This window comes from Equus asinus, chromosome 6 (genome assembly GCF_041296235.1).
Source record: "Equus asinus isolate D_3611 breed Donkey chromosome 6, EquAss-T2T_v2, whole genome shotgun sequence".
Taxonomy (NCBI): Eukaryota; Metazoa; Chordata; class Mammalia; order Perissodactyla; family Equidae; genus Equus; species Equus asinus.
Window position 1 is genome coordinate 65,016,447 of NC_091795.1, and position 72,089 is coordinate 65,088,535.

Here is a 72,089-nt window from a genome sequence, read left to right on the forward strand (position 1 = left end):
AAAACCAGACATGGACCTGGATAATTCAGATGAGGTTTGCTTATCTAAAAGTACAGATGATGGGCCAGCCTGGTGGCGTAGTGGTTAAGTTTGTGTGCTCCACTTCAGTGGCCCAGGGTTTGCAGTTCAGATCCCAGGCGTGGACCCACACACCACTCATCAAGTCCTGCTGTGGTGGCGTCCCACATATAAAACATAGAGGAAGACTGGCACAGATGTTAGCTCAGGGCCAATCTTCCTCACCAAAAAAAAAAAAAAAAAGATGGAAATCAGCACAGTAAGAATACATAGCAGATAGAGACAGAGATATAAACTTCTGAACCCTAGTTTTCACAAAGGAGTACATTGTTGTAGATAGCAATTTCTAAGTGAATGAGAGTCATAGCAGACTTTCTGGAAAAATGTCTTCCTCTTCCAAGATATATCTCATGTGCAATCTTGGTGTTATAGAATATGCAGTATGACTACACAGTTCAGTACAGTAGATAGTCATGCACCATATAACAACATTTCAGCCAATGATGGACCACATACACAATGGTCGTCCATAAGATTAGTACCATATAGCCTAGGTGTGTAGTACGCTATACCATCTAGGTTTGTGTAAGTATACTCTATGATGTTTGCACAATGACAAACTCACCTAACGAGGCATTTCTCAGAACTTATCTTCATCATTAAGCAAGGCAAGACTGTAATACAGTATACTTGTGCATGAACACGATCCTCATTACTCATCCTCAAACTGGTCTTAAACTTGTGATATAAAACTAGAAGAAAGGTGGGGGAACCCAAATATCTCTATAAGTCATACTAGATATTAGGTCCACTCTGCTATATAATTTTATCTTTTATTTAACCTTCTTGGCATTTTTTTGGCTCAGAATCTGTCAAAAATTCTTATCTTTTCAAATATTTCCTCTGCCCTATTCTTCCTCTCCTTTCCTCTGTAACTTTTTGAGATGTATGTAAAATGTGTTCCCTCAGCCCTCCGTGTCTCTTATTCTTCTCTTTATGACATTATTCTTCTCTTTGTCTTTCTGAGCTGTATTCTAGAACATTCTTTCAGATCTTTATTCTAGTTCATCCTCTTTTCATTATGTCTGATCTTCTATTGAAGCCATCTATTAAGTTCTTAATTTCAACAATTTTATGGTTTTTATTGATAAAAGTTCTGTTTGAATTCTTTTCCAATCTGCTTGGGCATTTCTATAGCCTCTGACTTCCAGTCATACTTTCAATCCTTTCCTTTATTTCTTTAAATGTATTAAACATAGCAGTACTTTATCTGATCATTTCAATATCTGATGTCTTTGTGGGTTCAATTCTGCTGTTTGCTGACTCTTTCTAACGGTATTTGCCTCTTTGAATGCTTTATGATTTTTGCGTGTGAGTTTATGTCTTTATTTTATCTATGGGAATTCTTTGAGGTTTAAATTAAAGTTCCTTCTGAGGGGTAGCATCTTATTTCCTAGGTGCCTGAGACCACGACTAATTTAGATTCACTTCCTCAAATTTTTAATTTGAGGCTTCTTGGACTGCCCAGGGAGTATGAATTTGATGTGCAAACCCATGGAAGGGCTGGCTTACAGTTTAAAATTCTCAGAATAATTCTCCCCCTCTATTTGGGATCAAAGCTGGATATACGTAATTTTCCTTGTAGTCTCTGTAGTGGGAATAGAGTCTAGGTTACTCCTCATTCATCCTTACACTGATGGTGCAGTAATTTGGGGTCTCAGTTTTATGCTCAGGGGATCTCTACTATATTCCTCACCTTAGACAAGCACTAGCTTTTTCTCCTTTCCTCCTGTGGGGCTGTGAAAACTGAAACCAGAGTTTACATGATTTGGCAAATACTCTCAAGGCCAAAGCCGATGTCAGCGCTCCACTTATTTATCTGAATTTTCACTTTTATCTAGTTTTCTGACTGCACATTCCTTAATTTCTTTCCAACTCCTTACTACATTAAAATGTTCTTTTTATTTTATCTAGAAGTTATAGTCGTTTTCATTGGGAAGATTGATCAGAGTGTCTAGTCCACTGACTGTAAGAAATGGACATGGTCACCTACCATATTTCTGATCCTAGGCAAGCAACTGATCTGTGCAAGGCTCAGTCTTCTCACCTATAACATCATCTGTTTTCAGCTATTTGTGGATCAAATGAGATACTGCACAAGAAAGATCTTTTAAACTAAAAAGTAAAGCAGTGTGCCAATACCAGAGCATTTTTATGAATCTATAGCTGATAAGAATAATTTCTTTTCCAGTAAGACGAGTGAAGAAAGCTAGGGCAGGCTTTTTATAATCCAGGTCAATATTCAGTATTCATCTACTCATTCAACAAGCATTTGCCAAGCACCGTCTACATGACACTGTCCTAGCCTGAGAGTGACCTGATTCCATTCTTTCCCAAGATGATAGACCCAAGACAACACTGTGGTTTATTTAAAAAATTTTTTAAATTCTGTGCTGTTTCCTTAGATGTCCTTTTTCTTTCTTCTAAATGATAGACAGAAAACTGACATGCACATCTCCATTCCCTTTGCTGGCCAAAAAAGTATTTGTTTCTTTCACAGCAATTTTAAAGTTCTGATACCTTTTGGGAAGTTCTCTTAAGGACCTCAAGTTCTTTGTCTCCAGCCAGGCCCAGCTCTGTGAGGGGCTACACAGTCAGTCTAGACTGAGAGTTAGAAAACCTGGGTTCTAATTCCCTTCTCCACTACTTGGCTGTTTGAACTGGGGAAAATCACACTTAGTTCTAAAGACGACACATCCCATCCCTATAAAAAGGGATGCCAACCACAGGAGCCTTGTGAGGGCCACGTGAGGTAATGCACGTGAAAATACCCTAGACATTTTGAAAATGTCTACAATTTAAGAGAAAGGAATCATTATTGCCCAGCATTAGAAATGATTTATTCTCAAACCTCTACCTCCCACCCCACTAATAATATCCAGGCCAGAAAAAATTTGCAGGGAACATTTTCTTGGAAGCCAGGATCTGAGAATGCTCAAAGCTGGGTATAAAGGCGAGGCACATCCCTGTCTGGCTGCAGGCCCCTGGCTCCAGGAAAGAGTCACATTGCCACCGCCTTGGGCTGCTGCAGCACCTGTGTCCTTGCCTCTCCCCAGCTGGGCTGCCTGCCTCTCTGGGGCTTCAGCTCCCAGGAGAGGAGAGCAGCCCTCCCACAGCCCGGTCCAGGAGACCTGCCTCCTCTGTGCTGGGCGCAGAGTGCCAGAACCAGCTGATCTGCAAAGGGCTGTGGCATCAGGGGTCAGTGTCAGGACGTGCTGACTGCGGAGGACACAGTGACAGGCTGAGCTGGGGCAGTAATTAGACAGTGAGAGCTTCCTCCAGCAAGCTGCAATCAATAGGTCCGCTTACTGAGGAAAAAAGATGAAAGTAAAGCAGATGGAGGAAGATAATAACATCTCCCACTTAACTCGCATTTTCACTTGTCAAAGCACTTTTGCCACCATTTTCTTGTTTGGTCCACAGCATCTCTATTCTCAGCTCCTCTGGTGGGTGTAGCTGTCCGATTTTACGGGCAGGAAAGCTGAAGCACAGAGACGGCAGCTGACCTGCCTTCTGTAAGAGCTGGGAGACACATTTCCATTCTCTTTGTGCTGGCCTTCCCAATCGTCAGGATCTCAGAGATAATGAAAACATATTAATTAATGCAACACATTTTTATTGAGTACCTACTATGTACCAGTCACTGTTCTTGGTATAATGGACACAGCAGTGAATGAGACAAAGTCTTATTCTCATGGAGGGTCCATTTAATAGGAGAAGACAATACACAAATAAGTGAACAAGGTAATTTCAGACAGTAGTACATGCTATGAAGACAGTAAAATAGAATGATTTGATAGAGAGGAACCAGGAAGGCTAATTGAGCCTGGAAAGAGCTCTCTGAGCCCATGACCTTTGAGCTAAGACCTGAATATCAAGAAGTTGCTTGAATGTCAAGAAGAGGCAGAATAATGAAGGAAGAGGGAGGAGCAAATGCAAATTAATAGTGAGTCAACAGTGCTATGGGCCTTGTGGTCGCTCAGGATTGAAAAAGGAAGCTGAGGAAGAGGAAGTGCTCTTGTGAAGCACAAGGATGCTGGCCTGGCAAGTTAGATTTTCCCTCTGGAGCGCTCTTCTCAGGTTGCCACCTTTTCTTTACTTCTGGTCTCAGGTTGCCCATCTATGAAATGGACACAATGGTGTCCATCACTGTTACAGACGTCCTCCACTGGAGGCCACAGTGAAGAGCTGTGAAGTGTTAGACACACGTTACCCAACCAGACCAGCAAGGAGTTGCAAATTCTTTAGACATTTAGTGGATAATAAATATTTCCTGTTTTAAATGATGTTACCAAGACAGCTAAAGGGTGAGCTACTCTATTCTACTCAGTTTGATTAAATTCAATTGGACTACTTGCCGCATGAGAACATCAGCTTCCTAAGGCCTCTTTTCCATGACACCACTGTCTCTTAACCTTATATAGTAGACTCCACTGGACAGAGCCCTCGGATAGCTCTTACTGAACATCTACTAGACTGCAATCCCCCTGAAGGCAAGGACCATTTCTTACTTATGTTTGTCCACATACTAAGGGTGCAATAAATATTTGTGGAATTAATATGTGAAAGAGACAGTTTTATCCCTATCATGACTGCCCTCCCCGCCCCCCCTACCCCCGCCACCTTCATGTGGTCAGGGTCATTATTATCATCCTAATGTATCAGGTGAAGAAACTGAGGCACAGAGAGTTTAAGAGATTGGCAGTCTCTACCCAGGCTCACCTGACTTGGTTGGAAACTTCTCTTGGTACCTATATCCAGAGCAGCAGCAGAGACATCAATCAGGTTTCCAGAGACAGACATAAAGGTAGAGATTTCTCTCTGCTTAAAAAGTCCTAGTCAGGGATCTTGAATCTTAGGATCTAACCGGAATTGCCTAAAGAAACCTTACAGACCCAGAAGTTAGAAATTCTGTGCAGGAAGGGACTGATAAGATTATTTAGCCTTGGTTTACAACTGGATAACTAGGCCAGAGTTACCTGGGCTTGTCAAGGTCACCAAGGTAGCTAAAGACTTATCTTTAATGCAGCCATCCCCTCCCTTTACAAAGGTCCCCAGTGGCAGGGCCTTGGGGTTTCATGTCATTTGCATTTGGATTGAATAAGATGCCAGTCAGTTCTAGCCACCTGCCAAGAAAGTTGCAAGCTTAAGACTTTCTTTAAGGAGGGAGGAGAAAGGAAGCGATAAAACCAGTTTAGCTGTTTTAATGAGGCAGGAAAAAGTGCAGTCAGTAGATTCAGACAGAAACACAACACATTTGGATATCATTCATTTTACCAAAACTATGGACTCGTTTTAAGGCTTCTAAGATAGTTCAGGCTGCAGAATAGACACAGCCAGATAGAGCCCGATCCTGAGAGCTCTTTCTCCTGTGCACTGGTTCTCAATCGTGGTTGCACATGGGAGTCATCTGGAGAACCTGAAAAAGCACTGCTGCCTGGGTCCTACCCCCAGTGAGCCTGACTCGGTTACTCTGGGCCGTGGCCTGGACACTGAGATGGCTTAAATCTCCACAGATGATTCTAAAGTGCAACTAAGGTTGAGAACAATGATCTCTAAGGGGCCATCCCAGAAGAGCATGGGAGGAGGACACTAATATAGCAAAGAGGAGAAAACGTCATTTCCTCGATAGCTTGCACTCTCTGTGCTGAGACAGTCATTTCTGCTAAGGTGACCCACCATCAAGTTTGTTGTCCTAGGTTTAACACCAAAAGTCCCGCCCCCCCAGGAAACCCGTCAGTTCCAGCCGAACCAGGAAGACTGGTCACCCTACTACCTCCTGCCCCAACACAGGTTGGCTCGGTTCTTCTGCATAACAGAAGGAGGGGAAGTTTTTGACTCCCCTGGCATTAGGGGCAGGGGGGAGGAAGCAGCGAAGTGGGGAATGAAGAGGCAAGTTGGTACAGGGGTGGTGCTGCCACCCCTCCGATGTCCAATTTCCTGACCCCCTAATTTCATGAAAGTTCACCAATTCAGAAATACTTGACATGAATAACTTTTCTTTGGAAAACTGAAAAGATGACCAAGTTCCATTCCAGGGGTGAAATAGTATGGGATACAGGCAAGTCTTTGAGGCTGAAGCAGCCTTGAGATGATAAGTTCCCCAAGAATTTGCTCACATTCTGTGAGAGGGCTCAGGAGCTGGTGGAATCAGTGTGGTTTGATGCCTTTTTACCTCAACCTTGGAGCAAGGTGTCTCCCAGGGGACATCATCCACTAAACCTTTTATTGGACACCTTCGATCTGCCAGACACTGTGCCGGGGCTCACACCGGGGTGCCTGGGGGTGGTGGACATGGGCAGAAGGGGAGCAGGAAGTTCCTGCAGAGACAGCACCGCTCAGGGGTTCACTAGGTGGGGTTCACACACAGATGGGCTGTCTGGAGAAGCAAAACAAGCTTAGGTAGCTTCACAGAGGACAGGACCCTGTTTTATATCATATTAGAGATGACAAATCATGCCAGCTTGAAAAGTGGCCACGGGCCAGGAATCTGACATAATTAAATGTGCAGAAATCACTTATAAAATGACCTCACAGGCCCCGATCATCCCCAAAGTTGACCAGACAAGCGGTTGGAAACAGACGATTTCGTCTTCCTTTTGTTCAGGCCTCTGCTCCACCTCACCCTTGTCATCCCTAAGGAACTGAATTTGAAAAGTTTCCGACTGGCCTTTGGTGTTCTGATTTTCTAGAGGGAAGGAAAACACCTATTAAAAATGTTCGTTCCGGGTGGATGGCTGCTTCCAGCAGCCTCGGGTGCCAGAGTAACGGATCTAGAATCCCCGGTCCTGGCCCAAATCTCAATGGCTGGTAATTAAATTTCCACTAACAGTTTGTTTTATCACCTCAGTTAGCTTGTTGACATATAATAGGTGCTGCTGAGAGGTACTGCCTGTTAATGATTTTCTTTTACATATTGATATTAGTACCTGGAGTGGGAACATCTCCTCTTCAGAATGTGATTACTATTTTGAAATCTTAAGCACAGGAGGGAAATTTGTTTCTATAAATTAAACAAGAAGTTATGAGAACTTCTATCTTCAGTTCCCATCCAGGCACTAATGTATCTCATTTACTTTGTGCTGTTCCCCTGAGTTATCTGTGTCACGCAGGCGACTCTTGCATGTCGCGTTAACTATCTATTGAAAAAGGCTCGAAGTGTGCTTGTAACGGTGCCCTGAGCCAGGATGCAAGGTAGGGAGCGAAGAGGGAAAATTCATCACTGTTACATTTCAAGTTGCTGGGATATTTTAATTCGAAGAGGAAAGAATCTGTGTCAGCTAAAGATGGAGCTATAATTAAACTGATACAGTGTTCACAATTGCCTCCAAACGTGCTGGAGTTGTTTCTTTTCCCCATCTTTAAACTACATGAAATCAATTATCTCCACAAACCAGTGGTAAGGATTGTATGCCAGCCACTTACCCCTGAAGTGAATAAATTATTTGAAATTCATTATTGATGGGAACAACTCTTCAGATGGAAAGCCCCATCCAATTCCCTCCAGGTGGGTTCAGGAAGGCATGCCCCTGGCCTCAGTCTCGGATGCCCAAGGCTAGGTCTTTGCTGTTACAAATGCCAGGGCAGGGCAGGAGGGCAGGACAAAGCCAGCTTCACCTCCAGAGTGGCCACCCCCTTAACGTGAGTGGCTTTACACATAGTGACAAATGTATTCCCAGCACACCCCAGAGTGACAGCTACAGGGTAAAGGCGGGACAGACGTCCTGATCTGAAAATACCTCTTGTGTGCGGAGGATGCCAGCCACCTGGAGCAGTGATAGGCACTGGTGTGTACAGGATCTGAAATGGAGTTGATGTGATGTCATTTTGGCTCTCCTCTAACGTGGTTATCTCTTGCCAAGACTTCACGTCTGATTAGTCCGCTTGGAGGGGACAGCGGCCTTTATTAGCCTCACTCCTCAAGACGCCCGTCAACTTCAGAAATACAGTGAAGGAATTTAAGATGAGGTGTCACATCTTCCTATCAAATTCTTTTGTGAGCCACCCCCGAGTCCAGTGCCTCCTCTGGAAAACATTAATAAAGGGGGGAAATGAAGTTTCGGCTGGCTTCAACCTGGTGATGCGTTCTGCAGTTCCATCTTCCTGGGTTAGCGTCTCCTGTTTGGCTCTGGGCTGTCTCCTGTGAGTTCTCTTTGTCAGCCACGCTGGTAGGGGACAGGACATCAATGCCGACAGCAAACACCACTCGAATGCAGTTCGCAGGAAGGGTGAGGCGTGCTGGAGACGTGCAAGGCTGCCCCTGTTGATAGCCTTGTCTGAGCATGGGGAAATCATCCAGTAAACCGCTGAAAAAATAAATCCTCCTTAGCTGTCGTCTCTTTACCTAGGCTGGTAATGTTGCCATTCTAGCTTCAGGGTCCCTGGCAGGGCCCGGCACACACAGGGTGTTCTGGGGGCCCGATCCTGCCAAGCTTCCTGGCAAAGGAAGGAGGCTGGCTCCTGTGCCAGTTTCACACTCTCAAATCCACCCTTCTCCCCTCCAGCTGTGATGGCTGTCCCTACAGCAGATCTGTGACCTTCTCCCATCCTGAAAAGATGCGTGACAGCAGGGCTGGCCATTAGAAACGTTACGATGTCCAAGAAATATAACACTGGCGTTGGTTGGTTCCTCTCCTGGCAAGTGCCTTCTCAAACTCATCCCCCACTCCCCACCTTGTAGGCATCGAGGGCTTCTCTGCCACCACATCCCTTTTATCATGAACAAGATCAGGAACCGTTCACAGTGGCGTATTACGAACTCAGTGTATGGCCCTCCATCACAGAGAATTTGATTTTAAAAGGAGAACCTGTAGAGAGTTCAGTGCTTCATCCAGGAACTGGATTTGGAATTGCAGGCACTGCAAGGTCTGACATTTTGGAGCCCTGGCGAGATATTCATCAGGGTCCCTTGGATCGTACTCTCTGAACGTTGGTGTCTTAATTGGGAAAATGAGCATTATAATATCAGGCTTACTTCTTGCTCCTGTCTGAGCTACAGGATGTGATGACTGAGGACATGCAGGAAGTACCACACAAACAGTGAAGTGAATAACATAATGCGAATATTTTCTATAAGAGGATGTGGTAGTTTTGCTTGTGAATAAAGTCCAGACCTTCAGTGAGTTAGTCCAGGCAAGGGAACTTGCCAGCTGACCTCGCAAAAGTAATTCTGTCCCACTGAATTCCATGTAGGCGCCAAGGAATGCATCTGCCCTTCCATGCTCTGTCCTCAGCAGGAGCAGTATGTTCAGCTTCGTCTCCTCTATCAGACAGAGTTAAGTTGCAGGAGACATAAGCCACTTTATAGATTTTAAGCAAAAAGGTATTTAACACATGGGGCTTACGAAACCAGTAGAAGGGCCGCAGGAGCCAGTCCTAGCCTGGCTCCAGGAATGGCTCCCAGACACCACCACAGAACTGATCCTCCCGGGAGCTGCTGCTTCTGCCACCATCAGAGAGGTGGGGAACCACAGGCCAGTACAGGAATCAGCCCAAGAACACATCATCGAGGGGTAAGCCAGGAATCAGGGAGCACCCTCCAACACATCTGCCTCTCAGCGTCACAATTGGATGCCAAGGATCTGCTGCAGAGGAGCCTAATATTTCTCTGGCTGTGCTTGCCAGGAGCAACAGCCAAAGGAAGGAAGATGCCCCCTTCCCCACGTTACCTTCCAAATCTTGTGAGAGTGCATATAACTGGCAGAATGTAATTGACACCTGGACCCTCAAGGTGCAAGGAAATCTAGTTTTTGGTTTTCCAGCCTCCCCAGTTTGTGAAGAAAGAAACTGGAATGGATGCTGAGTGCAATTCACCATCTATCTTCACGCTCTACCCCTTAGCACAGCTGAGACATGCAGGAGAACTCCAAAGACTTCAGTGAATCTGAAAAGAAGACAAAAGGGAAAGAAACATAGAAAGAGTGAGGAATTAAAACTGCCAACATAGCTTTCTTGTTCACATTCCTCCTAGTGTCTTAAGGAAACTTCACTCTAGCTTAAAGATCAGCACCTCTTTGCAGACACCTTGCCTGGGCTCCCTACACCTGGCCTCTTGGACTGCCCCAGGTGACAGGCTCCGTCCTACCTCCTTTCACCTGTATTGCGTGCTTTTCAGTTCACTGCAACAAAGAGAGGCCATCCCCACCACTCCGAGTAGGGCCCGCCCTCTTCTCCCATTTTCCCATCTAATAGCTATGCTTCTTCCTCTGGTTTCGGCAACCAGAAATAACTCATCCTTCAGATGAAACCCAGAGGTAAGTGCTTAGAATAGCAGGCCTATGTCAGCTGGGATGCCTTGGGTTGCAAGTGGAAAAGATAAGCCAATCAAAGTAGCTTCAAACTGACTTAGATTTATCGTCTCAGATAAAGCACAGAGAGGGTGGGCTTTAGATGCGGTTTGATTGGGGCATTGACTCTATTTCTCTTGACTTTATCCTTCTCTGTGTGTTGGCATGGTTCATACGCTGGCTTCCCTCATGGCCACAAGATGGTTGCAGACACAATGAAGGCAACAGACTCTTCATTCACTTCAAGGAAGAGGGAGGGTAGCGTCCCCAAATCACCACTCAAAGGTCTTGAGTTTCTCTCTGATTGAATCACTTCCAAACCAGCCATCAGGGCTTGGTGCAAGCCTGCTCTTCTCTGAACCCCCGTGCTGTGGGTGGAGTCAATTTCACCCAGTTGATTTATCTGCTGCCCACTGGGGAGGGTGGAATGGGGCTAGAAATGCACCCTAGTGTTCACTTGCAGGGACAATGGCTGGCTTTCATCTTGCAGGCCTGAGAGCCAAGCCGCACACTAACCACATGTTGAGCCTAAGGTATGAACAACTGGAGATGTGCACATGCGCATGATGGGCAGGACTGCCCATCCTATGCTTATGGGTGAGGCTAGTTCTGGGGGCAGAGTCAAAAGTTGAGCTCATGGGGCTCCTGGACAGCATGTTTCCTAGCCACCATCTGCCAGGCTGCAACACGCGTGGCTTCAGGACATGGGAAAACAGGTTTCTACTTGCATACAGCACCCCAACATCAAACTTGAGATTCCTTCCATTTCTACCCAGGAACACCTGCAGGAGACAGCACTGAGAAGGTCTGTGTTTGAAGCGAGGTAGACCAAGGTGAAATCTTGGCTGTGCCACTTAGCAGCTCTGAAATCTTGGTCGCATAACTAGTTTCCTGAGCCTCAATATCCTTTTCTACAAATAGGGGTTATGACACCTAGCTCATAGGATCATTGTGAGGAATGGACATATAATGCCAGCAGATGGCCTGGAGCAGTGTCGGACATACTGGTGTTTCTTAACCATCTCTTCCTCCCTGACTCCCCAGGGATTGAGATGGGCACCAATCTGGTAGATACCATTGTCTGGCTGCCTCTAATGCACCAGGTACCTCCCTTAGACATCCAGAACATCTGCTGCTATTTGGAAGAATATGGACATTGAGCAACAGGTCAATATTGAAAACCTTCTGTTTCTACTACTATTTAAGGTGCTGTGGGGACGGTAGAAGAATGAGAAATCACTGGTCTTGGCTTTTAAGGAACTCAACTTGGTTGGCACAATTAGATTTATGCCAGTGAAGATCCCGGAAGTCTTGTCTTTGGGTCTCCCTGGCCTCCTATGATCTTCTGGATGAATGTCAAGGTTAGAATTATACTGTCCTGTAACTCTGCCGAGGATAGTCACACAGTCAGGTGACAGCGTGTCCTTTGAATGCCTCCTTCACCCTGGACAAAACTGTAAAGTTGGCCAGGTCTGACTGCAGCTCGCCTGTCCTACACCTCCCCGAGGTCTACACCTCCTCTCTCACATCTTTCCCTCCAGCCTAGTTCCCAGTGAGCAGCTACCTAGGAACATTATTTAGCAGCAAATTCCTGGACTAAAGTATTAGGAGTCAAAAGCTTAAGGTGTTCTTTGCCTGTGCTATTTGGTTGTTAATAAAAGACTCTTAAAGACTCAAATCCTTGTTGATGACTCTAACTTCACAGCCTCCGAGTTGAGAGACACTCTTGTGCATATGACCCAGATCTGGCCAAGGAAATGATGATGAGGATGTTGATAAAGTTACTAAAAATAATAGCTAATGTATATTGAATACTGGCAATGTACTACTCACTGTTCTAAGAAGTTTGTATACATTGAGTCATTCAATCCTCATGACAACCTTATGAGATAGGCACTATTATGATGATGATTTTATGGACATTGAAATAGAGACACAGAGACCTTTCTCAGGTTCACACAGGCAGTAAGTGGAAGAGCCTGTGAGAGCCCAGAGCCCAAGACCTTCTATCCTCTCCTGTGTCTCTGTGAGATATGGTGGGAAATCTGCTGAGGTTTCTGGGAAAAATTTTCCTCAATGACAAAAATGCAGCACAAGGAGAAAACCCTTTTGCCCTTTCCCTCCTTTCCTTGCACGTTCTGTGTTAAGGAGCAGTGGTAGCCATCTTGTAACCATGGGACAATAAACTTGAGGACAAAAGCCAAGAAGCTCAAGACAGTGGAACAAAGAATGCACAGAGCCTGGTCCCTTGATGATAGTACTGAAACGCTAAATCGACCCTTGGACCACCAACCTCTGGACTTCTTTTAAATAAACAATAAACACTCTTATCACTAACCTACTGTTAGATCTCCTGTTACTTGAAGCCAAAAGCTTCCTAACTGAATGAGATTTTACATGTTATGCCTTAATTTTTTCTTGATAAATTTGACACGTTACAATTTGTAAATTTAAGTGTACAGCATGTTACTTTGATACATTTATATCTTGTAACATGATTGCCATTGAAGCAATATTTATTACAATCACCCCATTAGAGTACAGTACTATCAACTGAATTCATTAAACTGTGTATTAGATTGCTACGGCTTATTTACTAGTCATTACAAGTTTGTACCCTTAAACGTCATCAGTCTTATCTCCTCACCCCCTGTCCCCTGGTGTGCACTATTTTACTCTCCATTTTTTCACAGGTTTGACTTTTTTTTCATGTTGTACCTTAAAAAGCCTCTTCACCTGGGCAGCCACATACCCTGCATCCTGCCAATAAAAAATTCCAATCCTGTTTGGTCATTACCTTACTAATGCCAGTTAACATCCATAATTTTAGCAAACTTGACAACAAGAATATTATCTTTAGGAGGAAGAGTTGGAAAAATGTTTTATGGTCACAATTAATAATAAAAATGTATCTTTCCTTAATAACTTGAACCCAGATTCCGCAACAAACCAACAGAGACTCACCATGGAGTGGTGATGACAGGGCAGGGGGCACAGCAGAATCTAAGAGCCCCACCAGAGCACTCTTCCTGGGAACCACCGTCAGCATTTCCTCTGAGGTTCTGAGTCATTATCCAAGAAAGCAAGGCCAGAGAGCTCTGAAGAGCCCTTGCAGGCTGGGAATTCTTTGAATTTCAGGATTTTTATCTGAAGACTCATCTCTCTCCTTTGATTGAAATGGGGAATATCTACCCACTTTACACCCACACTGAGGATAATTACGAATTCAGCATAATTTAATGAAATCCAACCAAACCCACCCATTCAATACATACAGTGTAATACAACAAAATGGAACCCAACCACCAAAACTAGAGCAGGTGTGCGTGCACAAACGTGTGTGCGTGTGTATGTGTGCAAATGAACCTTCTCACGTCTGCACGCTCCTTCTTCCCTGGGTCATTTTTATGATGAGAAGATTGTCACCTTTCTCATCAACAGCTCTTTCCTCAAGGTACTAGGAAGAAGCAGCTAACAAGAGAAAGGTGAGCTCCTTCCCCGGGGGCCCTGCCAGAGTCTAGAGTCCAGGGGCCTCCCAGCCTGAAGGTCACCAGGCCTTTTGTCTCCCTTTTATAAACTGATCGCTCATCTTCCTATATAGACATTTTAAAAACACTTCACTTTTTACAATACAACACATCATCCAACCCCCTTTTGCCCATTAAGACGTTATTCTGGGAACGTCTGTCTGCTATTTTTAGGACCATTGATTTCTTTTTGAATCATTCTGCCTGTGTTATTCGTGATGTCCTCAGACAATACTTTTGGTCTGCCTCTTCTATCGACACAGTGCAGAGGCATCCTGCCGATCAGTTAGCAGACGAGGCAGGAGGGACGGGCTGGGGAAGGAACCTGGGGCCCCCGCCCCTCCTCTTCTTCCCCTGTAGAAATAATCATGATGACAATAACGAAACCACCGCCCTGTATTTATACGGAACATTGTACTTTTCAAAGAGCACGCACCTTTCAATGAACAACACATAATATCTTTCCAAGGATGAGAACAGAACAGTATGCCAGAGGAACGGTTTTTGATTGGGGCAGGTGAGTAGCAGTACATGGACCCTGGGCTTTTTTCTTACCAGTTTCGCATCTCTCTTGAGGAAGGGAAATCTGCTCTGTTGATCACCTCACTTACTCCCAGGCCTGGTCCTTGTGGTTAGGTCACTGCTCTGTGCTCTTGGCCTAAGTGGGGACACCCGCCACCAACCCTCCACACAACTGAAAGCATAGAGTTTTCTAAAAGCACAATACTCTCAAAGCAAAGAATGTCTCTTCTCTCTCTCTAGGTAACTTGAATTGCCCTCAAAAGCAGGGTGTTGAAACAAGACTTTTGTTCTAGCGGCTTTAGGAGAAGGCTTCCCCTGGAAGGTAGTTGTGGGTTAGTGGTAAGAGACTGGACTTGGTGTCAGGCAACCTGCGTTCAAATCTTGGCTCTGCCACTTACCAGCTGTGTGACACCGATAAGTGGAAATGGTGACACACTGCTCTGCTTGTAATAACAATTAAATGACTTAAATGTATGAAGAAGCGCTTGGCAAATTGGAAAATGACATATCAATGCAAGTATAAATGCAAATGAGCTAGAGGAGAGAGCATGGGGTTTGTAGCCAGGCACTCCTGGTTCTGAATCCTGGCGTGGCAAATTACTAACAGTTCCATCCTGGGGAAGTTACTCAGCCTTTCTGAGCCTTAGCTCCCACTTTTGAGAAATGGGGCTTACAGAATAGAGATAAGGAACGTGAGGTGCTTAGGACAATGACCAGCACTCAGTAAAAATAGCTGCTTCCATGACCACTGTTATTTGTCTCTCAAACCACAGTCCAAATTCCCTCATATCACTAGTGGAGGTGGGGAGCACAATGACATGTCCATCATTAATAATTAACTATTTTTTACATCAATTCGTGCTGGGTACTACAGACAAGGTAACACAGGGGTGTTAATCTGTCTGTGAGCCCTCTGCCCCTGGGAAACTGTTCAGGACAGTGGCTGCAGTAAGCTCAACTAATGATGATAAAGCATAAAAGATAAGGACAGAATTGCAAGTGGAAATGAGAGCCTTGATTCTGGGGGTAGAAAATCTCCATAGCTTTCACCTCTGCTCCCTGGCTCTCCACCTGCATCAACTTAGTAAGGGTTTGTTGAGCTTTGACCTCTTTTTATCTGCTCAGAGTTTTGGGGGTCCCATTCTGAAGTTAGTTCTACCAGGCTGGTTGCATCTTGATGTAAAAAGTGACATTTACTCTGATTTTTAAATTGCCCTGAGTCTAATGCAGCACAAAGACTCAGACTTCTGCATGTGGCTGCATGATGCAGTGTACACGTTTCCTGAGTGTATGCTGGCCACAATTACCTCCAAGAAAAGTTGACTGTGGTTTCAGATCTGTAGAAGAGAATAGAAGACAACATGGAAAGTCTTTGAGCAGATGGCTGCTTTCCTAATTATTGTGGGACTAGTGGAATCCAAAGATACTTGCTTTCAATTAGGAATATTGATGCTGCTTGAATCAAGTGCCTACAAAGACTCATTTCAACTTGGTAAAATTAAGATTGAGTGTATACATGTGGAAATGAGTATTTAGATTATCAAAAAGACATTTAAAAGAATATGCATAGCAAACATTCATAATAGTTGCAAATTGGAAACAACTGAGATGTCCATCAACAGTTGAACAGGTAAATAAACTGTGGTATAGTCACACAATGGAATACTACATAGCAATGAAAAAGAACAGACTGCTGATAAACCAAACAACATATTGTTGAGTGAAAGAAGCCAGATACACAAGAGTACATACTATATGTATGATTCCATTTACATCAAAGTCAAGAACAGGCAAAATGAATCTTTGGTGATAGAGGTTACATGATAAAGGCCACATGAGCATAGACTCTGAGAGGAGCCCAACATTCGTGTTAATTTCCATTCAGTCATTAGCCGCTAGAATTCTATAGTATGTAACATTCATTAATAGATCGTTGTTGAAAAAACAAATGAGTTCTTTTCAATTATTCAGAGAATTGTACCTTGAAACAAGTCATTCACCAGCCAACCACTACTCTCTGATTTGACTGACCCTGAGTCAACCAAAATATTCATGGTCCAGATTAACAGCGGAGATCTGGTCAAAGCCTTCTCAGAAGCTAAGGTGTCTGGGGAGACTCGGAGGCCTAGGGCCAGACCACGCGAGCGTTCAGGCCTCCGTTCTTGACTCCCGCTGAACTCACTCTGCTCTTTGGACTTGAGGCCTTTGAACTAAAACGCGCCCTTGCAAGATTTCCCGGCTTCCTTGTTTGGACTGGCGAGGAATGAGAAACACCATTCTTACGGTATTTCAGGATCTCGTCTTCCTGTCCTGTCCCTTGAGGAGGAAGTTCAGAGAGGGGCAAGGTTCGCTCCAGTCTCACGCTGACAGGCCATCCGGCCACCCCTTGGCCCCGAGCACAGCTCCCCTGAGAGTTCATTCCCTACCGACCTGAGCCCCCTTCTCATTGTTTTCCTAGTACTAGTCAGAGCCTTTTTTTATTTATGAAAAAAAAAGCCCTCCAGAAGGATTTTCTATCCTGGCTTGAAATTTTATCATCTTTTTGTGCATAAATAATTATCACAATATAAAAAACCTGGTGACTATAATTGATAACACTATATTACATAATTGAAATTTGCTAAGGGAGTAGAACTTGAATGTTCTCACCAAAAAATAAAAGGTAAATATGTAAGGTGATGGATGTGTTAACCGACTTGATGGGAGGAGTCCTTTCACAACATATATGTATATCAAATTATCACATCATACACTTTAAATATCTTACAATTTTATTTATCTATTATATCTCAATAAAGCTGAAAAAATGAAATATAAAATAAAAACCTTGGGCATTTGAGTGGACCCTACTACTTTCAAAACCTTTCTTATGATCCTATGAAATGGGTTACAGCAGGCATTATTTCCTCCTCTTAAAAAAGTGCACAACAGTGGCTCAGAGAGGTTAGCAGTTTCTCTCAAGTTCCCACAGCGGTACTGCAGAGGAGCTGGGCTGGAGTCTGGGCCTTCTAATTGTGAGCCCATTTCCACCTTCTCCTTGCCTCGCCTCTGTCTGACGGTCAGTTCACTGCCTCTGACTCTCACCTCCCACTTTGGAGATGGAGACTGCTCCAGGAGCGAGAAGGCCCCAAGCTACCAGGGAGTTTGTACTAAGAATGGACTTCAGTACCCATCAAGCCCTCTGGAGCCTTTTCTGCATCGCCAGGTCCCTGCACAGAGCTTGAAACAGAGGGATCCTTAGTAAAAGGTGCTGAGGTGAGTTAATCCCTGGTGCTGCAGGCTTAGTACTCCCGAGTTTCGAGCAGGTGATAAACCACAGAGCTGGAAGGATGGATCAGAGACTCTGGAATCCATCCGGCATTCTCTAATAATAGCAATTACTATTGTGATTATTCATTGAGAGCTTACTGTGTGCCAACAACTTTAACATTTTACATAGGTTATCTCAGTAATACAATGATTTTTGCGAAATGGGTACTTTGTATGCCCGTTTTACAGAAGTGGAAACCAAGGCTCAGAGAAGTGGCTTGCCCAAGGTTACTCAGGCAGGATGTGGGGGGTTGGGATTCAAACTCAGGCAGCCAAGTCCAGAGACCACGTTCTGAGCCTCCAAGCAGGTCCGCCCACAGAGAACCTGTACCAAGGCCAGGGGGAGTCTCAGGCAGCCCGAGGCTTCTGGTCACCTGTTCCCTGAACTGATACCCCAGTTCCTTGACATGTGCACCTGCCTTCAGCATTCGGACTTTCCTTCCACTCCTTTCTCCCTCCTCTCCTCATCTGCCTATTTGATTTTCTCATTCTTCCTGTTTCCCACATTTTCAAGGATGCTCTCCCTCTATTTTCCCCCTTTCCCTCCTCTCTGTCCCTAGGTTTTTTTTCTCTCCCCTCTCCAAACTGTTCCTCCTCCTCCTCCTTTCTTCTCCCATGCCTTTCCCCCACCATCTCCTCTGTTTCTCTTGCACCAATATTGGCACAACCATAAGTTGGAGTAGAAAATCATAGCATGTGGAGGGGAGCTCAGGTGCCCCCACAGCCATCAGTCCTTTCTCCCACTCAGGACGAGCCCACCAGCCCAGGAAGTCGTCCATTCCTATTTACTGGGCATACAACGGTGAGGAGAAGCAGACATTAACCAAACGCCCTCATTGCAAATGTAAAATACAGCTGGATTAGGACAATTAAGCAATCGTGGCACTAGAGAGAGCCTGGCCCTAATGATAGCCAGCTAAATCTTAAGGAGGCCTTAACTCCGTGTCTGACACTTACAGGCAATATCAACGTCTCAACTTATTTAAAATTCACAATGATTGCCTGAGGTAGGTGCTATTATTGGTCCCATTTTACAGAGGACCAAACTGCAGCATAAAGAAGTAAAATGATTTGCTCAAGGTCACAAAGCTAGAAACCAGCAAGGTCAGAGTACAAACCCTGACGCTGGGCCTCAGAGCCCGTACTTTCAAGCGCTGTGCTATGTTGCTGAGAAGTCAGGGCAGGCTTTCTTGAGGAGGTGACAATGAGGCGAGATCTAAGGATAAGCAGAGCTGTGTTTGGGCTGCCATAAGAAAATACCATAGACTGGGTGGCTTCTAAACAAGAGAAATTCATTTCTCACAGGTCTGGAGGCTGGGAAGTCCAAGATCAAGGTGCTGGTACGTTCAGCGTCTGGTGAGGACCACTTTTTGGTTCATAGATGATCATCTTCTCTCTCTGTCCTCACATGGCAGAAGGGGCAAAGGAACTCTCTGGGGCCTCTTTTTTAAGAGCACTAATCCCATTCATGAGGGCTCTACTCTCATGACCTAATCACCTCCCAGAGGCCCCACCTCCAAATGCCATCTCACTGGGGATTAAGTTTCAACATGTGAATTTTGAGGAGACACGACCATTTCATCTATAACAAGCTGAATTATCAAATATGCAACAAAATGTTGCTCTTCCCTCATGCCCACGTGTATGACAGACGTTACTAAATGACTACAGCACCCCTTTTCTCAGATGGGGACTCAAGTGCAGTTCCAAGAAGCCCCTCCTGATTGATCAGAATTGGTCCCAGAATTGAAACCTATGTGCCACCTAGCTTTGCTAATCCGAAACCAGCAGGCAACCGCAAAACCCTTTGAGGTAGTTTTGAAGCACCTTCTCTGCACCAGTGAGGCAGCCACCATTGATTAGGCACTTACCGTGTACTGCAGATTGGTTTTTCCAACATGGTAGTTACTTGAGCTGCCTGGACCGGGTCTTCATTCCCTGGGAACAGAGTGATGGGAAGTGTGTGTGTGGGGGGGGGGTGGGGGTGGGGGGGTGGCGGGGACCTGGAAGGTCTGTGAGCTTCAAGGGGAGTCATCTGGGGAATGAAAATCACTTGTGGACCTGGCATCAAGCAGAGGGCTCATGTGTAATTCAAGGTCTATAGTGTGCTTCATTGTTGCACCAACTCAGGTTCCGTCCTGGGGTCTCTGAGTCCTCACTGACTCACAGCCAAATAGACATTATGCCGAGAATGGTAGTCATGGCTGGTCCTAAACATCAGCTTCAGAGCAGAGAATTCAAAACATCTGCTCACATGCTGACCTCGACACGACATCTCTCCTCGTATTCCCGCCCTGACCAGCTGGTTGCGGGCAGAGCCCAGCTCCCCTAAAAACCCGGAGCAGAGGGCAATGTGTGATGGGGAGGGGGCTGCAGCAGCCCAAACAGGGTCCTTAGAATCGCTTACACCTTAGACGGGTTCCTGCATTTTACTTAAGTCCTGCCGTTGTTTCAAGCACTCATGTTACATATTGTCTTTTTTTAAAAATATACATTTAGTGTGGTTAGACTTGTGTGAATAGATCAGTATGATATAAGTGATATTTAGTAACCGATAATGACTGCGTGTTAGCCATCTGCTATTCCTGAGGGTTTCACCAAACCCTTTCATAAAAGCAAAATGATACTCCGCAGCCAAATTATATAACATTAACAGAATATTTTATATGCGAAATGCCGTATTTCTTTACTTTTCATTCAACTAAAAATGTACACAGTCAGTAACGAGCCATTTCAGCTGCATATTTATCCAAAACATTTCATAGGCAAAAAAAAGTCAAGTGAGAAAAATAACAGTTGAGCCACATGAAGGCTAGAAAAAACACATTAGAAAAGGGATCCTCATTACAATAATAAACAAGGGCCCAATTAAGGCTGCCACATGCAGGGCGGGTCCGTGCTAGGCAGGGAAAGCCTGTGCTCGGAGGTTCTGCCCTTGACTGTGAGAGCGTCCCCAGCACGCTGACCAGCATTCCCGGACTGGGGCTGCCTCAGAGAACACATCAATGACTCCAGCCATTTTGCGGCCTCTCATTTTTGGAAAGTGCTTCTTCAGTGTAAGCAGATCCTGCTTTCTAGGCATGTCTGAGCGCCCACCTCATGGCCCTATAATCCTCACTATCCTGGAACTTGCGGCGGGCCGGTGCACGAGGAGGAGCAGGGCAGAGAGACACAACGGCTCCACCACCCACAACATGTCCACGAGAAGACGCATCTCGACACCCGTGAATCTGGGCTCCGAGCCCCCTGGATGGGGGAGACACAGTGTGGCTCCTGGTTAGTGGCATTTGGCAAGTAAGTGTGATGTGCAGGGCCTTGGGTGGGAGGCAAGGGAAGAGCTGGCACCTGGAGCGGTGGGACGAAAGTGTAGTGTAGTGCTCAGTTACTTACCTACTTTAAGCCTCAGTTTCATCATCTGTAAAATGGGAACATCATAGCTACCTTTGGGGTTGTTTGAGGATTAAACGAGATTATATAGGCCAAGTGTTAAGCACATGTCTGGCCCCTAAGAGTCATTGAATAAATGTTCGCTATTACTATTATTACTAAGCTTATGATCTAGTTGAGTAAATAACACATAACCACATGGAATAGTAGGGAATAACTATGGAACAACATGGGAGTGAGTGTGAAACACTCCAGTACAGACTAAATTCAAGATGTAGAAAGGTTCACAGAGGGAGAAGGCGAGCAGAGGGCAAGTGGCACCAAGCAAGGAAGGCTGCCTGGAAGAGGCAGATTTTACATAAGGTCTTCTCAGGGTCAGGTCCTAGAGGATGCTGGGTCATCTGCAGTCCCTGGCAAGGGTCGGTAGGCCTCTGGAGACTGATTTATTCCTCAGGTCTCGTGTTAACCCTGAGGGCTCCAGCAATCAGGTCAACAGTGGGGTCTACTTCTGGTAACTTGGGCCCAATGGAATAGGCTTTCTTCCAGGGTGGACAACAGAGGAGGGCAGGGAATTCATAGAGGCACCTGATGTCCTGGTGTCAGCAGTTTACTTCTAACTAACCTTCTCGGAATTGCTCTGTGTGCTTGCAAGAGCTCCCAGTTTACCTCCTGACTTCTTAAAGGGCCCAGGGCCTTTTTCATATGAAGATTAAAGAACCTCCCAAATAAGAGGAAATCTATGTTTAATACTGTTACTTGGCTACTTCCCCCTCCATACATATTCACACAGAATGAGAGAGAGAGGGGACACGGAGGGGAGGGGACATGTCGATGGCGAGCCCGGGATTACCAACGGCTACCCAAGGAAGGCAGTGGGCAGCATCCTTGGCCTGAGTCTGCTCCACTGCCTGGAGAGCCAGCAGCAGTGTGGCAGGACTCGCATCTCCCACCTTTTTACCCAGAAATGTGGCTCCCAGAGCTGCGGGATCCACATACCCACAGCTGCCTGCCAGTCATTCAGCCCGCCTGGGTTCGGGAATGACTCACCAAGTAAGGTTCAGACTCAGGGTCAAATCTGCTGGCCCATTGGCTTGTTCCAAGATCCATTTGGTCTGCGAGGTAAGTGATGCACGAGGCAGCCTTCTCTGCAATTTGACATGTGGCTGAAAAGTTCAGTTTAAATTCAGTGTTAAAACCCAATGTTCTCATAAATATAGTAGCTATTTAAAGGAACTCTGCTTTTCAGAATGAATAATTCATGTTAGTTTATCTGGTTCAGGAAGTCGGCATATGAGGTTTTCTTAAAGTGGGATGCCTGTGTGTTGTGTATATTGTGAACACAGTCATTTAAAATAGGTGCTAGACGAAGGCTGCACCACGGATTTCATAGTAAACACCGGAGCCAAACAGATGGCCTTGGTATTTATTGAGCATTTACTGTGTACTCACCCAATGCAGGAAGTCATGGGGAACATGGAAGGAAGCATATTCCAACTCTACAGACTTCTGTCTCCTCATCTACAAAATGAGGAGCTGGATATAATGATATCTCATATACACAACTTCAGCCCTAGAGGCCGATGATTATGCGGTGTGATCTGTGCCCTAATGGGCCTCAGAATCTTGCTGGAAAAAAGTACAACGCACACCTTCCAATGAAATAACAATGTCACAGTGACTAGAGGTCAGGGAGGGAGGGGCTATGGGGGTTAGAGAAAGTCTCAAAGTCCTTTCTCCATGGGACATGGCAGGTCTTCAGTGATGGAAAAAAATCTCCAGGGAACCAGTAGAGGGTTGAATCTAGTTGGAGGGGACAAGCTTGGTGATGGTAGGGGACCAAGCGGGTACTTGCCTAGCAGGGTCATTGGGAGATTAAATGAGAGGATATGTAAAGAGGCCAGCACAGTGCCTGGTGCACAGTAAGCACTTGTCACATGTCTAAACACAACTGCTAGCGAGTGACACTGGATTATCTTCTGCTTAAATCGCGTGGGTCTAACACGGCTGAGGAGGGAGTCTCAGAGGAGCAGCTGGAGAGGCGAAACAAGTGAACCAACAGGGCAGCTGCACTGAAGGGTGAGTGCCCCTCAAAGATGGAGAAGTGGGCAGCTCTGGCACCAAGATCCTTCTCCATTTAGCTGTTTTTCACCACAAACACCTGCCAGGCCCATGTAAACAGCAGCCCCGAGATCTTGGAGAGCTCTGTAGACAACATTTGGGTTAAACTGACCTCTTGGAATGGTCAGGAAGAATTTCACTTTAAAAAATAAATTTTGCACATTTTTTTGGTCTTTATTATTTATTATTAATCAGGGCACAAAGTTGTTTATTGAACGGTTTGTGCTCTTCATGCTATTCCCAAGAGGTCAGTGGGTCCAGCAAACACCAAGCTTCTGAAGTTATCCACAAACCAAAACACCAAGAGGCCTCTTTAGAGAACTTGCCTGGCCTTCTGTGGTCAGCTCTCACCATGTTCTGCAACTCTGGATAGATTCTCAGCCAAGGACATCCACGCTGTTATCTTTCTGCTTTGAGTTCTAATTAATATTATTAAGCTAGCTATCATTTATTGAGCCTTTACTATGATCCAGGTACATTTATAGAGTATTAAATTATATTATAAGATAATTTACATTGGTCCTATGAGATAGGTTTATTATCATGTCCATTTTACAGGTAAAGAAATTGAAGCCCAGAGAGATTAAGTAACTTGCCCAAATTCACACAGCAGGCAAGTGGCAGAAAGACTGAAATCCAGGCCTGTTCTGATTGAGTCTTAATAACTATACTCGCCTGCCTCCTAGATGATGGGGCAATTGGATATCAGGAATATAAAGGGCAGGTGAGGCAGACGGATGATAAAAAAATGGGAAGGTTTTCAATGTCACCTGGAAAAGAAAAGGAAGATAAGGGACACAAACAGAGCCAAGGATTCGCACTTCCTTGGCTTGAGGGCGGCAGACACATGGGACAGAGGAACTGAGGCCACACGCTTTGGCAAGATGTGTACCATGAACAGAGCCCACATCTCACAGTCCTGGGTATTTAGGGACCACATGGGAATGAGAAATGCCTAAACAGAGGGCACTCCCAGTCTGGGCTGTCGCAAGCGCCTGGATTCATCAGCGTCTTAGCGGAGGGAGGAGAACTCCCACCCCGGGAGTCAAGGCCCCAGAGACAGGAGCCGGCTGCTCATGACGGGGAGTCACAGAATGGGAAAGCACTAGACGTCTGGAAGGAGGACAGACACAGAAAATAAAACCTGTTAGGTGGGCATTATCTGCAACAAAGCAAAGCAAATTTACAAGCATATTATGGAAACTGCGGGAGAGGGAAATCATAGAAACTTTCTAGTGAACAAGGAAATTGGAAATGGAAATTGGAATCTCCCAGGACAGCACCGATTCCTATTAATTTGAACTGTGTAAAATGTTATTGATAGTGTCTTTGTTAGTATCTCCTTCTTTCTGTTTTTTCTTAGTGATTACACAAATATTCAAAAGGCTTCCGAGGGTTCATTCTCAACCTCCTTGCCCCAATCCTATTTTTCCTACAACGTCTTAAATTTCTGAAACCCCAGCCCTCCTACACTGGAAGTTTTCCTCCTGCCTGAAGAGAGCCTACTATGTACGTGATGTGCTCCTGGTGGGCCGAAACTGTGCTTTTCCATCTCTGGAATCCCTAGCAGGCTAAGCCTGGAATGGGCAAACAGTAAGTGCTCAATAAATACCTACCGTGTGATGAACATTTCATAGTTTTGGCTCCCCCGGTTGTGTGACAATTCTGAGACTCACACTGAAAGGTGGCAGGAGAAAGCAATTGGGCCCCAGTTTCTGCCAAGACGAGGTTGTGCACGAGGCCTGTCCCAGCGTGGGGAGGTCTGCAGGCTGGAGAGGAGCCTGTCAGGATGTGCCCAAAGTCGCTGCATTTTTCCTGGGTCGCAGAGCTGGAGGATGATGGAGGTGGGGGTGGGGGAAGCCCATCACGAGCAGGACTACGAAAATAAAGAGCAACCTCGCCTGTCATGGACCAAGCTGACCCACTATGAGATACAAAGATGGCTCAGGGCCTGCCTGGGAACAATTCCCTTGGTGTGGACCGCAAACTTGGAGGAAAACGGAAGAGCAGAACAATTTCCCATTCACGAAGAGAATGAGGAGCCAAGTATCTTTTCAGTGAGTCAGCTGTAGGCAAAGGGATTTATTTATAATATTATTATTTGGTAGAAAAGAACTTACTATGGCTGAATGTAAAAAGTATTTTTTGATAAGTTAAAGAGATTAAGAAAAATCAGGCCGATTTTGACAGAGAATGGTGTGTAAACGAGAAGTGTTATCAGTGAGAATCTGGCACCAGCTCCATTTTGTGATGGTGAAAAATATCAGTATTATTTACTAAGAAGATTAGGGTTGAATTGGAAGAGAGGCTGGTTGTTGTGTGCAGATGGAGATAAGATAAGGATTTTACCTTCTCTGCAGAGCCAAATGCAGCGCACACAGCGCTGTTATCTCGGGGCTGGCAAGCAGGGGGATATTAAGATGTATGTTGTAATTACCAGTGGCAGGAGCAAATTTCATAGCGACTATTTTAAACCCTAATAAAACGCCGGCCTTTAATTATACAGCTTTGAAATATTTTTCTCAGTTAATTGCAACGGGGGAAAATAAAATCAACCTCATATTTGAAACTGACTCTCACAGGGAAAGCCCTCGGCCTGGCGCTCCGGCTGCCTCTGAGCACCACGCCATGGGTGGAGAGCTGCCTTGGTGCCGAGTTTCCAGGCTCCGCCGACGCCCTCCCTCACTACCCACACCCCAGCCTTGTATGGGGGGGACACCATAAGAAAGGGTGAAGTCTTTCCGTGTGGAATTAGACACCCCCCAAAAGCCACAAGGTCATTCCTTCTGGAAATGAAATCTGATTTCTAGAAGCCGGAGGCAGGTGGGATTCAGGGGAAAAGAAGGGAGGGCTCGAGCGGGCAGGGTGGGGTCTCTACCCGCAGAGGCAGCAGCCTTGGACGGTTGGACCCTCCTCCGCCTCCCCAGGGGGCATACTGAGCCTGTCGCTCATCTTGGTCCACACCTCTCCGACTTTCAGGTTCTTAGATCATAGTTTCATGTCATTAACGCCTCCCTCTCCTTTGCCCCACACTAATAAAAATAATAATAGCAGTTGTCCTCGTCCTTGGAATACCTCCTGTACGCGCCAGGCACTGCCCTAAGCCTTTTGCATCCACATAAACTTCTGAGCAAGAGGCAGGTTCCTCTAGTATTTACATTTTTGCCTACATTTTAGAGTACTGTTACCGAGGTCCAGAGAAGCAGTCAGTGTCCAGGATCGCCCCCAGGGTTGCCATCCAGGTCCACTTGACCGCAGAGCCCTGCTCACCGCCCTCAGGTAAACTCACCTCTCCTTCAGCCCTCTCCTTTTCTCGGCTCATCAACCCCTTCCTCTGACTCCCCGCCCCCATCCCCTTCCGGGCACTGCGCCAACTCCACGCCCCTGCTGGGAAATTTCAGAGACCCCTCAATGCCCGCAGGACGGCGGTCAAACATCGCGCCTGCCCCTCAGGCCTTCCTCAGTGTGGTCCTGATAACCTTTCTTCACGCATCATCCACTTCTTTCTCACAAGAACCTTCTAGTCCCAGAAGGTTGACCTACTGCTGGAAGCTTCTCACCACTCAGCTCTTCTTTAAAGCCCAGTTCAAAGTGCTCTGCTTCCTCAAGCCTGCCCCGTCTCGGCCCCGTGCAAGCCCCCTCTGTGCGCCAGTCCGTGGTCTGACCCGCTTTCCCTACTTGCCTTCTCGCATTACTGAGAACGTCAGCTCCCGAGCGCAGACGGTGGCTCCGCTTTGCTCCTACTGTATGCCCACTTGCACACGCACCGTTCGTCTGAGGCCCTGCTATCATTTGCTCAGTAATAATCGTCAGTTATCCTTCAGTATATTTTGTTCTGTTTCACCTGGTGGCTTATAAATGTCCTGCTGGCAGGAACTATAATGTGAATTCCTTTCACAATCCCAGCCTGGACTTGCCAGAGGTGCCCTTAATAGGAAAGGTGCTCGTTTTGCATCTGGGTCCCATGAAGTGAAAAAACCTGTGGGCAGGAGGCCAAGAGATGTCACATCCTTAACTAGTTTGTATCCCCTTTCATCACATAACCCTAATCTCGTCACATGTGAAATGGGGCCAGTAACAGCTACCCTGTAGAGGCTGGGGTGCCCGGATCCAATGACTATATGGGCTGAGAAAGACTTGGCCAGGAAGCCCACAAGCAAGGCTACCTGTCCTGTTACTAATGTAGCTGTGTAACTTATATAACCATGTAACATGACTATGACTGCCTCTTTTCCCAGCGGCTGCCAGATGCTTTAAAGTCCATTTTGCTGGCTGGCACCAAAAAGAAAATCTCTCCCCCTCCTCCACTGGCACCTGGGCCCTGGCTGCACATAGTGCTGTGGGTAGAAAGAGGGTACAACACCCGGGAACCATGGCCTGAGCTCTGGAGGAAGTGGGAGGGTCCTCCCAGAATCCTCCCTGGGGCTGGGGTGAGGCAGGGAGAGTCAGTACGGAGAACCTCTCAGAGGAAAGAGACGGTCCAATCAGATACTCAGCTGTTTGGACCATTTCTCATTCAGGGCAAGGGTTGGAGGCAGCCCGTCCTCACAACGAAGGGAGAATTTATCAAAGCCACTAAAGGGACCCATTAGTATGCCTTTTGGCTGCCAAACTGTTATTTACAGGAGAAAATTGCCTTCAGGTAGAGCACAGACGATGGGATGTCCTGGGTTCCTATGGTCCTTCTCCCCAGACTCCTGGCCATGCTCCTCGGGCAGGGCGTAAAAGGAATGTTTACAAAGCAAATCCTACTTCTCCATTAAGTCACACCTTATCGTCTCAGAGTTCTTCTATTTAATGTCTTATGGAGCCTCTCTGACCTCACAGCTCCAACCTTTCTGTCAGATACTTTGTGATCCAAAAATAGATAACGGTCTTAAAAGTACCAGGAGCCTCCTCCCCTCAGAAGGTTTTGGAAAGACTCTTTCCTACAGAAGGGAAGAATTCTTTGGTCCACAATTATTTGTCACCATCAATACATATGTTTATCAGCTACTGGCTAAATGTACCCATTTATAAATTTCAATTTTTTATTACTGATAACAGTAGCCAATGCCAATGGAATTTTTTTTATGTGCAAGGTACTGGGCTAGAGCTTCATTTAATCCTTGTAAAAGCCTCTGATGTGGATACTATGATTATCCCCATTTTACTGATGAGAAAACAGAGGTTTAGAAAAGTAGCTGAGAGCGGACTGCTGAATCCAGTCTCATTCTAAAGCTGTGCTCTTAGCCACTGTGCTGTGCAGCTTCACGTGGGGCCAGCCTGCATTATTTGAGTGTGTGTGCACAACCAGGAGTATTTGATTACACATATTTAGTGCACACTCTTACGTGTGTGTGTTCCCTGCAACCTCGCACGTCCCACTCTTGCCGATCCCGGCCCTCTCAACTGTAATGACCAGGGCTTTGTGACTCCCCAGTTTGGGGAGGTCAGGGCCCACTCAGCCACACTGCCTGGCAGCAGCCCTTTAGCCAAATAGCAGGAGCCAGCCGGCACGTGCTCTCTGTCACAGAGGTCGGAGATTGCATCCCAAGCAGGCGTCTGTCGTGGGCGGCTGCAGCTGGCCCTGGGGTTGCAGCCTTTGTGGGTGCTGGCTGGTGTTGGGGCTCTCACTGTTTGAGAAATGATTAATACTCAGACACTATCTTGATAGCTTTAGGAGACACCCCTCCGTGGACCAGGATGCTACTGGTTGATATAAAATGATATATTCTTTTCAATCTATTTCATGGTGGCAGTAATTCAGACAAGGAAATGTCTTTGCCTTCTACTGGAGCTTTATGCTGCTTAGAAAGAAAAAAAAATCACCAAAAATGATGAAGAGAATTTTTCAGAGAACTTAATACATTAGCAACTGGGAGCTTAGAAAATGAAACACTTTCTAAATTTCCCTCCCTCCAGAACGGTAATGATTATCTCTCCCTCTTCCAAAAGCCACGCAGCCCAGGGGAAGGATGGTGAGATAGAACACAGCCGGGGGAAGGTCTGAAAATACGACAGGATTTTTCTGATTTTTCATCCAGAAGCAGCTCTATTTATTGGTTTCCTTGAGCAATGACCCATTATTTTTGCAGCCTGCTCTGAAGGGGTAGAATACATAATTTGAAGCCATAAACAAAAACTAACTTTTAGATTGTGTTACAGCTTTGCTCCTCCCATAGTCACAGTGTTCTTCAGTTGCTTTGTCCCTGCTAAAGGATACCACAACCAAAGCAGCCCTTTCAAAGACCTGTTACTGCTGCGGCCTCCCTCCGCGCCGTTTTTGCCTTCCCTTGGCTGCAAACGACAAGCTGAGGCCATTGGTAACGGTAATATTTTAAGAGATTCCCAAAACTTCTGATTTTGTAGTGAACAGAATTCAACAAAATCTGAGCCACCCATTTGCCAGGGGGAGTCTGTGGTCAGATATAAATGGCCAGCAAGTAGCTAGTAGCTAGAAGGGTCTGAGACTTTGAGGGGATTTGGTGACAGAGAAACTGTGATCAGAGAACTAAGTCTGCACATTTACTGTAAGCTCTTGTAAAACATTATTTTTTATCAAAGTTATACAGGCACATAGTTTAAAAGTAAAAAATGTAATTCTATGGGGCTGACTCCCAACTCCCTTTTCACATTCCCCAGAGGACACAATTTCAAATCTTTTAGCAGCTTCTTCCATGATTTACTTCCATTTATCTAAATAACATGCTTATGCTGTTATGTCTACATTTTAGAAATTACTATTCCAATTTTAGATCCTGCCCACTAACTTCTGAAACAGGAAGCTGAGGTTGGGGCTCTCTTACATCTCTTTTCCTCACCCCATTCACACTTGCTCACTTCCCACCAACACTTTCTCTGCCCCCTGTGCTTACAACCTAGTTAGATCATAATTTTTGATGGGGTCAATGTTTAGTGTTTACTATGATTATGAGAAGAATTACTTTCTGTGGATCTATATGTATTCTATGGTTACATTTCCTTTGTTATCTTTACTTTCCTTGTTTTCAGTGGAGTTAATAATTGCCTCTCTTTTCCTTACTTTACTATATACTTATCACTAATTCATCCCTAAATGTTGTAAATCTTGTCTTGATATGTTTAATACATTAGGAGTTTTATTAGTTTTATTTTTTCCCTAGACACTTTCGTCTCACAGCTCTCTGTCCTTCTGCTTCCATCTGGACTGGGTATTCCCTGGGCTGTTGTGAAGTTATGGTCTTGGGATCTTTTTTATGATTATCTCAGTGATTCCCTCAGCTTTTCTCTTGTACTGGATTCCTTGTTTTTGGCATCCAATATCTTCCTCTTTCTTGGTTTACACCTTCAGAAACTTCATGGTAAAAAGATATGTAAGATAAGGAGGAGGTGACTTTTTTGAGCTCTTATATGAATGAAAATGTCATTATTCTGCACTTACGCTTGATTGATAGTTTGGCTAGGTATAGAATTCTAGGGTAGAAATAATTTCCCTCCAGCTTTTTAAAGCCTTTCTCTACATCCTGGGATTGCCTACTGATTCTGAAAATATTAAACCAGCTAAATAATGTCAGCGATTAGCATAGTGATAACCTACTGCTAGATTTTAAGAACAAGGAGAGAAAAATCAAAGGGTAGGAGATCACCCTTTGGCAGGTATATATTGATTATGAAAATAGGAATGGTAGCATGAATTTACCTTGTTCAAACTCCCTTCCTTGCTTAATGACCTTCAATGTCTCTCCCACTCCTCTGTCTACAGCATCAAGTTTAGTCTTCTCTAAACAGCCTTCCTAGCAAGCCTACTCTGGTCCAGTCCAGATAAGTTATTCTTCTTATTATCCCCTGCTCCCTTTTCCTCTTCACCAGCCAGGAATTCTCTTCTCTGAAGGTTTCCCTCTTAACAACAAATCCTACACATTTTTAAGGCCTATTTCAAAGCCCATCTTCTCTGTGATATCTGGTTACACTGATGCGCCGTACACTCTGGATTGGCTCACTCACATTCCTTCCATTCTCTTTGTTGATAGAGAGATTAGAAAGATGCAAACTACATTTCTGAAATTTTCTTGAAGCTAGTGTTCTGGATTTGAATTGGATTCTGCCTAACGACATACACTCACACAAGATTTGGAATGGAATTGAATTGATTTGGAATTTGAAATTGAACATTCACCATAGCATGTGAAGAACAAGAAATGAATGAGGCCAAAAGTAGAAGAAAAGTTTTCCTCCAAGCTGATCCTCAAGGGATCACTTTGTCACCCTTGAGGTTGACTACTGGGGTGAACCAGGATCTACTTACTTCATTCATTTAGTCACTCAGTCCTGTTTGCTGAATGAAGAAAGAATTAATGATCACTAGAAAGTCAGTAGAGATTTCAAGGACTGAGGTACTCATTAATCCCCTCCCCCAAATAAAAAGAAAAGAATGTTTCAGTAAACAGATCTGTCCTGGGGAGTTCAGAGTCATCACCTACAGTGGTGGCCACCGGGTTGACGGCAGACATAGGGGTGGATGGTTAATTCCCCTAGCTTATCCATCTACAGAGTCCCTGTTCAGTTCTGCCTGGCTGGAGGCATTTTTGTTTTGTTCCTTTTGGAAGCAAGTTTCTCTCCCCTCAAGCCTTCCTCACTTCATCTGGTGTCCAGTTCATTTTCCACTCACAAGTGTCATGGGAATATCACTCTATAACAGCAACACTTGTGTATTCTCCCAAATTGAGCTCTGTGAAGTCCCTCATTGTTCTTTAGGGAACTCATGCATATCTGCCATTATGTGACTTCTGATACAGAGAAGAAAAGGAGAACTCTGTTGAGAGCATTTGACAAGGCAAAGACAACATGTTCCCAAGTCAGATAAGTCAATCTTACAGCTATTCACAAGGAGTTCCTTAGAAAATGGCATAAATCTAAATACCACCTCAAATTTTATCTGTAAGGAAGCAATAAATATATGCTCAAATCTATAAATAAATGTTTCAAAACTACATGCAGCAGTTAATGAAATAACCACTAACAGTGTGCTCATCAGGCATCATGGGGAACCAGAAGGGACGGAGGAAAGGAGGGGACCAGAAGCAGAAGCAATAACTGAGTTACATTAAAATGTACACACATGATTGAGCAGCTACTGTGTGCTGTTTTCAAGTACATTGCCTCATTTAATCCATATCTTGTGACTCATATCTTATCAACCCCATTTTTCAAAAGAGAAAACTTAAGAGTCAGAGGAGTTAAGTAATTTGTCCAAGGCCACACAGCTGGTATCTGAGCTAGGATTTGGACCCAAGCCACTTGATTTCAAGTCCTAGGCTCAGTTTCAGTTTTTGTGTATTTATGTGGGTCCCGGAATACAAACAGATGGTGAGAACCAGGGAAGGAGTTGGAAGAGGCACGTGTCCCTTAATAGTTTTCAGATGAGTGCTAAGGGAAAGCTAAAGGGATAAGAATTGTTTAGCCTGGGAAAGGGAGTATCTTACCGCTTGTGGTCAACTCTGTACTACAGGAACATGGATGGGAGTTAGATGAGCAGAAGTGTCCTTTATCCAGGAAGAGTTATACGTATTTCTTAGGAGTCCTTTGACCCTGGAAGAGATTCTTTTCAGTCTGGAGTGAGTTAGGGAGGCTTCCAGAAACTTGGAGGCAGAGGGGGGCATCAGTTTCCTTACCTAAGCTCATCCAGAGCACCTCCATTGTAACTAATTAGGTCCATTCGTTTTCCCCATACAAAATAGTTTGAAAAACCAGGGTGGGACTGCACAGCTTTGAATCAACTGTCTCATCAAGGTTTCGGTCATTTTCTCACATGTTCTTTCACTCAGTGGTGAGTATTTATTGCGTTCCAGTTAAATACTCAGCTCTGTTCTTAGCCCTATAACTCAGAAAAGAAAAGAAGCTACTTAGGCTCTACCTCAAGAAGTTTACCATCTTAGAGAAAAGACTGGAAACACACAAGTCAGTTAAGGAACAAAGCAGAGTAGAAATGATCAAGTGCCCAAAAGAATGATATTGGCTATACAAATACCATATTGTATTTACTTTTAAAGTAAATGGGGGGCTGGCCCCGTGGCCGAGTGGTTAAGTTCATGTGCTCCGCTGCAGGCAGCCCAGTGTTTCGACGGATCGAATCCTGGGTGTGGACATGGCACCGCTCATCAAACCACGCTGAGGCAGCGTCCCACATGCCACAACTAGACGGACCCACAACGAAGAATACACAACTATGTACCCGGGGGCTTTGGGGAGAAAAAGGAAAAAATAAAATCTTTCAGAAAAAAATAAAAATAAATTAATTAATTAAATGGAATGGTTAAAATGGCAAATTATATTTTAAATATGTATATATTTTTTTAAAATACACACACAGTAAATGGAAACTTAACTCTTTCATGGGAAATGAAATAGACATTTTTAGTAGAGACCAAACTAGAATCATTGGTCCTCCTAAAACCATCATGGACAGTGGCGATCTTGATTTGGAGCCCCACATTATATCTAACATGTGTGTGTGTGTGTGTTTTCCACATGAAACATTTTTCGCAAAATGCTTGTTATACTTTTAAAATTTTGCTTTGAAAGTTATTTGGCTCAGAGTAACTCATTGAAGTTATAATTGACAATTGTTTTCGGGCAAGATGATACCCCCCCAGGAATTTGGGGAAGGGGCAAAATCTAGTTTACAAATTATTTTCAAATATGATATTTTTGTGAATAGGATAAATGACAAAAACATGACATATTGTAGATATTTAATCTAACAAATATTAATTTTTATTTTCAGGTTTTCTTTTAGAATCAAGAGCCAATATATATGTTTTCCATATGATTGTTGAAAAGAAAACATGTAGACCCTAGGATTGTATCCACGTGCCCATGGATAAAAACAACCTGGGTTTGGTATGGAAGACAAAAATAAGAGGAATGCTCTAATAAATGTAAATATAATATGACATGGAAGCTTCCTCTACTCATTTTTTCTCATCCACTGAGAGTCACACACAGCAAAAAAAGCACAGAAAGTATGAAGAGTACTGATTTCCACAGAATTGGTTCTTCACCTCACGTTCTTGGAATTACTTCCATGTGGTGATACTCAGAGGCAGGGGGATGCACTTGGCGGCCACAGTGGAGCCTATAAAGGTCAAATGCCCATAAGAAGCAAGGATACCAATGAAGAAGGACACACACCTTACTTGGTCATTACCAAACACCCTGTAGTTTCCAGCAAAGTGACTGGGGACCCCTCTCCCACCCTTGTCCTCAACTCCTCGTCAGTTTTGGGTCCCTGTAAATCAAACTAGTATCTTCTAAAACTAGGTTTTAGATGTACCTCAATAGCACTTGCCAGCTGAAGTATATTTAGAATACCTCACCTTTCTGTCTTGGAATTATGTCCAAAATGAATGCGTCTGCTAGTCTTTGCACACTTTCAGGAAGACAGTGTGGCTACTCTCCACCAGGGCTGTAAGGCAGGTTGCTTCACAGTCCTTTCCATTTATTACAGGCAGGGACACAGAGAGAGGGGAAAACTGGGCTATGCCATGAGGCTCAAGGCTGCTTACTGTGCGGGCCCGGCTGTGCTTGGTTTGCAGACTGGAAGTAGGATGACGTGAGCTGGTGTAGGAGAGAAATAAAGGGCACAGTTCTACCCCAAGGGGGCTGTATTTAGTTGGGGAGACAGATGCAATGATTGAGTACAACCACAAGAGGTAATAAGGAAGTCCTGGATTGCATGATCGCCACTGCAATTTAGAAAGAAGAGGGATGGAGCCTCCGTAGAAATTATGGTAATGGAACCAGGCCTGGTTCACCCCCCTCAGGCATGCTTGAGGCTGTTTATCTACCCTGTTGAATCACTCAGCTTTTCCAAGTTTCTATCTCTTTATGGACTCTTTCCTCTCTTCCCTCTCCCAGAAATATTGGCAAGCTTCTTTAGTCATTTGTGTTTCTTTACATTATCAAGGCCAGAGGTATATCTTCTCTGATAGATAATGGCCCTCAGTTAAAACTAGCAAAAGCTATTTTGCTTGATGTATTAGCGCCCTATTTTAAAATAATCCTATTTCCTTGATTCTTTAGTATTTACAATTTTTGTAAGTACCGATTATATTTTCTAAGTCAAAGTGGGGTAAAATTAGTGCATTGTATCCTGTTGTTGCCGCTTTCTGGAGTAGTCAGTCTTACATATTTGAACAATACCACCCCGGTGTAATTTTAAAAGGTAAGAGCTTGATTCTTTAAAAAACACTTAGCCAGGCAGTGTGAGCTCTCTCTGCGGATCCTCACATTAGGAGTGTTTTACATATATCACACAAAAGGAAAAAGCGTTCGGAGGGAATCGGGGCTCATCGGAGCTGAGAGCTGGACCTGCTGAATTGTGGCAAATGGGCCTGTTTCTGCCAGCTGCACACTGTCAGCCAGGTGACATTTGAGGCCATCTTCCATTAATGGGCTTGTGGTTTGGGGAGCAACTGGCACGGGCATGTAAAAGTCAGGCCCCATCAGAAGCAATGACCCTCCTGCGTAGTCCCCAGATAATCAAGACTATGCATTTACCATGAAGTTCCTGTTAACTCTGTAGCAGCCCATGTGGGCTTTGCACCTCACTGCTTTGGCTTCTCTAAAATTCCTGAAGTAAAGAATTAGTGATACACTAGAGGGCAGTGGCTTTGGGTATTCTGATACTTGAGTGGAGGAAGAGATGAGTGTGAGGTGGAATAGTCAGGGAAGGCTTCCTGGAGGGGGGGGACTTCAGCAGAGTCTGGAAAGGTGACCATGATTTAGATGGGCAGAGCAGAGGACAGAGACAGAACTTGACCATGCGCTGATGTGCTCGGATCCCAAGCATGGCCTTCACTTAGCTGTGGGAGGCCATCCCTTTGGGAACTTGTTAGATGCCAGCTCCTTGTCTGTTGTGCCAGACTGATCATTTTGCTGAGTGTTCATCCAGGGTCATGGACTCTGCCCCACCTCCTTTTAAAATCTTTAATTTTAAAAAACTCATAAGAGCATAGAGGATAATATAATGAATGCCCATGTCATCCCAAACAGGCAAACATTCTATCATATCTACTCAGATCTTTTTCTAATGAGATGACTTTTACAGATAACGTATTTTTCTATGTCTTCCCCAGTTCCATCCTCCCCATGAGCAATCATTATAACTAATTCTGTTTGTATCCAGTTAATGTTTTTATACTTTTGAAGTGTGTGCATTTTTGTTGGCCTATTCAAAGATTATTTTCCTTTATTTTTTCTCAAGAAGTAGGTGCTGTAAGCATCAGACTCTAAAATGGGGAATGGGCTGAGTGGAGGTGGTAGGATGGAGGAGGCTGGGAAGTTGGGGGCCCTTGATTTATAACGTGTCCTCCATTGTTCCTTAGGACATAGACCACGTGCCTACTGAGGCTGTAGTAGTAGGAAGAAATTCAGAATCTTGGTGTGCTAGCTGCTTTTTATGCTTTTGGTAAAGTCCTACAAGAAACAGACGGCTAAAGGCAGTTCTCAAGCGGAGCAAAGGGGGAGACTGAGCAAGAGAAATGTGAAAATGTCTTGCATGTCCCAAGTCCTCTCCTGACAAACTGGGCCTTGGCACTTAAGACTGAAACAGTTACTTCAGTCAGAGGCCAGTAGACTGAAGGACGGGGACTGGACATAGCTTGGAGGCAACGGTTCTCAGAATCAAAGACTGTGTCCAGACAAGATTTTGGCTTAGGATTGTTAGCCCATGGAACTCACTGGAAGCAAATAGACAGGAATCTGCTAAGGGAACTGTATTGCCAAAGAAATGCCATGACTACTGACAACAACCTGTGACTGGATGTTCTGCCTCTGAGGTAATTCCTCGGCTTCCGAACTCCTGCACTAAAAGTAATGTGTTCTTAAAGCTGTGTTAAAGTTATTCTGCCTAATGTCCACCTCAGGTGTGGCCCTAAGGATGAAAAACAGGGAGATTCTCCAAGAGAGCAGATTTGCCAGGTGAGGTGACAGAGGCTCTCACAACATGCTCAGCATGTGGAGTCCGGAAGACTATGATCTGTGTTGTGTACCGTGGACCAGTGATTACTGTGTGTGTATGCGTGTATGTTTACCTTCTTTTTTCCTTTCCTGAATAGGAGTTTTTATTGCATTTTGGATATTTCGGAGATGGATAATATATTTTAGCCCTTTGTCACTGTACCATAGTTGCAACTACCTGGACATTAGACAGAGCTCAGATGCCACCACCTCCCTCCCCCAGTGGATACTGGGATATGGCGTCTGCTTCCACCATACTGAGACTTGATTGACAAGATTTACATCACCCAGAGATCCTGGACCTGGATCTGGATGCTGTAACTGAGTGACATTTTGAGTTGTCTCTTTCTTGTGAGGGGGATGAATGCATTTCATGGGGGTATGAGCATTTTGTACACTGAATGTATGGGTAGGCAATGGGATGGACTGTGGGAGATATTATTTCTTGCTGTGAAGGACCAACCAATTGATAGACAGCATTCATTCTGATCTCCTTCTAGAATACCTTCCTGTACTGCAGAGGCTGGGAGGTTAAAAATTAAATTTCCAGGAATCTCTTGCAGTTAGGATTCTGGATGATATTAGGTTCTACCAATTATTTGCACTTAATGCAAAATTTAGAAGATAGTAGTGTGGCGCACCCCTCTTCTTTGTTTTGGGCTCTTTTTCTGCTGGCATGCAAAGTTGTGGAGATGCCATGGTCCAGTATCTCTTATGTGTGTGGAGTGAGTCTTTCAAATATTGAAAGATATTTGCAAAGGTAGGGACAGCTGGACTATGTCTAATGTCTAGGCGGTCGTGACTATGGCAGTGGTTTACAATAGAAGCTTCCTGGTTCCTGAATCACAGCCATGGCTGTGTGTTCTTGAACTCAGTATTTCCCTGGTGGCCTCCTGATGCCCTGCCTTCCTTTTTGTGCTAGAAGCAGCAGTGGCTGGACCATGGTATTCTAGGACTCATTCTTAGAGCCTCATTCCTTGGCCTGCTGCTCCAACCCTCTACAGATTTCATAAACATCTAATTCTCTGTGTCAAATATCTAGAGTGGATTTTGTTTCCTAATTCCTGACTGATATAACTACCTACACATTAAACTTTCCTGCTTCTTCTTCACAGAGCCCTAATTTTGTTCTGATGTTCACCTTTTCCCCCACATTGCTTGGTGATCTAAGCCAGTCTTGACAATTCCATTTCCCGTGTAATTGGTTTGGAAAAGAACACTGATGCAATTCTGGACAAGGAGGAGATCCAGAGGGGAGGTCTGCTGGGTGGTCTGGTTAAGGGATCTCTGCTTTATAACAGAGACGTATAAGACAGAAGCGGTCCTTCTCTTTCATCGGATATTGTGTCTACATGTGTGCCTGGGATTGTGGTAGTTATATAGTGCTCAAGAGAGGAATTAGTCTGAGGAGAACACATTTAAGACTACTGAATTAAACGACAGACAAGCCCAAGCCCTTGATGACATATTTAAACTGCTGAATTAAAAATCTTAGGAAATTAAGGTATTGTGAAGTATGCCCCAATTCTAGACTTCTTGTTATGTTGAGATAATAAATCTCTTCATCCCTGAAGCTATTTTGAGCTAGAGTTTCTGTTACTTGTGTTCAAAAGAGCCTAACTAACAGGGTATCTATAAATAACTGTATATTTTACTACACATATGTAGCCATAAACAACATATTCTTTTGCGTTTTTTGAAATTCACTTAAATGAAATCATATGGTTTGTAATGTTACACAATTCTTTTTTCCTCTACCTGTTTTCCTGATCTATCTACGTTGGTACCTTTAAATACAGTCCATCCATTTTAACCTGTTTATGGTAGTTTGTTGAATAAATATAGCACAATTTGTTTATTCCTTTTCCTATTAATGGACATGTAGATTGCTTCCAATTTTTTGCTATTATAATGCTGGAATGAAGCTTCTTCTAACATCTCCTTGAGCACATGTGCAGGGGTTTTTCTAGGATATTTAACTAAAGATGGATCTACCAGGGCATAGAATATGCACATTTCACATTTTGCTAGATATTGCCAAGCTGCTCTCCTCAATAGTTTTGCCGATTTGCATTCCCGTCAGCACTGTGTGAGAGTTCCTATTTTCCATGTCCTTTACAACATTCAGAATTTATTTTCTTGTGTGTGTAAAATGATCTCTTTTTGTGATTTTGATTAAAGCTCCGTGCTTATATTGAGGCTGAACCTTTCAAAATGTGTTTTTAAGCTATTCAGGTTTCTTCTTACAGGAGTCACGCATTTTTCTATTTGGTTATTTGTAGTTCCTTATTCTGAATGGTAACCTTTGGATTGTGACACACAATGTAAATATCTTCTCCCAATCTACTGCTTGGCTATTAATTTTTTTATGGTGTCCTTTGTTTCACAAAGTTTTCCATTTTAACATGAAGTTTTTTCAGCCTTTTCCTTTATGCTTTCTCAGGGTGGGTGTGTTAGTGGGTGTGTCTTCTAAAAAAATCATTCCTTACTTTGTGGTCATAAATTTATTTTCTTCAAATAGCTTTAAAGTTTTATTTTTTTAATTAATAAACAATTTTTTTAGAACAGTTTGAGGTTCACAGAAAAATTGAACAGAAACTATGGAGAGTTTCCATATACCTCCTGTCCCCACACATGTACAACCTCCCCCGTTATCAACATCCTGCACCAGATAATGCCATCTGTCCTCCACTGTAGTATCATACAGGACAGTTTCACTGCCCTAGAAACCCTCTGTGCTCTGCCCATTCACCCCTCTCTCCCCAGTAACTGCTGACAGCCACTAATCTGTTTACTGTCTCCATAGTTTTGCCTTTTCCAGAATGTCTCATGGTTGGAATCACACAGTACATAGCCTCTTCAGATTGGCTTCTTCCACTTAGTAACATGCATTTAAATTTCCTCCGTGCAAAGTCATGACTAGATAGCTCAGTTCTTTTTAGGGCTGAATAACATCCCATTGTCTGGATGCACTGTAATTTATTTATCCGTTCATCAACTGAAGGACATCTTGATTGCTTCCATGTTTCAGCAATTATAAATGAAACTGCAGGTTTATAATTATAAATAAATGTGCAGGTTTTTGTATGGACCTAAGTTTTCAGTTCATTTGGGTAAATATTAAGGAGCACAATTGCTGGATCACATGGTAAGAGAATGTTGGTTTTGTAAGAGATCATCAAACTGTCTTTCCAAGTGGCTGTACCATTTTGCATTCCCACCAGCAATGAATGAGAATTGCAGATATTCCATACCCTTGTCAGCATTTTTTGTTATCATTGCGTTGGATTTTGGCCATTCTAATAGGTATGTAATAGTATTTCATTGTTTTAATTTGCAATTCCCTAATGACAGATGACGTTGAACATCTTTATATGCTTTCTTGCCATCTATATATCTTCTTTGGTGAGGTATTTGTTTAGATCTTTTGCCCATTTTTAAATTGGGTTTTTCATTTTTTTATTGAGTTTTAAGAGTTCTTTGTATATTTTGGTTAATAGTCCTTTATCAGATGTGTCTTTTGCAAATATTTTCTCCCAGTCTGTGGCTTTTCTTCTCATTCTTTTGACGTTGTCTTTCACAGAGCAAAATTTTTACCTTTAATGAAGTTCAGCTTATTATTTCTTTCATGGATCATGCCTTTGGTGTTGTATCTAAAATGTCATTGCCCACCCCGAGGCCACCTAGGTTTTCTCCTATGTTATCTTCTAGGAGTTGTGCAGTTTTGCACTTTACGTGTAAGTCTATCACCCATTTTGAGTTAATTTTTGTGAAAAGTCTGTGTCTAGATTCATTTTTTTGCATGTGGATGTCCAGTTGTTCCAGCACGAACTCTTGAAAAAACTATATTTGTTCCATTGTATTGTCATTGCTCCTTTTTCAAGGATCAGTTGACTATATTTTTGGGGGTCTGTTTTTGTGGGTCTATTTCTGGGCTCTCTATTCTGTTCCATTGATCCATATGTCTATTTTTTTGCCAATACCACACTGCCTTGATTACTGTAGCTTTATAGTAAGTCTGAAGTTGGGTAGTGTCAGTCCTCCAACTTTGTTCTTCTTCACTACTATGTTGGCTAGTCGGATTCTTTTGCCTCTCCATATAAATTTTAGAATCAGTTTGTCAATATACACAAAATAACTTGCTGGGATTTTGATTGGGGTTGTGTTGTGTCTATAGATCTAGTTGGGAAGAACTGATATCTTGACAATATTGAGTCTTCCTATTCATCAACATGGAATCTCTCTCCATTTATTTAGTTTTTCTTTGATATCTTTCATCAGAGTTTTGTAGTTTTCTTCATATAAATCTTGTACACATTTTGTTAGATTTACGCATTAGTATTTCATTTTCGGGGTGTGTTTTTGAATGGTAGTCTGTGTTTAATTTCAAATTCCACTTGTTCATTGCTGGTATATAGGAAAGCAATTGATTTTTGTATATTTACCTTGTGTCATGCAACCTGGCTGTAATTGCTTATTAGTTACAGGAGGTTTTTTGCCGATTCTTTTGGACTGTCTACATAGATGATCATGTCATCTGCGAACAAAGACTTAATTTTTCCTTCCCAATCTGTATATCTTTTATTTCCTTTTCTTGTCTTATTGCATTAGTTAGGTCTTCCAGTATGATATTGAAAATCAGTGATGAGAGGGAACATTTTTGTCTGATTCCTGATCTTAGCAAAAGAGCTTTGAGCTTCTCACCATTAGGTATGATGTTAGCATAAATCATTTGTAGATGTTCTTTACAGAAATTGAGGAAGTTACCCTTGACTCCTGGTTTGCTGAGAGTTTTGATCATGAATGGGTGTTGGATTTTGTCAAGTGCTTTTTATGCATCTACTGATATGATCACATGGTTCTTCTTTAGCTTGTTGATGGAATAGATTGCATTAATTGGTTTTTGAATGCTGGACCAGCTTTGCATACCTAGGAGAAATCCCACTCTGTTTGGTGTATAATTCTATTTATACATTATCCAATTTGATTTGCTAATATTTTGTTCAGGATTTTTGAATCCATGTTCATGAGAGATATTGGTTGGTAGTTTTCTTTCCTTTAATATCCTAGTCTGGCTTTGGTATTAGGGTAATGCTGGCCCCAGAGAGTGTTAGGAAGTAGCCCCTCTGAGTCTATCTTCTGGAAGAGATTTTAGAGAATTGGTATACTTTCTTCCTTAAATGTTTGGTAGAATTCACAAGTCAACCTATCCAGGCCTGGTGCTTTTCGCTTTGAAAGATTATTAATTATTGATTTGATTTCTTTAATAGATATATCCCTATTTAGATTATATATCTTTTCTTGTGTGAGTTTTGGCAGGTTTTGTCTTTCAAAGAATTGGCCCATTACATCTAGGTTATCAAATTGGTGGGCATAAATTTGTTTATAATATTTCTTTATTATCCTTTTAATGTCCATGGAGTTTGTAGTGACATCCCCTCTTTCATTTCTTATATTAGTAATTTGTGTCTTCTTTTTTCCTTATTTAACCTGGCTAGAAGCCTGTTGATTTTATTGATCTTTTCAAAGAATCAGCTGTTGGTTTTGTTGATTTTCTCTACTCATTTCCTGTTTTCAATTTCATTGATTTTTAGCTCCAATTTTTATTATGTTCTTTCTTTTTCTTACTTTGGATTTAATTTGCTCTTCTTTTTATAGCTTCCTAAAGTGGAAGGTTAGATAGTTGATTTTAGATATTTCTTTTCTAATATATGCATTTGATGCTATGACTTTTCCTCTAAGCATTGCTTTCATTGCATCCCATAAATTTTGATAAGTTGTATTTTCATTTTTGATTAGTTCAATATATTTTAAATTTCCTTTGAGACTTCTTTCTTGACCTACGTGTTACTTAGAAGTATGTTGTTTAATCTCCAAGTATTTTGGGATTTTCCAGCTATCTTTGTGTTATTGATTTCTAGTTTAATTCCATTGTGGTCTGAGAGTGGATAGTCTATGATTTTTCATTTTTTTAATTTTGTTAAGACATGTCTTGTAGCCCAGAATGTGGTCTATCTTGGTAAATGTTCCATGTAAGCTTGAGAAGAATGTGTATTCTGCTGTTTTTGGATGAAGTAGTCTATAAATGTCAATTATATCCAATTGATTAATGGTGCTGTTGAGTTCAATTATGTCCTTACTGATTTTCTCCCTGCTGGATCTGTCCATTTCTGATAGAGGGGTATTATATTCTCCAGCTGTAATAGTGGGTTCATCTATTTCTCCTTTCAATTCTATCAGTTTTTTCTCACATATTTTGATACTCTGTTGTCAGGTGCATACACAGTAAGGGCTATTATCTCTTCTTGGAGTATTGACTCTTTGTTATATAATGCTTTTTTTTATTCCCAGTAACTTTCCTTGCCCAGAAATCTGCTCTGTCTGAAATTAATATGGCTACTCCCACTTTCTTTTGATTAGTGTTAGCTTGGTGTATCTGTCTCCATCCCTTTACGTTTAATCTATATGTGTCTTCATTTTTAAAGCAGGTTTCTTGTAGACAACATATAGTTGGATCTTGGTTTTCAATCTACTCTGACAATCTCCATCTTTTAACTAGTGTATTTAGACTATTGATGTTTAAGGTTATTATTGAAATAGGTGGATTAATAACTACCATATTTGTTACTGTTTCCATTTTTTGCCCTTTTTCTTTGTTCCTATTTTTGTCTCCCACACTTTATCTGCCTTTTGTGGTTTTAATTGAGCATTTGCTATGATCCCAATTTCTCTCCTTTCTTAGCATATCAATTATACTTTTTTTACATTTTTTAGTGTTTACCCTAGAGTTTGCAATATACATTTACAACTAATCCAAGTCTGCTTTTAAACAACACTATTCTACTTCATGGATAGTGCTAGTACCTCATAATAACCAAATACTCCTAATTCCTCCTTCTTGTCTCTTATATCATTATTGCTCTCATTCATTTCACTTATATATAAGCATACATAAGCATATACAGATCTTCCTCAACTTATGGTGGGGTTACACCCAGATAAACCCACTGTAATTTAAAAATATCATAAGTAGAATATGCATTTAATATGCCTAACCTACCAAACATCATAGCTTAGTCTAGCCTACCTTAAATGTGCTCAGAACACTTACATTAGCCTACAGTTTGGCAAAATCTTCTAACACAAAGCCTGTTTTATAATAAAGTGTTGACTATCTCATGTAATTTATTGAATACTGTACTGAAAGTGAAAAACAGAATGATTGTATGGGTGCAGAATGATTATAAGTGTATTGGTTGTTTACCCTCATGATTGTGTGGCTTACTGGGAGCTGTGGCTCACTGCCACTGCCTAGCATCATGAGAAAGAGTATCATAGTCCATATTGCTAGCCCAGGAAAAGATCAAAATTCAAAATTCTAAGCATGGTTTCCACTGAATGCTTATCACTTTCATGCCATTGTAAAGTCAAAAAATTGTAAATCAAACAATTATAAGTTGAGGACCATCTGTGAGTACACACACATATATACATATGTAATCAAATACATTGTTTCCATTCTCATTTTGAACAAACTTTTATCTGCTAGATAAATTAAGAATAAGAAAAATAAGTTTTTATTTCCTCTTCACTTATTCATTGTCCCATGCCCTTCCTTTCCTTATGTAGATCTGAGTTCTGACCTATATCATTTTCCTTCTCTCTGAAGAACCTTTAATATTTCTATTAAGACAGGTATGCTGGCAACAAATTCCCTCAATTTTTGTTTGTCTAAGAAAATCTTTATTTCTTCTTCATTTTTGAAGGATAATTTCACAGGGTAGACAATTCTGGGTTGGTGGGGTTTTTTCTCTCAACACTTTAGATATTTAACTCTACCCTTTTCTTCCTTGTATGGTTTCTGAGAAGTCAGATGTAATTCTCATCCTCTCTAGGCAAGGTGTTTTTCCCCTCTGGCTTTCTTTTAGGATATTTTCTTTATCTTTGATTTTCTGAAGTTTGAGTATGGTATGCCTAGGTGTAGTTATTTTGGTATTTATCCTGCTTGGTATTCTCTGAGCTTCCTGGATCTATGGTTTGGTATCTGAAATTAATTTGGGGAAATTTGCTTCAAGTATTGCTTTTGTTCTTTTCTCTCTTTCTTCTTCTTCTGGTATTTCCATTACACATTTTGTAGTTTTCCCTCAGTTCTCTGATATTGTTCTTTCTTTTGTTTCAGTCTTTTTTTTTTTTTTTCAGTTTTGGAAGTTTCTATTGTTGTATCTCAAAGCTCAGAGATTCTTTTTTCAGCCATATCTAGTCTACCAATGAGCCCATTAAAAGCATTCTTCATTTCTGTTATAGTGGTTTTGATCTCTAGCATTTCTTCATGATTCTTTCTTAGAATTTCCATCTCTTTGCTTACATTATCCATCTGTCCTTCTCTACTATTTCCATTAATATCCTTAGCATACATATTAATAATAATTTTAAAAAATTTGCAGTCTGATAATTCCACCATTCCTGCCATTTTTGACTCTGGTTCTAATGTTTGTTCAGTGTCTTTAAACTCTATTTTTTTACTTTTAGTATACCTTGTAATTTTCTGTAGAAAGGTGGACCTGGTGCACTAGGTAAAAGGAAATGTGGTAATGGGCCTTTAGTAATGTACTGGTAAGCTGTGGGGGGAGGGGAAGCATTCTATAGTCCACCCATTAGGTCTCAGTCCTTTGGTGAGCCTGTGCCCTGGACTATGAACTTCATCAGTGCTTCTCAGAATTGTTTCCCCCTTAGGTGGGAAAGAATGGCTGGAAAGGGCTGGAAAGTGCATTTCTCTTCCACATGGAAGTCCAGAGTTGGGGGGGCATTGGGTATTTCCCTTCACCCAGTTAGGTTAGACTTTGATAAAACCCTAGTGGGTTAGGCTCTGGTAAAATAGTTTCTCCTGAGGCCAGGCTTTGTTAAGAAGAACAGAATGCTCTGGTGTATTTCAAAATGATTCCTTTTCTCCTCCCCATGCCAGAAGCACAAGAGGATTTTTCTCCAGTATTTACTATGAGAACCTCATATAGCTCCTGGAGGTAAAATTCACAAAAGTGCAAGGGCCCCCCTGTGACTAGGTCTCCCCAGAGTTTCTATCTCTCAGACTTGTCTACACTGAGCCTCCAGCAATTCATCAATTATGGTTTAGGTTTTCCTGCCCCAGTACTGGTTCCCATGGATGTTTCTGCTCCATGTGTTGTGATTCTCTGTATCCATCTGTCTGTCTCTCCAAATTTGGGGGAAGCAGTTTGCCCTGTGATCTCATTTCTCTGACAGATCTAAGAAGGGTTGTTGATTTTTTAGTTTGTTTAGCTTTGTACTTGTTGTCAGGATGGTGTGAAGACTTCTAAGCTCCTTATATGATGACCAGAAACTAGAAGCCTAAAGTTTTGGTTTTTATTTTTAGCTCTTTAATAAATCTGGAGTTAAATTTTGTGCAGGATGTAATATAGATATCAAATTTTATTTTATTTGTATGTGGTTAGCCAAGAGGTACAACACCAATTATTGAATAGTCCATTCTTTCCCCCATTTATTTTTCAGGGCTAGCCCTGTAATATATCCAGATCCTACAAATATTTGAATCTGTTTCTGAGCTTTCTATTTCACATTGTTCTTTCCATCTTCTCCTGTACCAATGCCACACTATCTTAATTACTATATTTTTATAATAATAGTTCTAGGTTAATATGCTGGCAATCAATTTACTGAAAGCCATTTTTTCCATTTTTCACAGCTTCACTGAGTTATAATTTATATACTGTAAAATTCACCCATGGAAAGTATACAATTCAATGATTTTAGTAAATCTATAGAGTTGTGCATTCACCACGATTCAGTTTAAGAACACTTTCATCATCCCATAAAGTTCCTTCATGCCCTTTTGTAACTAATCCCCACTCCTACCCACCCCCTCAGCCTAGGCAACAACTTCTCTGTTCTTGCCTCTATAAATTGGCTTTTTTTAGATATATCATATAAATGGAATCACACAATATTAGTCTTGCATCTGTGAAAGCCAATTTTTAAGTCAATTTACCTAATGTCCAATTTGCTAAATTTATGGTATTTACTATTTTATCAAAAATTTTAAGAAATAGCCTTCTTGAAAATATTAAAATATACAATATTCTTCTTGAGACTATTTTCTCAAATATAGAATATATACATATATAGTCTAAGTTACATTTTTCTTAGCAGCCTTTGAAGAATTGTTTAATTTGCCAAAAGTTAATTTATGAAGAATATATTCCTGAATATATTTAATATAGTCTTGAATATACCCATGTATAAATTTGAGCTTTTCTAATGTATATTACTTATAAGAATATATTAATGAAGACTACATTATTATGAAGTCATTGATTACATTCCTGAAGAATGTATCCCTGAGGTATACAGTCTCAAATATATCCTTGACTATATTTACTATGTTGAATACATTCTTGTTTAGAATTCTTATAACTAAAGTCAAGAATGTTGCTTAAAACACATTTGTGGCTACTCAGTACATCTTGTAAATTCTGTAAATCAGTCATTTGTGGAATTAATTCTTCAGCAAATTGGCTTTTGGGAAATTGGCTTTTGACAAACTGGCTACTTATTGAATTGGCTATTTGACAAATTGGCGTTTGGTGAATAGGCCAACTTCGTAATATGTCTTGATAGCTTATACAGCAAATCCTTTATCTTGCTTCTTTTTAAAATTTATCTTGGTTACTTTTGCACTTCTACTTTTATGTATGAATCTTAGAATCAGATTAAGTTCTGTGAAAAATCCTATTGGAACTTTGTTTGGATTTACACTAAATATTAGGTCTTGCCTAATAGGTTATTGTTGTCTAGAAGTGCTAATAGTTCAGTGAAGTGGTTAAAAATGGAATATTTTTGTGTGTTGGTGCTGTACCCAGCAGCCTTGCCAAATGCTTGGATTAGGCCTAAGAGTTTGGCTTTTGGATTTTCTGTGGAGATAATTGTGTCTGTAAATAATAATTTTTTCTCTTTCTTTCCTTACAGCTAATTTTTAACTTGTGTTATTGCATTCTCTAGGACCTCCAGTGTCATCTTGTGTAAGAACAGCAATAGAAGACATCTGTGTCTTTTCCTTGACATCAAAGGAAATCCTGTTAAACTTCAAACATTAAGTAAGATGTTATTGTAGATTTTTGGAAGATATTCTTTATCAGATTAAAACAGGTTCCTTCTATTTCTAGTCAGATAAACATTTTCTTTTCTTTTTTTTAGTTATGAAAGAGTGTTGAATTTTATTGAATATTTTCTGCATATACTGAGATGATCATGTGTTTTCTCTTTTAATCTGATAAGTGGTCACTTACACTGATATATCTTCTGCTATTGAGTGACACATTCCTGGGATAAACCCTATTTGGCAAAGACATATGATTGCTTTTAAACACCTCTGAATTTGATTTGCTTTGGTATTTTACATCTATGTTCATAAATAACATTGTCATGTGATTTTCTTCCTTCCTTCCTTCCTTCTTTCTTCTTTTTTGTCCTACGTTTTTCTATTATCCTATTATCCTTGTCCAGGTTGAATATCAGGCTTAAACCAGCTGTATTCAATGACTTAGTTAGCTTTCTCTAACTTTCTATCCTCTCAAACAGTTTGTTTGATTATGGACTTAAGTACTGCTTCAATTTATTTAATAATGATTACAAGTCCCTTAAAGTTAGCACATTTCCTTGAGTCAATTTTGGTAATTATCCATTTATTTAAGTTTTCAAGTTTAATGGCATAAAGTTGTCCACATACTATTTTATGATTTTAAAATTTCTACTGCATCTGTAGTTATGTCCCCTTTCACCATCCAATATTATTATTTATACATTCTCTTTATTTTCTCCTTAGTCTATTAATCTGACAGAGAGATACTAAAATCTCTCCCTGTAATTTTTTTTAAAAAAACTTTTCCTTATAATTATGTCAGTTTTTACTTTGTATATTTTGAGACTATCTTATTAGGCACATACAATTTCATGATAATTATACTGTATTTGCGAATTGTTCTTTCCATTATGCAATATTCCACTTTATTTCTATGTTATGCCTTTTGTCTTAAATTATATTTTGTCTGATATAAAGTTATTTTGATTAGTATTGGCCTTGTATATATGTGTATCTTATTTTTTAAAATGAATGGCATCATACTGTACACATAGTTCTGCACCTAGCTTTTATGAAAAAAAGTTACTGGGGGAAACAACATGCACATAGAAAATGCAAAAAACATAGATGTAATAATTATAAAGCGTACACCTGTGTAACCACCACTCAGATCAAGAAACAGAACATGGCCAGCACTGCTCGTGTCTGCCTCTCCTTCGTCATCCGTTCCCTCCCCCCCTGCAGAAGGAACCAGTATCTTGACTTTTGTGATATTCATTTCCTTGTTTTTCTCTACAGTTTTGCCTCCTCTGAATGCATCTCTAAGCAATAAAGTTTAGCTTTGCTTGTTTTGAAACTTTATAGTAATGGAATCATATGGTATATATTCTTTTGTGTCTTGCCTTTTCTTTTTGCTCAATATTATATTTTTAAGATTTATACATGATGTTGCATGTAACGGACTTGGCTTTTCTCACTTATAAATATATCTTGAGGATTGTTCCATAGCACTGTCTGTAGGAACAATGACTTATTCAACTAGGCAGGGTCAGAGAGAAGTCAGGTGAGGAAGCGGCGGATGGGGGATTTCAGGGAATCCTCTGGATCCCTCTTAACAGGCAAAGGTTGACCGTGGATGGTTACAGCTCTGGAGGCATTGGCTGTTACTCTGTCATTGACATCTCATCTGCTGTGTGTCTCCTTTCCACTCCCTGGGTGGACTGGAAAGCTCCTTGGTTCTTAGAGACAGAGAAGATGAAGAGGAGAGGGAATATTTACCTGCCTTTCCTCCTGGTGCCGTGTAAGTTGGGAATTTTTTTGGTTTTTTACTGTTAATAATATAACCTATTTATATTTATCACTACTTCTCCTACATTACAGAACTCTCTTCCCTGCCCCCTGGCCATCACGGGAACATTAGAGTAATACTCTTTTCTCAGTTAACGTTTCCTTCCAGGATAGTTTATTTTTGAGAGGAAACATTTGATAAAGCTCAGAGTAATTTTAAACACATGATTTGCCATGTTAACACTTGTCACTTATCATATGCACTTCAGTCCGACCTCCTTGCCATTCTGTTAACCTTCAGAGGCGCTGTTAAAGCAAGCCATTTGCAGTTGCCCTGTGAACACTCTGCATTTAAATTGCTTTTCCTCCCTTCCCCAAATTTTCCATAACTATAAATAAATTTAATTACCATTCCAAGAAGTGTAAGCAAATCTTCTATTACATTTTTTAATCTTTTATCTCCTTCTTGTCCCTCCACCAAATACACAGTGTATCAGGCAGCCTCCCTGCTTCTAGTGGCACTCACTTGTCCCCTCTCAGCTCCCCTCCCTAATAAAAATCTGAGTCTGTTTTCCCTCTGTCCAGTTGGGTTTCTGAGAGTTTCAGTCCAACCTAGCACTCAGGGCCAACTGTGCAGACACAAGCATTTCCGTCAGGCAGACTGTGGGCCCCAGCATCCCGGTCTCCTAAAACGCCCCTTTGCACCTCCCTCGACCAGCAGCTACATGGGGCACGTCCAAGACTGTGTCCTCATCACACCACAAGTACAAATTTCCTTCTGTCACCATGAGGTTGGGTCCAAACAACGTCTTGAAAAGACACACTGAGACCAATTTACCTTGAAGGCTTTATTCTTTTCAAAGCACTTTTGAATGCGTTATTTCATTTGTGGTTTTTTTCCAATTATATAATAGTGTCATCAACTATAGTCAATATATAATACAGTGTTATCAACTGTATATTTCTTCTCTTGACAAGATCTTCATAATGTAAGAAGGACAGGCATTTTTCTTACCCTGTGATGCAGATGGGGAAACTAACGCACCCTCCTCACACACACACACACACACACACACACACACACACACACCCGGTCTCTATCTCCAGAGTTGCTTCTCTGACTCCTACCCTCTACCCTTTCAGTGAATCATCTTACTCTGTCCTTCATTAGTTACATTAAAAGTTCCTCTATGGTGGCAGCCGTGGGGTTTAGAGCAAGGCCTGCTAGACTCTTTCCCCAGAACTGCAGGGGGCAAAGCAAGTGTGTCTGGATATGCATCCTGGTCTCTGGAGCTTTCTGTGCCTGCTGGTGTCTCCCTCAGTTTACCCCCGAGACCCTCCCTGCACCTCATCTCCTCAGATTATCACATAGTCAGTCAAGGGTCTAGACTTACTTCCTTCTTTCTCATCCACGCCACCAGGGTCATACACCATCCCACAACTACCTCTCTCCATGAGCCCAGGACTCTTGGAGAGGTGATCTGGCTGTCTGACTGCCCACTCTCAGGTTTATGGCCCACTGGACCTTTAGGGCCTGGAACCCTGGAGTTGGTCCTTCTACAATTGAGCAGAGAACGGGAGGAAGCTGGACATGCCACTCAGATGGGAGCAGGAAGACCTAAGCAAGAGAAAGACTGAGAAGGACTGGAGAGGACCCAGAGCCTTCATTCGAGGCAGAGCAACAATGGCAGAGTTGGGGAACCATTCCAGATCTTCTGTCTACTACTGGCCAACTGAGTGTAAGATAAATTCATGCATGGCCTTTGGGGAAAGCTGTCAAAACTGCTGCCTGCTCATGGCTAATAACAACAATAATAGTAATAATAATAATAACTATTGGGTCCCAGGTACCCTTTTAAGTGCTTTATATGTAATGACTCATTTAGTCCTTCAGCAATCCTATGCAGGAGGGAATATTATTATCCATATTTGACAGCTGGGAAAATGGATGCACAGAGAGGTAAGCACATTTTCTAAGGTCACACAATTAGTAAGTTGTAGAGTGAGGATTTAAACTCAGGGTTCTGGGCTCGAGAGTGCACGCTCTTAACCATTATACTGGAGAATCAATGATGGCAGGACAAAATTTAAACCTGGGTTTGACAGATTCATAACTTGGGATGCCTTCAACTGCAAGTATCAGAAACTGTCTCAAAATTACTTATGTATACATCACGGATGAACCTTGAGGACATTATGCTAAGTGAAATAAGCCAGTCACAAAAGGACAAACACTGTATAATTCCACTTATATGAGGTTCCTAGAGTAGTCAAAATCAGAGAGCCAGAAGGTAGAATGGTGGTTGCCCAGGGCTGGGAGGGGAGGAAGGAATGGGGAGTTAGTGATTCATGGGTATAGAGTTTCATTTTGGGCAGATAAAAGTTCTGGAGATGGACGGTGGTGATGTCTGTACAACAATGTAAATGTACTTAATGCCACTGAACTTAAAATTTTAGCCACTTAAAAATGGCCAAAATGGTAAATTTTATGTTATGTACATTTTACTGCAATTTTTTAAAAGAAAAAAGTTGACATACAATAAGGAAATTTAAAATTATCATCCAACACACAAAGTCCAGAGGTGGGGCAGCTCCACAGTGTGTGATCAGTGGCTCAGTGACATCATCGAGGACCCAGAGCCATTCCATCTTTCTGCCCTGCCATTTCTGGGTGTGTAGCTAGCTCTACTTATGGCCCCCAGATGGCTGCTGCAGTTGGACACATCACACCCAGACATGACAAATTAGAGAGAGAAGAGACCATTTCTTCCTGGGGAGGAACGGGTTTCCTTAGGAAGGAAGGAACATTTCCAGAAGTCTCCTAGCACATCTGTCCACATTTCATTGACCAGAATTACATTTCCTGCCCATGCCTAAAGGGACCCAACTGACCATCGGGGACCTATCAGGATTTGCCCTTTGGAGTTGGGACCAGAGCCAGCTTCCTCCGAAGCATAAGGCCACAGGGAGTAGGGTGGAACCTGAACAAAACAGGCTCTGTTAGTAAGGTGGGTGGTGGTGGAGAGGATGCTGAAAAGACACCCAACCGTGTCTGCTGCGACTTTGTAAAATAACACTTAATAAGGTCGTTTATTAGTCATACTCACCATGATTGTGTCACACTCACTGAAACAGGTGTCAAGGATACCTGTTAGATTAAGCTATTTTAAGTTTTTTTAAAAAAAATACATTGCAACACTATCTCTTCTGTAGCTCATTTGGTACAATCACCTTCTCATAACAGCTTAAAAATATAAAAGCAGCGGGGGTTACCACTGCAATTTTCATAAAACACTGCCAACTTCTTTTTCATCGGAGAAAGTTTAGGGCAAGGGAAGAAGGGAGGAGATACATGGAAGAGGTGAACATCGATGAAAGAGTCCTAAAAGAGTCATTTGCTGTTCCCCCAACCATGCACACACACAGTGGACCATAGTGGGTGAGAGTCTTGGCTACAAAGCCAATGTCAAAACCCGGCTAGGACAAAATAACAACTGCTTGACTTTGGGCCAGTGACTTAATCTTTTCGAACCTCAACGTCTTTACTGTAAAAGAGGAATGAAAGCAGTGTCAGACTGCCAGACTCGTAAGGAGTTGTGAGGAACTGAGGTCATCCCAGACTCTTCCACTTCCCTCACCACCACATTCCTTCAGCTGCCAAGTCCTCCTGGTCCCTCTCTAACACCTGGGATGTTCATCCCTCCTCTCCATCGTCACGTGGCATCACCACCCTGTACCTGGACCTGCTGAAATGTTCCCTAACTGGCTTCAGGTCTCTAATCTTCAGTCTCTCCAATTCATTTGTCCTGCAACTCTAAGAGACACTTTCAGAAACACACATCTGATCATGCTCTCCCTCTGTTGCCAACAGGATAAAGCCAAACTCTGTGGCACGGGCCACCAGGCCCCCAGGGCTGGGTCAGCCTGGCTTCTTGGTCACGCACCTGCCACCTGTTCCCAGTCTCAGCTGTTCCTGCACTTCTGGGATGCACTTCTGGCCCCTGTTTACACTTCCCCCTTGACTAGAAATGCTGTTCCACTTGCCTGACAGGCAAATACATCCTCCTTTTTAGTGGAACTTGGAGTCAATTGGGTCCAAATTCTAATCTCAGCTTTACCACTACCCAGCTGTGAGACCTGGGACAAGCAGACTTACCCTCCGAGTCTCAAGTTAGCAATGGGTCCAATGCTGCTTACAGGGTTGTGAGAATTAGACCCGGGGCCAAGGAAAGTGCCCAGGACAGTGCCCTGGCCCTGGTAAGTTCTTCCAAAGAAAGTTGCTATTATCAGCTTATATGTCCCAGCTCAAGTATCACTTCCTTTAGGAAAATTTCCCAAACCCCTGGGCCAGAATAGTCCCTTCTTCATTTCCACACGGAACGCCTTCTATAGGCCTAATCCAGCATCTGTAACGCGTTTGGAAATGAGTCGAACACTAATTTGCATTCAAGGTTCTCCCCCATCCACATCCCCACAGACCAGAAGCTCCTGGAAGGTGGGAACTTGTTTATTTATTTTTAATCTTCAGTGCCTGGTCCAGAGTGTTCCACAGCGCAGGCACTTGCCTAAATGTGTGTGCATCCCAGACCACTTATCAATCCATCAGCAGCTTTTGTGGAACATCACTCTTGTGCCCAGCCCCATGCCAGGCTCTGGCACAAACTTCTCCAGGGAGATGCCGGCATCAGGGCTGGTTTTGGGGGGAAAAGCTCATTAGGTCTAATAGCCTTGACTTCCATCAGTCCATGACCCCTGGGTAACCTACTTGGTCCCCCAACATGCCTGAATGCTCTCAAGGTCCTCCCTGCCCATTAACGTCCGAGGCCAGAGGTGAACTTATTTAAACACACAGGCAAACACCCAAATTGCTTTCCCTCTCCCCTTTCCTCTGGTGAACAGAAAGTAACATTCCAGGGCCATTGGGTGTGCTAGATATCTCCCGAGTCAATTTGTCAGGCTCATTTTCAGATGAGGCAAGTCCTTAGGCACACGACGAGGCCTACAGAAAGGTCTCCCGGCAGGTGGGGCGCGAGGATCCAGCTGTGACGAGCAGGGGTCAGATTGTTGGATGGGCTCCTGAAAATAGTCTTCTTGTCCACCACTTTTTTTTTCCTGAGCCTATGGACAAGGCTAGACTGAAAGTCTGGTTTACCTCCACTCCTCCCCCAAAGCCCACTCCATTTTTATATTGCTCCGAGGTTAGTAGCCATGTCGTGTGGGGTCATAGAAGACAGCTGTGTCTCAGATAATATGCTTACGGTGATTACTACACATAATTGACTGACCTTCCCTCATTCTTTCCCTGCTGCAGGCCGCGGCTGATAGGATGAAGCAAGCCACAAGAGTTTATTTTCCATCACACACCATTGTGCTGCTGAGCAAATATTTTAGCAAGCTTTGAATGAACCACCTTTTCAAGCTCTAGGTTTTCAGAGTTAAAATAGGAAGCCATGACCAACCTAATAATAGAGATTTTAAATCAGCTTTGGGCCATCCTACTTAGAGCGCTATTGTGAGTCTCCTGGAAAACCAAGTTTGGGGCATGAACATTGCAAGATCCTCTTCTCTTCAACTTCATCCTTCTTCATGTTGCCTTGAGGGGAATAGGGAATCTTGATACTCCTCATTCCAGTGTCTAGGTGTTTAGAGGGAAGGAAAAAATAGCCCTTGGGTGTCCAGACAACGCAGGTCCCAGAGGCAAGTGTAGTCCAGCCTTTTGAGGTCAGCTCATCCCATTACATCTCTGGCCACATGAGGCCCAGCCGCTAGCTCCTGCATCCACCTGCCCGCACAGGGCCACCTGGTCTCAACAAAGAACACCCTGAGCTCTCAACAAATGGATCATTGCTTCTAGAAAGACGACTAAGGCTTCTGATCCCAGAGAGAGTGGAAAACTAGGAGATTGAAATGAAAAAATTCCCCAAAGCAAACTTCAAAATGTTACATTAAGATTTTAAAACTTTTTAATAATGTTTTACCTTAGCTCTATTCCATCTATCTAGCAATTAATCCATCAGCCTTCACACAATACACACCTACAGGAGACAAGATTACATGTTTCTGGGCTGCATTCCACTGTGAATTACTAATGTGTTAACACTTGGGAATCCCAAGCTCCCTTGACTTTTGGCCTCCCGTCCCCCCACCGCTCCCAAATAAGGATGAGGTTGGGGCCCAGTGACTCCACGGGAATTTAGTCCTAGCCCCAGAGAACCTCTCACTCCTGATGGCACCACTTCATCCAGATCTAAAATCTCAGTGTTTGCTCTCTAAAACTCACATCAACTCCCCAACCTCTACAGTGCTGTGTCTCAGGAGAATTAACTGAAAGCAAGTGTCAACAAGAAAGTTTCCTGCCACAGTTTATCACATGAGTGCTGCTTCAGAGTCATTTTAATTTGTGCAATAATCTAAATTGGGTTCTAGTTGCCACTTAGAGAAATCCACCTGGAATTGTCCATTCACCAACATTTCACGTAAGTCATCCATATCGTCCGTTGGCAGGGAAGGGACCAAAAAGAAAGGCTGGGGGAGAGATTGCAACTGCTTAACAGAAAAATTATACATATTCTAAACATATGGGTGATCTTTAGAAAATCTCAGCATCATTTCATAATTATATACTACAAGTTTTAATTAACTAAAGCTCTGCAAATCATAATGCCTTATTAAAATGCAATTAATCCTTTGATTAAAAAACAAAAAGCACAAGTATTTACAACAAAAACACAAGTAGAATAATTACAAATATCATGTACCCATTTCTTTTATTTGGGTGTCACTTATGATGTTGCCTGCTCCCTTCATTAATTCAAACACACACATTATCTCGCATCCACAGCAGCGTGAGTGACAGTGGCCACCAAACACACAGCACTATATCCTATTGATTTCGGCAAATCCTGAACAATGCCATTTGCATGCTTGTTTCTGTAATAATAAAGATATGCCATTCAGAATTAAAGCCCGGCCAGGCTAGTGGCAACTAATTGTGTTGTATGTAATGAGTACAATTTCAATTTGATATCACCCTCAGCTTTTCTTGCCGCATTCGCTAAGTACTTTCAAGTCTTTGTGGGGAAATAATTGATTTTTTTGTGCTGTGGGCACAAGAAAATTATTAAGATCTTTTGAATAATGCCAAAGAAAAGACCATGAATGATTTAAATTGGTGTATGAAGAAGGCTTCGCCGTGGACGGTGGCTTGACTGACATCCTGCTAAGGCAGTGTCTAGATTAGCAGTTTTTAAGGAGGCAGCTAATGTGAAACTAGTAAAACAGAAAAGGTTGCTACCCGGATTCGGGGTGGGGGTGGGGTGGGTGTTGGTAGTGAGGGTGGTTGTTCCATTTTATTTGCTATCCGGGGAGGACCAACAATTTGGGGATTTAAGATATGACACGATTACATAATTGCCTGGCCCTCACCACCGAGAGTATGTTTCCACTGATAAATGACACACGGGAAATGGGCAGATAGGGGAGGGCTGAAGCGAGGTGGCTGGCGCCACTGTAGTTCAGTTGGGTAGACCCACCTGCAGTGGGCAGATGCCCGTGTCTGGAACATGAAAGTTAGTTAGCCTGTTTTTCTGACATTCAACTCCAGGAAGAAATTGGGAGTAGGGTGGTCAGGGAGCTACTTTATTTATTCCTTAATCTTCCCATTAGGAACAACTGCTCAGTCCCACTGTGAGCATGGCTTGGGTCTAGCAGAAGAGCTAAAGTCCCCTTTAACTTGGGATGATAACAGGGAAGGAAATCTAAACCTAAGGCAGGTTTCCTTTGTGCCCATGAAACCTCGGATCTGCAAACCCGACTGGGCCAACTGGTCCCCCTCCTCTTTCTCCTGCCTCCCCATCCCCCACTGAGCTTTCTCCAATGTGGCAGCCTGGAGTTTAACAACGAGGAAATAAGCACCTTAGAAGGATGGATCACCAATTCAAAACACAATTCCACCTTAAAATGCATCCACCTTCCAAATCTCATTCTTCAGAGGAGGGAGTGTTGTTAATTTAGTTGGTCATAACTAAATAGTTTCTAATCTGGAGCAGGAGGCTGCTGGGAATATTGGACAGTTTAAAGGTTAATCACCATCGCCTGGTTACACAAGTGAGGCAGAACTAATTCCTCCAAAGGCAAATGGCTTGCAGTTTTATCAGCAGTGCAGATTAGAAGTGTTAATATACAGAACAGAATGGACGCTTAAGGGCCGGTTTTCCCCTTATCGGCAAACTTTGCAACAGAACTCAGCTCCTGCACAACCTCTGCACTTCTATAATAAGACCCCTTATTTTGCCTCTCGAGCAGAACTATCAAACAATCCTGTCCAAACCACTGCCACCAAAATCAGGGTATTACAGACCACGGCTAATTGGAAGATCACTATAATGAAGGAAAAGATAAAATACTTTGGCTGTTGGCCTAAAATGTGGATCAACACAACATAGGAAGCTATCTTTCTATGTCACATTCTGAGAGATTTACATAAACAATAAACTCAATCCAACTGCCCCCCCAAAATACATCTTTGTTTACAGTAAATGCAACCTAAAGCCAGACTAGAGGAGGCGGGAGAGGTACTTTACATGGGCAATATGATTAGGGCCGCAGTTTTGCAACTGTGCAGGAGAGCAGGACTGTGTATATTTCCTCTCTTGCAATCAGCAGGGAGAAAATGGTTTTTAATGTTCTCCACACTTCCTATATCATAGATATTTAAATATTTGGACCACTCAATATGCTAAAAGGCTTGTACCAGCCGCACAAATGGACTTCCACATTTCTGCTAGGGCTGCAGGTGCCTTTCCAGGGGAGGAGGCAGGGGAGGCCGCGGAAGAGGAGGGTTATAGGGCTGCCAGAGGCTGGTACCCAAGTGACTCGGTGGGTTTTCCTCTGGAGACTGGAAGGAGGAGGGTGAATGCAGGGTGAGAGGGTGGCGTTTCAAGAGAGCAAAACTAGAGACAACCAACCTCACTGAGCAGGGACTGCAATGCTCCCTTGATGGGAAATCTCTTACTACAACAAGACCAAAGATTCCAAACACACGAGGAAGAGGCTTTCTGGGGGCATGCACTAAAAACAGGTCCATCCAGGTGGTGCGTTCTGGAGTCAGGTTCATCTTTTCCCCAGGTATACCAGGCAGCCTGGATGAATCCATCTCCCAAGCATTATTCAGTGATTTTTCACCTCTGGCTGCCGGCTCTCCCTTGGACCCCAAAACAACTATCTTTCCTGAGCCCTGGGGTATCTACAAAAGGGAGGTCCCTATCTGCTGGCAAAAGGCTTCTGTGACTCTCTTATTCAATCTCTCATTCTTTTATTGTGCCAATTCCCTACAAGAAGGAGCCATGTCCTTTGTCTGAATGGCCCACAGCACCTGGAAGAGTGTTTCCAATAGGTCCTTCGTAATTGATACCAGCTACCTAATGTGCTCAATACGTATTTATTGAATGCTGTAGAGGGTACAGGCTGCCGACAAGGAACTAGCAAGCTTACAGGGAAAGGCCAAGACTAGTACCTGAGAGTTAGTGCACTCCAGGAGATAAAGGGCTATGTGATAAAAGGGAAAATGTGACATGGAGGTGAGGCTAAGTGTCAACTACCTAGCCAAGGCAAGAATTGCAGTTGAAGAGGGCAAGGGCCATGTGGTCAAAATGATCAGGGGCCTTGAACTGGGCCTATAATTCATTCACACGGCTAGTCATTTGTTCTCTCAACAAACACTTATTCGGCTCCTACTATGTCTCTAGCAATGTTCTAGATACTGGGCATGCAAAGATGAGCAGAGCAAGACCCCTGCTGCCAAGATGCTCACCGCCAGGGCCACCCTGGTGGTGTAGTGGTTAAGTTGGCATGCTCTGCTTCAGTGGCCTGGGGTCCACCAGTTCGGATCCTGGGTGTGGTGGACCTACACGCTGCTCATTGAGCCATGCTGCAGCGGCATCCCACCCAAAAGAACTAGAAGGACTTACAAGTAGGATATACAACTATGAACTGGAGCTTTGGGGAGGAAAAAACAAAAAGAGGAAGATTGACAACAGATGTTAGCTCAGGGCCAATCTTCCTCACCAAAAAAAAGCATACCTTAGGAAAACAAAGATGCTCACCATGGGAAGTGAGGAAGAGGGACTGACACATAACCAAATGATCCCAATACATTGGATCCTTGACATGCCAGGATTTAATATGTGAAGCTTGGCTCCCATTATGAGTCAGCATTAAGGTCTATGACATGCAGCATTAGAGAATGATGGCTACAGGAAGGCCCGAATATGGAGGGAGACACCTGGCAGATGATAGGACCTGGCCAATTGCCAGTTTAGCCAGCAGAGGAATGGGGCAACAGCTGAGGCCTAGGGAGGATTGATTGATTGATTTACTTACTGACTGACTGACTTTGCTGAGGAAGATTGGCCCTGAGCTAACATCTGTTGCCAATTTTCCTCTTTTTGCTTGAGAAAGATTGTCCCTGAGCTAACATCTGTGCCAATCTTGCTCTATTTTATACATGGGACACCACCACAATGTGGCTTGACAAGCAGTATGTGGGTCCGTCCCAGGATCCGAACCCCAAAACCCGGGGCCACCAGAGCGGAGCATGCAAACTTCACCACTATACCACCAGGCCAGCCCCAGAGGGAAGATTTTTAAAGGTGGGAAAATTCACATTTGTGCTGACAAGACTCATTCAGAAGAGAAAGAAAGAAATGGTGGTGCAGGAGCGAGAAGACACAATTATGGGAGCAGTGTCCCCGATTACATGAGGAGGTGGAATCCAGGGCACTGTGGGAGGTAGGGTGACTAAATCATCCTGGTTTGCCCAGAACTAGCCCACTGTTTGCACCGAGAGTCCCACCTCCCGGGAAAACCCTCAGACCCAAGCAAACGAGATGGTTGGTCACCCTAGTGGAGGCTGGGCCTTAGATACCGGGGCAGAGGGGGTGGGGGGCAGAGCAGGCAAAGCAGATGTGGGTGGGTTGGTTGACTGGTGACAGTATGAAAAGGTGGTTCTCTTTTGATGCTTCTATTTTTTTTCAGTGAAATAAAGAACATTGTGTTAACTGAGAGTGATGAGCAAGGAAAGGGGGTTGAAGGTTTGAGGAGAGAGAGAAAGGTGGGAAACATCCGTCTGGAAGAGGAGAGAGGGAAGAGCCTGGGGAAATGTTAGGGCTTCTAGACAGTGCTGAGTGCCCACTTGAGATCTGTGGTGATAAGTTGAAAGTGAGACCAGCCAGCACGGCAGCCTGCTTTTCTCCAGCCACGTTCAACTGTGGAGGAGCAGGGATCATGTAGGAGAGGGACCGCATTTACCCAGAGTGTATAATCCCGGGTGGGGAAACTGAGGCCTCACAGTTAAGCAGTTCATGCAGGAGCTGAAGCAGAGGCCGGGCCCCTGCGTCCCAATTTAGTGCCCTCTGTCTACCAGGAATTGGCACTCAGGCCTCCCGAGCCCCTTGGCCAAAGGTGTTTCCATCATCTTCAGAAAGGCTGCCCCCCATGCCCGTAGGGCCCAGCCTGGGTGAGCTGCCAGGCTGTGCTGGGCAGCAGGGAGGAGGAAGGCCCCAGTGGGCAGTCACGGTACAGGAGCATCCAATTGGCAAGCCAGAGGACCTCGGGAACATCTCCCTGTTCATAGGAACAGTGGTCTGCCAAGGGATTGTATCTCATGTGCCTATGGAAGCACCCGAACATCTAATTATGGCATCTCATTCTTCAAACCAGAGCAGAGACAATGAGACAGCAGCCTGCTCCATCCCTGCTGTACCCCTGCCCAGCCACAGCTTTCCTTGGATTCTTTCTCTGAACTCTCTAGCACAGGCCTGGTCATTTCCTGTACCTCTTGTTGGGGGAAAGGGCTTGGAGACCCCTAGGGGCATCAGAAGAGGAATCCTGGACAAGAGAATTTTATTCTTTACTACGGGGGAGCCATGGAGCTGTGGTTGAATAGAGGGGATGCAATAAGTCAACCAGCATTGATTGAGTACCTAGTGTGTATGTGGCACTGTGCTGGGGACCGTGGGAAATACAGAGAAGAGCAGAAGTTCACAGCCCACCCTACCAGCAGCAAGGACAGCTGAGGAGGATTGTGTGGGTCCATTGAAGACAGAGCACTAGAGATAGACTCAGTGAATCTTGGTCAAAAACCTAAATAGTGGCTTCCTGTGTTCGCCAGTGCATTTCCTGCTGTCATGAACTACTAATAAATTCAGACATCGATTTCAGTTACTCTCGATCTGATGTTTCCGAAGAGGCCAATGAAACTCTTAGTGATGGGCATACTGAAGTTATTTCAATATTTTTAAAATCAGATAGAAATCATATATTTAACTACCATAAGCAGAGTAAATAGCCAGTGTCTTTACTTTTGGCTGGAAGTGAGCAACTTCATGCAGCATTTCTTGGTGGCCAGGAGCTTGATTGGCAGTTCTGTGCCTCTAATAACAATGGGGAAGTACTTACTTAAAATGCCATTTGTTTGATGGAAAGTAGCTTTTAAAATATATGGCCAGGGAGTAAACTAATAAAAAAAGGGAGACAAAAAGTTAGGAAAGCAATGAGCTGTATGTGTGGCTTGTTGTCTAAGCTATTTATTTGACTCAACAGTCACAACTAGAAGTTTTGGTGTCATGTTAATGAAGCAGATTCTTCCTCAGCACTTTTATGTAAGTAAGTTTAATTTGCACACATGCAGCTCCTTCCATTTCAAGGTGGGACGCCTCCCTGTCCCCTCACGAGCTCAGCTGACCATCTGAGGCCTAAAACTTGGCTGCCCATGCTGTGAGTGGCCATGGATGCCCCTCCACTGCAAGTTAACGGTTACCTGTGCTTACCTGTCTGCAGTGACGAACGCTTCCAGATCCTGCCTGCTGTTCACGCCTCTCTCCTCAGTTGGATCCCTTCCTACAAGCTCAGCCTTGGACAGGACCAAGACTGATCATAGCAGGCAGACTTGTAGGGAATCAGAGAAAGTCCCCACTTGCTATTAGCCCAGCGCAGACTTTTGGAACTGGGTTTCCTTCCTGATTCTATGATTCTTTCATCAGATAGTTATTGAGTGAGCCAGGCGCTATGGCTGCAAAAATGAATAAGTAATAATGCTCTCTTCCCCCAAAGAGCCCTCATTATTTGGGGGCGGAGCACACATAAACAATGACACCCCCTGTGTGGCAAGGGTTCTAATGCCCAAGAAGGCTGTGATGTGCCTTATGGAGAAAACATGTATGTTAGATAAGCTTTGCTCAAGCATGGGTTATAGGACCGTTGGCCATGAGTCAATGTTAATGAATCACCAGTGTGTATTACACAAGGTCTCTTTAAACAGAAACACACGTAAAACAAGGTTATGTATTGACCCATTAAACACAATGTTGTGGTAGAGGCTTGCAGGCACCTACCCCTGTATTTCCCATGGAAGCAATGGCTCAGTATTTGCTAATTCAGTGTTCAGGTGACTTTATAGAACATAACTACTGTGAATAACAAGAATTGACTGTAAACTGGATGAAGGATTCATGGAGTTAGATAGAAGCCCGAGGCACTTTGGAGCTGGAGCTGGAGTCCTGTAAAGCTTGCAGGAAGTGGTTTGACAATAGCTACCCCTTTAAATACAGACTTAAAGTGTGTGGGGCTTTTGGAAACACTTACAAAGATGTCATTTATTGTTTTCAAAAATATATTCTTTTCCTGTCTTTAAAGGAGAAGGCCTAAGTTCTTGGCCTATCTTGGCCCCCAGTTCTGGTTATGGGATCCATTTGGGTGAGCTCTTGTCCAGTATTTCCAGAACTAGAACCCTGCTTTGACTTGGCCAGTTCCCTTCTCCCTTCCGGCCCTTTCTTGTCTCTCAGCCCAGGGAACCAGTTCCCTGCCAATCCTCTTTTCAGATGCCAGTTGTTCATCTGCCCAGACTCCATGTGTAAACTGCGCCTGATCTTGTCTAGCTTCTGCACTGGCTCTGTCCCTCCAGGGCCTGGTCCACTCCACAGGGCATGTTCAGTGGCAGAGTCCAGCCCTCTCAAACTGCCCCACCCTGCCACAATGGCTGGGGTCATAGTTTGAATCAGAGCTCAAAGGATGCAAGAAACAGAATCTTAAAGAACAGGATGATTCCTAAAAGGATATGGAAGCATCATAGATATATAGTAAATTCAGGCCTCTTGGGAACTGAAGCTGGTAATGAGGAAGCCACAGGGAGCCCAGAAGATTCCCTGCCCTCTCTGTTTCTTTCTGTCTCTCTGCACCTGCTTTGCCCTCTTTCCATCCTCCTTCCCTCTTTTGCCATCTTTCTTCATCCTTCTCTCTTCTGCTCTGCTTTATTCTCTTTGCAGACCATCTTGCTCTGCTTCCTCTGCCCACCCTCTCCCCTCTAATTCTGGCGTGCATGCAGCTTGGGTTTGCCCTGGCATTAATTCCAATTCCCATTCTACATGGCCTTTATCTCAAATGCCCACCCCCAAATACTCTTAGTTTGCATACACAAAGGAGAATCTGATTGGCTGAGTTCACTAGCTCATATGAGCTGCTCTTAAGTCAGGTGCCCACCCCTGGTCCAATCAGTTAGAGCTGGAAGGAAAGCAGGATGACATAAATCATGGCCATCTAAACCTGCTCCTTCAGAGGGCCTGTGGGAAGAACTGAGTTTCTAGAAAAGGGGGCAGAACCCCAAAATATGGTATCTATAGTCATTTCATAACTCAGGCCATGTTCTGAAAGACGAGGAAACTTTCTGGTTGGTATTAGGGATCCTTATTTAGTCTTCCATGTTGCCTCATTGTTTAATGGATAGAGTGGGCAAGTAATTTATGAAACTTAACTTTGGGGTTTAGGACTGTCTCCTGGGAACGAAAGTTCAGCACTCTGGCCAAACCCCTCCTCTCCTGTCTGAGCTCCCCACCGTCTTTCATCAGCACTCCAGGAGGAGGGGCAGAAGTGGCAACCAGGAACCACTGTCTCCTTCAGGGAGGGCTGGGGTGGATTAAGGGCATCCCAGGGAGCGATTTCAGAGCTCCTGTGGCACAGAAGGTCAATCTAAGAGATGGAGGGCAAGGAAGGCAGCAAGAAGACTTTCAGGAGGTCCCTCTGAGTCAAGGCAGATGACTCTCAGAGCAGCAGAGATAAGGGATGATTTGGACCCCAGGCAGGGATGAACGAGGTCATGTCTCCAGGCCACACTTCAGTCCTTTCTTTCCATCAGGTCTGGAATCCCTGGTAAGGGAGGAAACTCCTCCCTTACCCCCCCATGTTTCTGCCTCTGTCTGTAGCGGGGACAGACCTTCTCTCAGCCTTCTCCTCCAGCCCAGTGGGTGCTGGGGGAACATCCATGCTCCCCTGTGCAAGTCCTCTCCTCACAGGAGGAGGGGCCTCTCAGAGCCTAACAGTCCCCGTATGTAAAAGGTTCATGAACACTCTGCTGGCATCCTCCTGCACTTCCTGCTCACCGAGCGTGGCCATGGGATCTGGGTAACCCAGCGAGCTCATCAGCTGGGCATTGGTGGCACTGACTCATTTACTATTTCGTCTTGCTCTTTTTTCTCTACAAGTGTGATGTAAATTGCTCTTTCCTAGCACTGCATCCTTAGGTTCTAGGGAAAGAATAGGCAGAGATTTGGGGGAAAAAAATAGTAGTTGCCACCTTGACCTGAACCCGAAGCCATGTTTTCCAACCCTGGCCCTGTGACAGCCCTGCTTTGGGGGCATCTGGTTTTGGCCCAGAGACTCTGAAGGCTGTATGTTGTTTCACAACTGGCTACTGATGCTTGAGCTGCTGCTCAATCCATCAGAATCTCAGAGAGGGTCAGACAGAGAAAGATAAATACCGGATGACCTCACTTATGTGTGGAGAGTAGATCTTTCTTTTTTTTTAAGATTTTTAAAAAATTTTTCCTTCTCCCCAAAGTCCCCCAGTACATAGTTGTATATTTTGGTTGTGGGTCATTCTAGTTGTGGCACATGGGATGCTGCCTCAGCGTGGCTTGATGAACAGTGCTAGGTCCACTTCCAGGATTTGAACCAGCAAAACCCCAGGATGCCGAAGCAGAGCACACGAACTTAACCACTAGGCCATGGGGACAGCCCCGTGGAGAGTAGATCTCAAAAGTTCTCATCACAAGAAAAAAACTCATAACCATGTGAGGTGATGGATGTGAACTAAACTTACTGTGGTAATCGTTTCACAATACATACATATATGAAATCATTATGCAGTACACCAAAAACTAATACAATGTTATATGTCAATTATACCCCAATAAAATTGGGAGGGGAAGAATCTTGGAGAGGGAGGAGGAATGTACTCCTGTACTCTTAGGAGACCCAGAATCTAAATGTGGAACGTGCATGGAAGGTAGCTTGTTTCGCTGATGATTTTATCCTACATGCTACCTGAATTATCAAGTCAAAAGGTGGGGATGCCGTAAAGACTTCTGTCTTCTTTATTCCTTGATGGAGGAATGAAAAAGTCAAGAGACAGACACGAGGATAAAACTGTTTCGTTGCTGTATTCAAAAACTTTTCCTAATGCTTATCAGCTTCATCAGAAGATTTTCTCTGGTGTAACATTAGACAAATTTGGGTTATGCAATTTACCTCTTTACCCACCTGCTGTTCTCTCATCCCCTCTACCCATCACCCTGGCAGCATGATGACAGTCTGGGAGGGCTTCCCCCAGAGGCAGTGGGGCAAGCGATTTCAGGCCCCTGCCCTGGTGGGCTTCTTCCCTTTCTAGGAAAGAGAGTGGGGGTCTCTGAGACCCTGAATATACCCTGAAGGCTTTCTAGAATTGAACCGGACTCTCTACCAGAGCTGCCTGTGCTATGTAATGAGACTGTGTCTCCTGATCTTCCTAGAAAGTGGAGTCAGCCTTGCTCCGCTGCACTTGACACCAAGAAACGGCCGCGCTAGAACCTGATGGGGAGTAGACCCCTCCTTGGCTCACCCGCAGCCATACACCCGGTTTTCCCCGCTTGCCCTTTAAAAAATTTGCTCAAGTATATATTCATTATATAATTTAAAGTGCAAATAAGCAAAAACCACCACCTGAAACCCCTCATGCTGGCTGGCCACTGTCAACGTTTTGATATATATCCTCTCAGACTTTTTTTTTTTTAAAGATTGGCACCTGAGCTAACAACTGTTGCCAATCTTTTTTTTTTTTTTCCTGCTTTTTCTCCCAAAATCCCCCCAGTACATAGTTGTATATTCTGGTTGTGGATCCTTCTAGTTGTGCCATGTGGGACGCCGCCTCAATGTGGCCTGACGAGTGGTGCCGTGTCCGCACCCAGGATCCGAACCAGTGAAACCCGGGGCTGCGTAGCGGAGCGCACGAACTTAACCACTTGGGCACGGGGCCGGCCCCAGCCTCTCAGACTGTTTTCATGCATAGAAATGATGTTTATTTACAAAAAAAAAAAAAAAGGAATGATATTATGCAATGTTCTTTTGTAACCGGCCATTTAAAATCTAACAATATATTGTGAATATATGTCCACAATGATACCCATGGGTCCACAGCATCATTCTGAATGCTTGCACACTACTCCAAGGCGTAGTTGGGCCCCATTCATTAACTGTACCCATCAGTGGATGATTAGGGTTGCTCCAGAGTTCAGACGCTGTTATAAACAACAGTGCAATAAGCCAATCCTTGTACATTCACCTTTGAGCACTATTTGGTTATTTCCTGTCAATGCATTCCTAGAAATGGAATTGCTGGGATAAAACATATATACTTGTTTAAGGCTTTTGTTGTGTATTGCCAAATTATGCCCTCGCCTCCCAAAGCTTACCAATTTACACAGCTACAGCGGTGTACGAGAAGGCCCATGTCCTCATATCCATGGCAACATGTGGCACCATCTCTGCTCCCACAAAACAGTGGCTGAAGAATCACACAGGCCAGGGAGGAGGTATGTGTGGACGGGGAATCAGCTCCACCCCTAGCAAGTCCTGGGTCTCCCCCAGGTTCCCCTTGTAAAAACACAATAACAAGTGAGTCCTCCAGCAACATGGGCCTGGGACCATGGGCCTCCCCAGACATGGCCTGGCCCCACTCTGAGAGTTCAGGCTCCCAAAAATGACCAAGGCTCGGGCCATTGCTCCTGCCTCCCACCCAGATTGCACCCCATCTCCCTCCTCTGGCCGAAGTCCCACAGCCCTCTGGGGTAAGTCAGGGCTGGCCAGGCTGCAGCAGGAAGCATTTGGAAAGAGAGAATTACTAATGCACGAATCTTGGCCGCTTCCCCAGAGAGATGCGCTTTCAAACACGCTTATGGCTCCCTCGTGGGTCCCAAAGGGCTTTCTGCAGCAGGTTTATTGGAAGTTTGGAGCTTCCTTCTCAGAAAGTTTAGAAAAAAAATCTGTCAAATCACCCAACAAGCCACAGAGCTAATCAGAGACCACAGAACCTGGAGGAGGCGGAACGAGGTAGAAAGGCAAATGCCCCCACTGTTCGCCGATCTGTTTTTCCCTTTATGCTGCTCTTTCTTATCTAGCTCCGCAAACACAGCCTCTCTCTCCAGCTTGTGAGGAGGATAGCTTTCCCGCCAATCTGCATACGATGGTCCACATAGACTTGAGTCTCCACAGGGAAGGCAGTTGGTTTAAGGACGGGATCTTCAATCAGCTCCCTCCAGCCTTCTGAGGCTCTCCATCACTCTGTTTGGTTCCTAATTCATTAATCCCCACCCCCACTCCCCCACCTCCCCAAGCCCCGGCCTGATCTGATTCTCTCACATATACCAGCGTGGTCCCTTACGTCCACTGCCTCCTCATTTGATGATAGGTGCCCCTGTACCTTGTACCAGGAGATGCGAAGAGGCCGACATGGGTCCTTCTCTCCGCCACGGGGTCTTGCCTGACTCTTGGGGACGCGAGGATGAAGCAGCAGGAAGAGAGATGACAATGAGGGAGAGGTTAACAGTCTCACCGGGATAGGGAAGCTTCTCACTTTCTGGTTATTTTTTCATTAGAGAGAAGTTTTCAAGCTTCTCCCAGCGGCATCTTTGGAAAATGCTGTAGCGTTAACAGCACCTCCGGGGTCTCCGTTCTTCTGTAGGATAATGCAGCAGAAGATCTGTGGGGGGAGCCGCCTCGTCTACACGACATGCATGCTTCACTCACGACATGATGACCAAGAGCTTGCCAGAGCCCTGGCTGGCATTTAGCCCACTTTAAACCAGATTTGCTAAACTCCAGAGCGGGAAAGGATGTAAACATTGTTCTTGTCCAACTGCCTCATTTCTTTGTTCTCTCACTTCTTTTTCTTTTCTTTCTCTCTCCCTCCCTCCCTTCTTTCTTGTTTTATTTTCATAGCCACCCAGAGAAGTGAGCAGTGCAGTGAAAAGAACACTGGCCTTGGATGCAGAACGCAGGTGCCTGATACCAGCCAGGGGAGTGTGCTAACTGGGTCAGAGAAGAAGGTGAGAAAGCCCCAGGTGGGCCCGGAGGGCGTGTGGCTTCCTGAACGCAGGGGTGAGGGGCCCGACCTCATGCTGGGGTCCCCAGTCCTGAGAGCCCCCATGGTCCAGATTTTAATGGCAGGGCGGGATTTGGGGAGCTATAAAGAGGTCCCAATGAGGCTCTGCCGATCCACAACAGCCCAGAGTTCTCACTCAGGAGAAGGCGGCCAGGCCCATGTGGGGGTCCCGAATACATGAGCTCCGCCTTTGACCCCCACCCTCTTGTTCCCTCTGCCCTCACCTGCACTTTCTCTCCCAGCACCCTTGATCATCAGGCCAGACTTCTCACCTCTCTCACGTTCACCACTACTCAGCCCTGCCTTGGAAGCCCATATTAGGCCTTTGATCCCACCACCTCTATGCAGACTTCTCTGATTACTTCAGCCTACACAGCACTTTACTTGCAGCACTGACGGGCTCTTTAACCAGTTATGGGTGTCTCTCTCTGTCCACTCTGGAAGCAGGCCTCACCCCTCCTTCACTTCTAGGCTGAGTGCCTCGTCCTCTGAGCCTGGGGGACACAGACTTCTCTGCTGCCCTAGGGGGTTGCACGTCTGCCTGCCCTCGGGCCACCAGCTCCCTGGGGTCAGAGCCTTTGACTTTTCTCCTCTGTGCACAGTGCCTGGCACCTGGTAGGGTTTTTAACTTGTGAAAACTATAAGATACAGACCAGAGTTAAGGAAAGGTTAGAGAGGGGGAAGCTACAAAGTTGAAAGAAGCTTTGGGAATCTTAGAAGTGTTATTTCCAGTGTTAGCCAGTACTACCGTTCTCGAAGTGTGGTCTGGAGATTCGTGGGGGGTCTCCGAGACCCTTTCAGGGGGTTCTGAGGTCAAAATTATTTTCAAAATAATAATAAGATATTGTTTGACTTGTTCACTCTCTTTCTCACAGGGATATACATTCCCATTTTCCAGAAGCTACATAATGTGTGATAGCACAGAAGACCGACCGCAGAAGCAGGTACAAGAATCTAGCTGTCTTCTATGAAGCCAGACACTAAAGGGATTTGCAAAAACGCAAAACAATGCCACTCTTCTCATTGATTATTTTTTTGCTTTGGAAAAGGATAGCTATTTTTCATAAGAATATGCTATTTATCCTAACATGTAATGGGCTTATTATGGTGATATTAAAAATAAATTAATATTTTAAACATTTCTCAGTTTTAATTTCTAATACAGTAAACATCATTAGCTATAACCCACAGAAACAAAAGCTCTTTGGGGTCCTCAATAATTTTTAAGAGTAAAAAGGGGTCCTGAGACCAAAAAGTTTGAGAATCCTAGCACTAGAACGTGAATATTATTTGCTTGTCTGGTAGTCAGTGCCACTGTCCCCACCCACCCAATTTCCATCTCTCTTATTCCTGGAGCCTGTGACGGTGAATTTTGGGATTACTCTTAGCTCTGGATAATCCATAAAGTGTGGTTCCCAGTGGCCCTCAGTGCCGGCATGCTAATGAGGACAGAGCAGCTGTGTGAGGAAGGGAGCTCAGTGAGGGTCCCCGGGTACTTCCCAACAACGGCCAGCAGGCCTTTTCTTCTTCCTCCTTGCAGAGGCCCATGGTCTCTCACCACTTTAGAGATACTTGTCTCATTACACAAAATTTGATCAGTCCAAGCACCAGCCCATCTCAGCCCACAGACCCTTTTCCCAAAGCAAGAGCTGAGAGAACGTTTCTCCAGGCCTACCCTTCAGCTGAATCCCAATTTTTACTCTCCCTTGGCAATAGCAGGGGGGGTGGGAGAGGGAGGAAGAAGGGGACATCCTTCCCCGAAGGCAGCTCCAGGGCTGAGGGTCCTAGGGCTAACGCCCCACTCCATTCAGGGATACACACCCCAGAATCCCCAACACGGTCTGACCCAGGAAACCGTTTTGAGCCCAGACTCTAGCATATACTGGTGAGCCAATGTTGCCACCAAAAGTGGAACAGCTCGCTGCTCAGGATCAAATCAATTAAAGCATTACAAACCCTGGAGGGTCAAGTCACAAAGGAACTGAGATTTATCTGGAGGATAGAAGGCAGGAGGAAGAATTCAAGGGTACAAACACCGCCACCACCCTCATAAATAATAACAACAGTAATGTTTATGATGAACGCAAGCACACTGATGTATTTTGCTCATGACAACTCAATGAAGCTAGTGCATTATCAGTGTTATCTCTACTTTGCAGATGAGGAAGCTAAAGCTGAGCAAGTTGACGTAACGTACCACCTACTAAGTGGAAGCGCTGGATTCTGGCTCCTCGACCTTTGCTCTGAAGTACAGCTGTTTAGGGAGTAAGCATTCTGGAGAGATCTCAACAGGCAATTGGTTTGCTTTGCTAAATTATTGTCCTAAGGAAGAGAGAGAGAGTGACTCTTCTGAAAACCACACTCACCGATTGTGAAATGTCAGCTTCACATGCCATGGGGTTACGGTGGAGTTCATTCCCCCAGCAGGGCATCCAGAGGACACACCAGGAAGCGTGGGCAGTCTGGGCAAACATTCTCGAATTCCTTTTTGGCAGGTTGGACTGGGGGTGGAGATCTAG

At 43.7% G+C, this 72,089-nt stretch overlaps 1 long non-coding RNA gene across 1 annotated transcript; it reads left to right on the top strand.

Annotated features, from left to right (window-relative positions):
• The first annotated feature begins 20,659 nt into the window (after nucleotides 1–20,659).
• On the top strand, nucleotides 20,660–49,698 carry LOC139045534 (uncharacterized). The gene is made up of 3 exons (XR_011504054.1): nucleotides 20,660–21,016; nucleotides 26,405–26,506; nucleotides 48,239–49,698. It is a non-coding gene; the product is annotated as an uncharacterized lncRNA (long non-coding RNA).
• The last annotated feature ends 22,391 nt before the right edge of the window (nucleotides 49,699–72,089 follow it).